Below are 72,089 nucleotides of genomic sequence, written 5' to 3' on the forward strand. Positions count from 1 at the left end.
ATATGATCTGGCTGACTCAATGGTGCCTGAAGTGTCTGTGGCGACAGAGATGCTGTTTGGAGTCTTTGGCAGGCTGTTATTGGTGAATCACAGTGCAAACCTTAGTATGTTGGTACAAAGCCCTGCCATCCTCTGCAGATAACTACTCTCCTTTTGAGAAATAGCTTTTGACTTGTTACTGGGCCTTAGCAGACTGAATGCTTAACCATGGACCACCAGGTCACCATGTGGCCTGAGCTGCCCATCACGAACTCAGTATCGTCAGACCCGTAGAGCCATAAAGTCGGACATGGACAGCAGCACTCCATTATTAAATGGAAGTGGTATATATGAGATTAAGCCTGAGCAGGACCCAAAGGCACAAGTAATTTGCATAAGAAAGTGATCCAAATATCTATGGTTTCCACTGTCACATTACCTAACCTCTCCTAGCCTGCACCTATGGCCTTATGGGGAGTTCCTTACGACCAGCTGTCTGAGGAAGAGAAAACTCGTGCCCGGTTTATAGATGGTTCTGTGTGAAATGCAGGCACCACTTGAAAGTGGACAGCTGCAGCACTACAGCCTTTTTCTGGGACCTCCCTGAAGGACAGTGGTGAAGGGAAATTCTCTCAATTGGCAGAGCTCTGAGCAGCGTACCTGGTTTGTTCTCTTTGCTTGGAAGGAGAAATGGCCATACCTGCAATTATATACTGATTCATGGGCTGTGGCCAATGGTTTGGCTGGATGGTCAGAAAATTGGAAAGTGATTGGAAAATTGGTGACAAGGAGGTATGGGGAAGAGATATGTGGATAGACCTCTCTGAATGGGCCAAAGAAGTGAACATATTTGTGTCTCGTGTGAATGCTCACCAAAGGATGATCTTGGCAGAGGAGGATTTTAACAATCTAGTGGATAGGCTGGCACGTTCTGTGGAAACCACTCATCCTCTTTTCCCCAGCCACTCCCATCATTGCTCAATGGTAAAAGTGGCCATGGTGGCAGGGATGGAGGTTATGTGCAGGGTCAGCAACATGGACTTCCACTCACCAAGGCCTACTTGGCTACAGCCACTGCCAAATGCCCAATCTGCCAGCAGCAGAGACCAACACTAGGTCTCCGACATGGCACCAGTCCTCGAGCCAATCAGCCAGCAACCTACTGGCAGGTTGATTACACTGGACCACTTCTGTCATGGAAAGGGCAGCATTTTCTTCTTACTGGGACAGACTTTTTCTAGATATGGATTTGCCTTCCCTGCATGCAATGCCTCTGCCAAAACTACCTTCATGGACTTGCAGAATGCCTTATCCACTGTCATGGTATCCCACACACCATCACCTCAGATGTAGTGACTCACTTCACAGCAAATAAAGTACGGCGATGGGCCCATGCTTCTGGAATTCACTGGTATTACCATGTTCCCTGTCATCCTGAAGTAGCTGGTTTGATAGAATGATGGAATGGCCTTCTAAAAACATAATTACAGTGCTAGCTAGCTGGCAGTACTTTGCAGACTTGGGGGAATGTTCTCCAGAAACTGTATATGCTCTAAACTAGCATCCAACATATGGTGCTGTTTCTCCCATAGCCAGAATTCATGATTCCAGCAATCAAGATGTGGAAATGGGGGTGGCACCACTCACTATTACACCCTAATGACCCACTTGCAAAATTTTTGCTTCCTGTCCCCATGACACTATGCTCTGTGAGTCTAGAGGTCTTAGTTCCAAAGGGAAGAATGTTCCCACCTGGAGACATATCACTGATTGCACTGAACTGTAAGTTAAGATTGCCATGCCACATGGCCAGTCTAGGCTCCTCATGCCTCTGTAACAACAGGTAAAGAAGGGAGTTACCATATCGGCCAGTGTGATTGGTCCTGACTACTAAGAGAAAATAGGATTGGTGTTGCATAATGGAGGTAAAGGTTATGTCTGGAGTTAAAGAGATCGCTTAGGGTGTCTCTTAGTATGACCATACCCTGTGATTAAAGTCAATGGAAAACTATAGCAACCCAATTCTGACATGACTACTAATGGCCCAGACCCTTCAGGAATGAAGATTTGAGTCACCCCACCAGGCAAAGAACCACAACCAGCTTGCTGAGGGTAAAAGGAATACAGAATGAGTGGTGGAAGAAGGTAGTTCTAAATACCAGTTACGACCACGTACATGATAAGTTGCAGAAACAAGGAACGTAACTGTTATTTCTTCCTTTTATGTATGCATCAAATATTTGTTTTCTTCACCAATAAAAGAAGTAAATAGGGCTAGTGCATGTTTGGTTTTATGCATGTTAGTTGTATCATGTTAGGTGTTAGTAGGAATCCTGGTGGTGCAGTGGTTAAGAGCTCAGCTGCTAACCAAGAGGTCAGCAGTTCAAATCCACCAGCCACTCCCTGGAAACCCTATAGGGCAGTTCTACTCTGTCCTATAGGGTCATTGTGAGTTGGAATTAACTCAATGGCAATGGGCTTGGTTCAGTTTAGGTGCAAGTACATCTTCTTAATTGTCTTTATTTGGATTGTGCATGGTTTAAGGAGATGTGTACAGGTGCCAAGTCAACAAGGGGTAACCATGATGGTTAAGGTTGTGTGTCAACTTGGCTGGACCATAATTCTCAGTGGTTTGGCAGTTACATAATAATGTAGTCATCCTTTAGGATGTGATCTGATATTACCAGCCAATCAGTTTTAAGAGGAGCTTCCTCAGGGGTGGGGTCTGCATCCATTATATATATGAATGTTCTAGCAAAGCTCGCTTGCTCTGGATCCTGCATCTGGCTCATCATCATCTAACCTCTGGTTCTTGGGACTTGAGCCAGCTGCTTGCCTCACTGCCTGCCAAACTTAATTGCCAGCCTCTACAACCATGTGAGCCATTTCCTTAAAATCTCTCTCTCTATATATACATAAAAAAACTTTTTTTTTTTATACATATATATATATACATACATATATATACACACATATGCACACTTCATTGGTTTTGCTTCTCTAGGAAATCCAACTCAGGACACCCTGGCAATATTCATTCGGCCTTTTTGATTATAAAAACCAACCTGACTTAGGAGTACTAGTCAAGAAAAAGGTCCAAACACGTTTCCACTGTTATGTGAATTTCAGCTGAGTGGTTCTTGAAGAATGAATTTGACTTGTGATGCTTACAGATAATCCATCTCATGGCCACCAAGACATGACTTCACGGGTTTAAGGAACAGTCGTTACACAATTAAGCCCAAGCATGTGTAAAGCTCTTTGCTGAAGTGCCCATGAGGTCATTCTCACCGTACAGCACTGACGAGTGTTGTGGGCTTGGGAAGTTGCTGCACAAGAACTGCCACATACAGAAGGACCAAAAAATCATCCATCTACCAAACATCATCAGCACCAAGGACTTATGTCCAAACAACAACACAGGTCAACTAAGGGCTCAAAAAAGGTCCCCAGCAGCCCTCCAAACCTGCTAAAAAAAAACTTGCAGAAGATCTGATTCCTTGGAGAAACCCACTGCCTGAGAAGGCATGGTCAAATATACAGACACATTATCAACTGTGCACCAATTACCTCTGAATGTTCTTGGAGCTTCTTTATTCTTCTTTTAACCTACTGGGGCTCGCTGTGAGTTCAGCTACTAAAGTAGAAAGGTCAGATGTAGGTACCACGAGACCTTCACAAAGACCAGGCTTACACCAGCCTTCACACCCATGGCAAATACCTGTGTCCTCAACTTGCTCATATATGGCCTCAACATCCCAAGTATGAGAGGGCAGTGTGAAAAGTATTCTCATGACACTAATCCTCCTTCTGTTTTTGAAGTTTATCAAGTGTCTACTTGTTTTTACTTGAACATGTGCCATCTCTTCTCAACATGAGTCTCTGAAAGAAACGTTAATGGTGAAGACTGTCGCTACGTTTTGTCATTGTGGCTACAAACCCCAAAGTGGAAATGGTTCAGAAAAAGTCTTCACAATGTTGCTCTACTTTCCAATTTTACACACACACACACGTACACTTTTTTTGGCGTTTTCTTTTTTCTGATTATATTTTTATACTCAAAATGGAAGCATAAATCTATCTTCACACCTCTCTTTAAAGACTTTAAACTGGAAAGCACTTTTGCAAATTTTAAATGCAGATAGATGACCCACTGAAATAAACAAAAAGTTAAGAGTTCAATGTTACTGTAATGGTTTCTGGGGGAAACCAGCCTCTTTTTAGAAACTGTAATCCAATGTAGGAAAAAAATGGGCACTGGGAAAATTCTGGAAATCTTTTTATACTAATCTGAAAAGATCACAGACTAACACACATTACACGGGATAATTAAAAATACCCAGTGATTTTATTTCCACCTTCTTACAGGCCCAGTATATTCCATCTGATAAGAACCCTCATCTCTATAACCACAAAAATATTTCAAAAAAGCATGTTACAAGACAGTATATATAAGCAACAAAATCAAACCCAAACCCGTTGCTGTCAAGTCGATTTCAACTCATAACGACCCTATAGGACAGGGTAGAACTGCCCCCATAGAGTTTCCAAGGAGTGCCTGGAGGATTTAAACTGCCAACCCTTTGGTTAGCAGCTGTAGCACTTAACCACTGTGCCACCAGGGTTTCCGTATAAGCAACAGGCTGGCAGAATTTTATCAACTCTAGTATAGTAGTTCATACCCCCCAAAAATGAATTTTAAAATTAAAAAATAACAGTTAGCTTTATTTAACATATGTTACACCTTAACATTTAAAATACCATGCTCTAGTTAAATATTTCATCAACAACACTGTATACAAATAAAGTATTACACAAAATATATTTAAGAAAATGTTTTGGTCTTTGATCTGAACAATAAATAAAAACACAGGCACTTCTACACTGAGACAGGGAAGCAGTCACTATTTAGAATAAGAATTTTGTATAAGCAACATGTGAAAATATGGCAAGAATAGAATCCTGGAGTTTTAAACTGACAAACCACTCATGAAAAGGTCTGCAGCTTTAATCTTTCCACTTAAAGCTCCAAAGTTACATGGGCTTTCCTGGTCCACTCTTTTAATATCATAAACCCAACATGGTTGCCAGGGGCAATTCATCTTCAGTTGGCCCCTAAGGAATCATACTTGTTATTGTCAAATACTAAAATTAAAGAATTATCATGATACCACCCAGCAAACCAAACACACATAAAAAATTAAATTTTCTCTCCTTACTATGAACATAAGACCATAACAAGATAAACCCTACGAGTGTCACATGGTCATTCTCATTTTGCAAAATGAACTTGATTAGATTAACACAAGAAAATACTGTTGGGGGGGGAAGAAACTTTGACAGAAGTCAATTTTTCTAGACAATTTAAAATTCATCCAAAATTCATGACAATAAATTTCATTTCATTTCACAGAAGCCACTGAACCATGTACAACAAAGTCTTTGGAGCCAATCAATTTATCAACACCTAAAACACAGATAAACCAACCATTAAAAAGGAAAGTAGGAATACCATCATATGAGGGCAAAACAAAAATAACTTAGGATTTCAGATGCAAAGGGAGGGCAAATTAGAAAATAATGACCACCAGTCAGCAGGAGGATCGTAATCAATTATCTCACCATATCCTCCGTTAGAAATTACATTCTTCTCTCCCTCTTCAGAAAAGTATCAAACTGAAGGGCTTAGAGGCCCTCAAAGAGATACCCAAAGGCAATCTGGATGGTTTAGCATAGAAATAACCCTAACGTGAGAACACAACATGGAAGCTATTCAAGATATGTCTTCCTACGCAAAATTTACTTAATATATATTTTAACATTTTAAATGAGCACTCTGTAACCGAGACCAAATATCAATCATCTCTTGGGGTTTTCTACTATGTACTAACATCAGGTCTACATAGGAACAAATATTATTCTTATTTTTCTCTTCTATATCAAATGTTCTGAAGCCTTTGTGTTTCTCTGGAACGAGGCCAAGTTTCTGAAGGCACATTCCAGTATAAACGTCGTCAATGGGGTAGAGATGGACCCGGTCAGTTATATTGTACAGCCTCAGGGCCAGGTGGCCGGAGTAGAGGAAGCCACCTCCCCCCGCGTAAGGTGGGTAGACGCCAGAGTAAACAACTTCTGGGATGTAGTACTTCAGTTTCTTATCCCGATGAGGTCCAGCATTGTGGATCACATCACCTATAAACAAATCTTTGGCTTTGTTCTTTGATAAGCTATTCAAGTAATTCAGGATGTGATGGGTGTTCACGAAGACATCATCGTCGCCCTTGAAAACAAACTCGGCATTCGGGCAGGAAGTGCTCACCCACCTGAGGAACAGCACTTCCTTCAGAGACAAGTTGAAGAAAGTGTCCCGGTAGTTCCACATAAGAATATCTTGGTGCCTCTCACTCTCAAATTTCAGCATATCTGAAAGGTCAGGATGGTTGTCCTCTGGTGGGGTCTGGCCCAGCAAGAAGACTCGCACCACCGTTTGGTTCCCTGCATTGGTTTCTCTGCCCCAAGATTCTCGAATGGCTTGCCTTCTAGCAAAATGTGGGGTGAGGGACTTAATTGCCAGCAATAAGAAGGGTTTCTTTGCACACTTATCCGGTTGATCTATAATCAATGAATAATTTCGACATCTCAAATAGAGCAGAAAGTCTTTAAATCTGTCCGGCAAATTGTTAAAACCTGTTACTACTGATGTCACCGTCAGGTCAGGCTCGCAATAGTTCAGATGGCTTATATTGGAAAACCCGTACCCTTCACCTGTCTGGTTGCCCAACATGCTCAAAATGGGATTGTACCGCTTGTTCAGTTTTTCTTGCTCTCGGTTCCAGTACGCCACAGGAGGGCTGGATATCTTCCAGAACTTTTCTTTGGGTATTATTACTTCCCCCTTCCCATTTTTTTCTTGGCTATTGCTTTTGGAGACTTCCACAATCAAATAAATGAAGGCATTTACCATCATCAGGATACCCAACAACTTTATCCTTCGACGTCCAACACTCATTTCTCATATCTGGAATAAAAGCAGAGCATTACATAAATTAAAATATGTTATTAATTTGCATTTTAATTTATTTCACTTGCCTCTTTGACTTTATCTCCCCTGGAATAGTGGTTTGGAACTGAGATCCTGAAAGGTTCAAATCATAGCCCTACCCCTCTAGATCTGTGACTTTGGGAAAGTTGCATAAGCTGTATCTTAGCTTCTCTCTCTATAAAATGTGGATAATGACCCACTTCCCAGGATGGCTGTGAGGACTATATGATTTCATATGTAAAGTTTTTAAACCAGTGCCTGGTCTACGGCAAGCACTATGCAAGTGACTGTTAACATATTATTTATTATTGTTACTTTAGACATACTACAGGCACATACATATGTGCTGACTAACTTCACAGTTGTTCACCTCCATACTTATAAAAAAAAACAAGTACTTATAAGGGCACATACAATTCATGATAACAAATACATTTTATAGTGTTATCCAGTACATGTGTACACGTATGTTCATATGTATGTTGTAATGTGTGAATTTCCACGTAACTCACTTTGATTTCCTATTTTATTCTACTCCATTTTTAAAAAATGTTGGTCCCGATCCTAAATTATTTCACAATCCACCATTTTTACAAAGGAGGGAAGCGAGGCAGAAAGATGAAGGCTCTTGCCCAGGGTTCCGGGACTAGGAAGTGGAAGAGGCACCAACCACACTGCATATCCCGAAGGATAAAATGAAAGAGACACATAGGAGCTTCATCCATAATAGCACCAAACTGAGAACAACCCAACTACTATGGACAGGAGAATGGACTAACAGATCTCAGTATAGTCATACAATGGACTCCCTCTCTTGGCAATAGAAAGAGAAACCATAGCTACCACCAACAACTTTTTACTGCAAGTGAAAGCCACATTTTCTTATCAGGCTCAGAACGTGTTACTGTGTGATTCCACTTATGTGAAGTTCACTGAACGCACAAAACTAATCTAGGCCACAGAAATCTGAAAGTGATGGGAATGGGGGGTTTGAGTGAAGAGGGGCAGGATGTGATTTCCTGGGGTATAGACGTGTACTGCATGCAAGTTTCATGGGTGTATACAATTGTCAAAACGCAAATTGTATACTTAAGATCTCTGCTGCTTACTATACATAAATTATCTGTCAATACGTATATGTGTAGAGCAACAAGAAGATACAGAAATGCTAATGACATTTCAGTGAAAAATCAAAGGTCAAGAATGGATTTCAGACTGTAACAGAAAAGCAAAGAGCTTAATGAAATGCTTTACTAGAGGCGACCTCACGGTTCTCTAACAGTATTAAAACAACCTGCACAAGAACCGTCACTTAGACAGGCGTGAAGATCTTGTCAGGTTCATTCTACTGCTGGAAATTTATCCTTGACAAGAATCCCAAAGTATTGTGTCCCAGGCACTGCGCATTATCTCAGAATGAGCCTAGAAAACGGGTATTGTTACTTCTGGTCCCATTTTATACCTGAGGAAACAGATTTAAAGAAGTAACTTTGCTTAAGACACACCTGGAATCCCAAAGCCCCCACACCACGTTAAATGGCGGCCACTCTTCTCCGACCTCTGAAACAAAGTTGTGTGACCATTTTAATCAAGAGTACTGTTTACTTTTTTAATTAAAGAGGATTTATAAGCTCAGTGTGTTCCAGCAAACAGGCCCTAGCACAAGAGCATTTGTCATGCTGGCTGTGGTGTGAAACTCTTACAACCTGGACAGCCCAGATTAGACCAACAGGAAATCATGAGCTATTTGGTGCCTCTAAAATCTCTCCAGGACATCTTAATCCACTTGCTTGTATTCACTGTCACTGTTAGCTGCTGTCACGTCAGCCCCAAATTCATGGAAACTCCATGCACAATGGACATGCCACCCCCAAGACAGTGGTGATTCACAGGGTTTTCACAGGCTGATTTTCAAAATGAGACCACCAGGCTTTTCTTCCTAGTCCGTCTTGGTCTGGAGGCTCCACTGAAATTGTTCAGCATCACAGCAACATGCAAGCCTCTAATGACAGGTGGTGGCTCTGCCTGAGGTGCACTGGCAGGAAGGCGAACCAGGTCTCTGGCATGAAAAGCAGAAATTCTACCATTGAATCACCACTGTTCCCTATTAAATACTTGTACTTACCTCTGCTAAATAGCTTCAACTACAGACAAGGAAGTAAAAGGCTTAAAAAACAAACAAACCAGCCTCTACCCCATGCCTTCACTCCACAAAAGCCTCCTGCACATCCAGAGACTAACATGATAAATGACAGGTTCTACGGTGCTCTCTTAGCTGACAAGCAAGCAGCTCTCCCGCGACCACCCCACTTCTCCCTTCTCTTCCCCACCACTACCCAACTTGGGATTCCCCAAGAATCCCACCACTGAATTACTAAGAAAGAAGGGCCTTCTTAAACTTCCTTCCAAAGAAGGGAGTTAAAACCCAAGATGTTCTTACTCCCTAATTACAGTTTGAAAGGACTCCAAATCACACATAGGCTGAAAAGTCCACACCTAAAGTGTGAAGTCCACACTCTCTTTAGGGCAGCTCCTTGCAAAGAAGCCTTTGAGCAAATCTTCCGAGCGTGCTGGAGTCTGAGCCCGGTACCTCTTTGCCACCCTTCCTTCTAGGCTCAAGCTCTAAGTCATCTATGGCAACTTAAACCCCTCTGCAATGGGCCTGCACAAGGGCAAGAGAGCTTAAATGGACACTTAGAACATATTTGCATGGGTGTCTGACTGCGATGTGATGGGTCACTTTTATATGACCTTTCTCACCATGGTCTTGTAACTCCCACCAAATGACTGGGTGGGACTATGCAAATCAGGTTCTTGTGGCCCACAAGGGGAATGAATCAAAAAACCAAATCTGTTGCCATGGAGTCGATTCTGACTCATAGCAACCCTACAGGACTCAGTAGAACTGCCCCATTTGGTTTCCAAGGAGAGGCTGGTGGATTCAAACTGCTGACCTTTTGGTGAGTAGCCATAGCTCTTAACCACTATGCCACCAGGGTTTTCCTGGGGAATGGATAGCTTGCTAAGAATACAAATAAGGTGCAAGGCACCCTTGTGGGGGTGGGACCATGCAAATAAGGCATATGGAACCCTAACAAGAGGATTGGTCAGTTTTGCCATCCCGCTAGACTGAAAATGAGCTATCTCAGAGGTGGAAAGGGGGGACCTTACTACCACCAAGAAGAGATGGGAACAGAGTGCATCCTTTGGACCCAGGGTTCCTGCATCAACAATTTCCCACACCCAGGAGACAAGGAGAACGAGCTGTAATACCAGAGACAGCAAGAGTCAGCAAGAAACAATGACAGCAGAACCAGGAGACAGCAGGGTAGGTTTCCTGGCTCATAGAGCAAGAATGCTGAGCGTAACATCCAGGTTATGGGAAGGGTGCCGTGGATATCTGGAATCTAGCCTTAACCATTTGATGTTTCCATCAAGGAACACACCAATCCTTCTTTTGCAAATATTTGAGGAATACATTAGACTTGCTGACCAGGATTTCCAGCTTCACCTACCATTAATTCAGGGCCCTATTTCCTGAACCAAGATTCAGCCAGGATACAGTCTGTGCAGCCTCCCTTGGTGATGGATAGGGTTGAGTGGTTCTGTAAGAAATATCATTCTCACCTTCTATCTGCTCAAGGGTCCAGTCTACAAGGCATTTCCTGCCCATTTCTCACTAGAACCCCCTAAGGGAAGCTGAGGGGATGCCACTTTACCCGTGGGACAAAGAAGACTTGGAGATTTAAGTGACATGGCTAAGAAGAGAGCATTTCAGCTCCCGATCCAGGGCTCTTTGATCTCCTCCTTTTCCTCTACAAGGCACAGCCCCAGTCTCGTAACCTGGTGCAGGTAAACAGTGACATCTCCAGGGCTGGCTTAAGGCTGAAAATGTGCAAGGCATGGGCCACGGTACATTTGATCCATACCTCAAGCCTCAAACAAACGGGAAACAGAAGTGCCTAGATGCTCCCATTCTGCTTCAGAGAACGGCCGAGCCTTCCGTGTGTGGGAGCCCAAAGTCCAAACACACAGCGTAAGGCGACTCTTGCCATTGCCTGTAAAAGGTTATTTCTTCCAAAATAACATGAGGAGGAAGGGTGAGGAAACCAAGAAGCTGGATTATACATTTCCTCCAAGTTTAAATGTCATCCTTCACTTATGACATGGCCACAGTCCCTCGCATGAGAAGCCTGCTTTTGGCAGACAATTACAACAAACCAAAGTTCACGGAAAGGAGGATAAAGCAATGACCCTATAAAAATATCTGTGGGAAAAGGCTCTCAGAATATCTGACTAAACTTTCCCACTGCAGATATAAATGTGATTTCATGCTCTTTTTTGAGCAGGAAGTTACACTGCTTAAAAAGAATCTGAGGAAGAAAACTCAGCTGAAAAATGTTATAAAACCCTCACTGTGAAACACAGAATTTTTATTGTCAGTAGCAGAACTAAGAGGAAATCCCATATGCAAACAAAGAACAACCTTAGCTTTTTACCTTATGATTAAGAACGAAGTCTCCCCAACAGGGACTGAACAGTTTTAAAGCCTCCAAAGCACTCCAGTTGGTTTTGTTCAAAGAAAAACAACTTCCTTCTTTATTTTGCGATTTTAATATTTAGAAAAACAATGCAAAAACATGAAAAAAACACTTGGTGTTAGGTGAAAATGGGTTATAAAATAGTACAAAGGCCATGTTTAAACTATGTGAAAATCCAGGTAAGATACCACACAAAACCCAACTGGTTTAATTAGGGTGGTAGGACGACAGGCTGTTTTAACATCATTTTAATGACCTATAAGAAGAGTTTAACAGCTCCATGGAAGAAAAGACCTGGCAATCTGCTCCCATAAGGATCACAGCCTAGGAAACCCTACGGGGCAGTTCTACTCTGTCCTATAAGGTCTCTGCAAGTCGGAATTAACAACACACAAGGAGAATGCTGCCATTCAACCTTCCATTCAGAGCAGCCTCCAGCACACATATCCACTCTGCCAGGGTGGGAGTCGGGGAGACTTCTCACAAGACCCTCACGCTGGGTTCCCATTTCGGCAGCCTCCGCCCCACAGACTCCACTGCATTCCACCCGTGCAGCACTAGCAGAGGCTGTTACCACAGTCATCACTGGGTCATACACCTTTCCTGTGCTCCTGCCACCATCTATTAGGAAGGACCCCTACAACAGTGAACTACAAACAGCTGCTTTATGTTAATCAGCACTTACGTATGACTCACTATATGCCAGGCACCTATGAGGCAGAGGCTCTAACTGCCACTCCCTCGTTTTGCAGATGATGAAACTGAGGCAGAGAGGTTATTTAATTGACCCAATATCACATAACTGGTAAAAGGCGGTCAGGATTCCAACCCAGGCAGTGCAGTTCCAGAGCCTGAGTTCTGGACGCTGCCACACAGGGTTATGACCAAAGGAATGGAAGGCAAGCTAGTCTTACCTTTCTTGGTTAATCTTTTAAAAATAATTTTACAAAGCTTTTTTATATGTCTACATTTTAACCCACAAAACTACCAAAAGTTAAAGTCAGATATAGAAGGCAGAGGGGTATCTCAAGTATCATAAATATTGAACGATCACAGGCCAAGCTTCAGGCAAAACACCTCACATACCTTACCGCATGTCCCAATATGTCATTCATGCTATAGTTTCTCATAAATGAGGAGAACGAGGCTTCAAGAGAACAGGTATAACCCGTCCCAAACTTCTAGCTAGTAAGTGGTGGAATCAGGATTTGAGCCTGGACGGTCTGGGCCCAGGCTCTGCAATTTACCACACGGGAACATGGAGGAAGATTACCAAACTGTGAAGACAGACAGTGACACGCACAGACTTTCTCTATGACCGTGGGGAAGTCGATTTCTCAAGACTTTAGTTTATTGACTAAGATGCTGTTTTTTTATTTTTTCTTCCCATGCAAAACCATGGTTCCAGAAGTTATTGATTTTTCTTTTAATTTTCTATTAAACAAAAGCCATAATCTCCACATACCCCATCCTGCCCATTCGCAGGAGATGATCAACATCACTAACGTTCAGTTGGTTTAACTCCAGCCAAATGCAAAGGCCTTCGACATCTACTTAGCCCACGGAGGCTCAATTTTCTTCGCTGTTGTTAGCTGCCATTGATTTGGTCCCTGACTCACAGCAACCCCTCGCACGATGGGCTGAGATGCTGCCCGGTCCCCATGATGGTTGTGGGTCAGACTGTTGTGATCCATAGGGTGTTCACTGGCTGATTTTTGTAAGATCTCCAGGCCTTTCTTCCTAGCCCATCTTAGGTTAGAAGCTCTGCTGAAACCTGTCCAGCATCATAGCAACACACAGCCCCCACCGACAGACGGGTGGTAGGTAGCTGGTCATGAGGTGCACTGGTTGCGACTAGAACCAGGTCTCCCTCAGGGAGGTGAGGATTCTACCACCAAACCACCATGCCCCCCTCCAATTTTCTTTAGGATTCTGAAATACTGAAAACACCAAACAATCCCATGAAGGGTAATACTAATGAAATGGCAATTGAATTCCTTGAACTTAGCTGATAGTGTTCCCCGACTGACAGACCTCACTGAGCTGGATGATCCCAAAAGTTTGCTCCGGCCTCCCAGTTCTGACAGCAAAGCACTGGCCAGAGACCTGTTACTATCTAGTGTGGTCAGATGGCCACGAAGACTCTCATTCTTGCAAAACTCTGAGACAGGGACTAGCAAACCCCTCCCCCTCCAAGGGGCTAAGGCAAGTCAGGCAGATGCCTGCCAACAGCTCATGAGACAGAGCCAGTAATTACACCCAAGTTTGACCCCAAAACCTGTGCTATGCCTGTCCTGTACTCCAGCTCAAGTACGAGGAGAAGGATAAAAGGCACCGGGACCTTCCTGTAATCATGACATCAAACGACCAGCCACCCTTACCCAATCAGGTGGAGACATGAGACTGGAAATGCAGGCTCCTGAACTCAACCAGGGACTTCAACAGCCTCCCTCCCTGTCAGGGGGGTAGGGCGGCCCTGCTTCCTACTCACTGTCTTGTGCAATGAGGACACACACATCCTCAAAGAGAGATGGAGTCTGAGTCCGTTACCATATAGTGGGAGGAGGGGTATGGTCCTGCCTGCCCCTGCTCTCCATCCCTCCAGGAGCCTTGGTGAGAGTGGCTTACCTAAATCCTCTGCTCCCATCTGCTGCCTGGTCCCTGCCAGCCCCTTCCTGGTTCTGCTTGGATAAAGCCAGACAGTTTGCAGCTAAGTGGTTCTGGGGGAAAAGAGCTCTGAGCACTCGTGGCAGATGGCAGGGTAATGTGGGTGAATGCAGCAGCTCAGTGGGGGCAGAAGGGGAGCCACACCTAGAGCTTGGTCCTTAACCAGAGCAAGAAGCCTGGCTGGATTCTTGCCATGACTGGGCCAGGGGAACCCCAGGACTCCCCCACCCTCTCACCTAGAGGCTGGTACTTAGCTGCGGGCTGTAAGTCAAGGAACAACTACTGGCTAGATTTAAGGAACCTGACGCGTAGTTCATTAAGCTTACTCTTCATGTTCAAAATTAAAGAGGAAAAGGACACATAATGAGTCTATTCACCCACACATCCCCACAGGCAACAGGATACCTCAGGGTCTGGCAAGATGTGTTCTGATCCCCGTCAGTGACAGTTCCCCCAAAGCCCAGTGTGGCTGACTTTTTTCACATGATGTTTGTAACAAAATAACAATAATTACTAAGCTTATTCTTCCAACAAACACATATAGAACTCGAAGAAAAGAGGGAAAGAAAGAGATGCCCCAAAATTTAGCAAACGAAGGCAGGGAATGAAAACCTCTCAGGTACATGAGACTATGTGGGCAGCTCCTGCCTGGAGGCTAAATGAGAAGGCAGAGGGGGACAGGAGCTGGTTGAACGGACACGGGGAATACAGGGCGGAGAGAAGGAGGGTGCTGTTTCATCAGGGGGAGGGCAGCTAGGGTCACATAGCAAGGTGTGTATAAGTTTTTGAATGAGAGACTGACTTGAATTGAAAACTTTCACTTAAAACACAATAAATAAAAATGTCTCAGGTCGTGTTGTCCCTACCTTTAGTGAAACCCAAAAGGGTTTTAGGTCCTCAGTGGAAAGATGATGTGATTAGGAAACAAAACTGCCAATTTGGAAAATCAGATTGGCATCTAGAATCTGACAGACCAGAGTTAAATTCTAGTTATGCTAGCTGTGTGACCTTAGGCAAGTTACTTAACCTCTCTGAGCCTCAGTTGCCTCACTTGAAAAAGGAGTAGTATAATCTACCATGCAGCTTGTTGAAAGAATTAAATATCATTATAAATATACATAAAAATGCCTCACACACAATGGGCATTCAACAGTTTTTCTTCAGGGGTTTTGCTTCCTCCATCAAACACAAAATGAAAGCACATTTCTGAGGTTTGTCCTTCATTGCCTCTTTTATAAATTTTCTGGCTCTAGAAAAAGAGAAGAGAAAAATCTGCTTCTATAAACATCACCTCCAAAAGGAGGACTGACAAGTTAACTCGTGTGACTCCAGATGTGACTTTTTAAATGGCTTGTGGAGAAGGATCTCTTCCTGGGTCGCTCATCTGTCAACGGCATCAACTTTCCAGACACCGTGCACAGTCCCAGCACGGAAGTGAACTGGGCTTCTCTCTGCCCCTACATCCAACCAGCTGCCAAGTCTTTCTCTGGGCTCTGCCGCTGACTGCTGCAGTACCCCCACCGTGCCCCTTACACTTACCCTGTTCCCCAGGCAAACCAGTCTGTGGTCCTGCTCCGTCTGTTCTTCAGTTTGGTCAGACCACCACCACCAAGCTCCCTCTTCAGGCCTAACTGTAGGTCTTCCCGCCAGCCCAAAGCAGTGCCAAGGCTCCTCGGAGAGCTTGTCCCCCTGAGCTCCCTTCTCCATTCCCAGAACTGTAGCTCAGGGCCTCACGCCTCCTCCCTCTGCTAAGAGATCTGCCCAAACACATGTCCTGGCCTAACACCAGCCCCAGTGCTCCGGCTCTCTCACTCACCTGCTCAAAATCCTTAATGCCTTCCTGGTCCCAGCCAGGGCCCTTTACAATCTGTGCTTCCCTTCAGACCACCTCCTGCCATCCCTCACCTGTCTGTCGCCCCGTTTTCACTTCAACCTCCAGCCACAACAAACACACTTCTCTTCCAGAAAATCCCAGCTTCTCTCTGCCCTCCTCTCTGCTCTGTCTTCCTGGAGAGCGTTTACTCCTTTCAAATTAGCTCAAGGGTCACCTCCTCAGTGAAGCCTGGCCTCCCAGGAGCTACTGCATCCTCTCCTGGGCTGGCTGGACCACACCTGAGTGTCTGTCACAAGCAAGGCTTCGCCTGTACCAGTTACTCCAGCACCTGGCACCTGAGTTACTCAGCGCTTGTATTTTGGTCATCTGGTCGAGTTCACTGAACACAGTGAGATGTTCAGTAGAAGCTGGATTAAACATACACGCCCTTTCTCCGAAGACACTGGAGAAATTGCTTACGTATCTGCTGGTACATTACACGTATATATTTATGTAAATCTGTCTCACTTTAGTCAGCCTCATATTTAAGTTCTAACATACAAAAGAAAAATTTTCAAGGGCTTTCTAGAGTTAGGGGAGGTAAGGGCCTCAGAAGTAGTGGGACTCATCATGCTGGACCTAGGAGGGAAGTATAGTCAAAGCCCCAGTCTCCCCCAGTCAGCCCTGGGCCCACCAAAGGCAACATCCACTTGGCTATGCTTTCATAGAACATTCTGCTGGGTGCAGGCATGTGGGAGGCAGGAATCCAGGGGTGTGGGCTTCAGGTGCGTGCTCCGCCCCTTCTGCTGCTATTGCCCTTCCTACAACCTCTCCCAGGTGCTGGGGCGACTGTGGTACAGGTGAAGCCTTTACTCAGATGTGGTCCACCACGCCCAGGAGAGGATGCCCTAACTCCTGGGAGGCGGTAGCAGCTCTTCTGATGATAGGAGGACCCCACCACAGCCACAACAGCAGAGGGATAAAGTGAAGGTGCTTAAAGGTCCCTGAAACAGCTGTGCACCTCGGAACCAGCCACTCACCTAACGATCATTTTAGAGAAGAAATGCCGCAATGCGAGCAGCTTTCTTTAGGGGAGTTTAATATATTTTGGAAGGCCTTGTTGCCTACATTTCTAAGAGCCTTTACATGGCTCGGTAAATGTTTCCACTTCGACCTCCAGGACCTGCGTTCAAACAAGGGCAGTCTGGCAGGTTCTCGGTAGGCCCTCCGAGAAATCCCTACAAGAAGACAGAAACCACACAGTAATTTACATAGGGGAAGTGTGTGTGTATAACTTTAAACAGATTTAAGTTAATGGATTTGTGATTATTAAACAATGATAAACCAGCTGCCGTTGAGTCAACACTGACTCTTTGTGACTACGTATGTATCTGAGTAAAACTGTGCTCCACAGGGTTTTCAATGGCTGATATTTTGAAAACCAATCACCAGGTTTTTCTTCCTAGGTGCCTCGGGGTAGACTTGAGCCTTCAACCTTTTAGTAAGCATCCAGGGACGCCAAGCAATAATAAACAAGTAATCATAAAATGGAACAAGAATTCTAAGGGATGCCCTAGGTCTGATGAAAAGTACACCCAAGAAGTATGAATGTGGAAGGGGGGTTCAGAGCTTGTTGAATAGTTACGGATGGCAGGGAAGTTCCTGGTACCCAGGCCACAGCCAGTCCGCAGCTGCCCAGAGCTGCAGGTGAGCAAGACTGGTGGGCGGCACAAGGTGTCAAGCAGGAGGCCTGGCACTCACACTGCCAGGCTGTGGGAGACAACGCTGAGCTGAGGCTGCGGTGGGCACACGGAGGGAGTCAGAGACATTGCGGCCCCAGGTGTGGAATGCAGTGTCCCCGTCAAGAGGGCAGCCAGAGACAGACCTGTAGGACACAGGCACGCCAGGACTGGCGGGTGGATGTGCAGAGGGATTTGGGATGCGCAGGCAGTCAAATGCACGTGGGAAGTCAGGTGCTGCTACAGATGCTGCTGGAACCAGGGACTGGAGAGGCCTCCCTCTGCAGGCACTTGGCACTCCTATGTGTGGCTGCTGCATTGGACAATAACCGGGTGGCCAGCTTACTAGATGGCCAGTGCTGTGGAGCCCTCAGTTAGCACTTGCACGGGCGCAAGTGGGCGCAGGCCCGCTCTGCCTCAGGTTCCCAGTTCCACCACTGCTGCCAGAGCTGAAGGAAGCAGAGAGCAGCCAAACGCTAGGAAAGCTGTGCTCAAAGTGGAGAAAAACAGCTCTGTAGGAGCCTGGCAGGACACACAGACAGGCATGAGACATGAGAACCAGGAAGGAAAGCCCCTTCCTCCTGCAAGGTCCTCTTCAGAGCCTTCAAGCGAGCGCCAGCAAAGGGAGATACATGACTGGCTCACAGCCATTTTCCCTGATCAGGCAGAGACTCTGGAGCTGAGAGGCAACAATTAATAACAGGTACGTGGTGGCAGACCTCTGTATCATCAACCCAAAGTCATCTCCAACCACAAACATTATACATAGCTCCTATACATCAAACGTAAACCCTGGTGGCGTAGCGGTTAAGTGCTATGCCTGCTAACCAAAAGGTCGGTAGATCAAATCCACCAGGCACTCCTTGGAAACCCTAGGGGGCAGTTCTACTCTGTTCTATAGGGTTGCTATGAGTCAGAATTGACTCGACGGCAATGGGTTTGGTTTTTTGTTGTTGTTGTTTTCCATACATCAAATGGAAACCGTGGTGGTGTAGTGGTTAAGTGCTACAGCTGCTAATCAAAAGGTCAACAGTTCAAATCCACCAGGCGCTCCTTGGAAGCCCTATGTGTCAGTTCTACTCTGTCCTGTAGGGTCGCATCAAATTGGCAGACACAGGCAATAAACACAAGGGATTCCATTAGTTGACTGCAGAGGACAAGGTAGGAACTGGGTGGGCTGAAAGGGTAAATTTCAGAAACATGGGAAGAAGCAGGGTGGGCAAGACATGGGTGTCTGCAGGCAAGCAGGCAGGTGTCTGCACAGTCAGATGGAGCCCCACCAGAAAGGCTAGGTAGGGGCTGGTGGGGCCCGGGGTCCCTGCTCAGAAGAGGAGGGGCCGTGCCTGCGTCTTAGTTAACAAATGCTACCATCAGACAGACTGATGTGTTTTCTTTTACATCCCTTCTATTAAAAAGAAAACTGGCAAAATCACATAGAATATGAAAATAAAGAAAAAAGGAACTCAAAACTGGACGTCCATATGGATTACAAACAAAGCTGGCTTCGTGTTCACTGAGATTTAGTTTCCGACGGCACTGGGTTTTTTTTAGAGCAGACCTGAGCAGCACCTCCCATCACCAGATCTCCACGCAGCTCCTGAGAATGCAGGTCTCCTCACCCCGCATCACAGCTCTCAGAAGCCCTAGGAGTCTCCCTCCAACACCTCCTTCACTTGAACAGAATTAGCCAACTTCCACAAAATGGGAAACTCTGTTGTTGTGGGGTACCCTAGAGTTTATTTTCAACACATAGCAACCCCACCTGACACAGCAGAACTGCCCCATAGGGTAGGGTTTCCTCGGCTGTAATCTTCATGGACGCGGGTCGCCAGGTTTTTCTCCTGCAGAGGGGCTGGGTGGGTTAGCAGCAGAACACTTAACTGCAGCACCACCAGGGCTCCCTGTGACAGTCCACAAACACCAAATACAGGTAAATTCAAATGAGATCACACCCTAGGCTGGGCATGAAAACCATCTTTTAGAACACTAGTTCAGTAAGGAGCCCTGGTGGCGCAGCGGTTCAAAGCGCAGCTGCTAACCAAAAGGTCAGCAGTTTGAATCCACCAGCCACTCCTTGGAAACCATATGGGGCAGCTCTGCTCTGTCCTATAGGGTCACTATGAGTCAGAATTGACTCAACAGTAATGGGTTTGGTTTTCAGTTTAGTTCAGTAAAGTGATACCTTGTGTCAGGGTGGTTTCATGGTTTCAGTCATTGCTGCTGACTTCCTAAGACCCAGAGGGCCTGAAGAAGCTAAACCAAGGTCTAAGATTTGCTCTCACCATTTTCTAAGGAAACATTGATTTTTTTCCCCCTTAGGGTTCAAATGAATTAGCAGACGACCAAAAATTCATATTAAACTAATACTATTACTGATATTATTCAAGAACTGTGCTAGGGGTTTTCATGTGGGCATTCATTTAATCTCTGAAGGAGCTTTACTGCATATTCATTCTGACTGATAACACATCAGATATAGGCATTTAAAAAAAAATCAAAAAGGAAAACAAACCACCCATCATCCCACCGGACACAGAATGTTCTAATAAATATAACCTTCTAGGCATTTTCAAAGTAGCACCAATGGTTAAATGCTCGACTACTTGCTGAAAGGTTGGCAGTTCAAACTCACCCAGAGGTGCCTCAGAAGACAGGACGGGCAATCTGCTTTCGAAAGGTCACAGCCTTGAAGACCCTACGGACCGGTTCTACTCTGCAAGTATGAGGTCATCATGAGACAGAAAAGACGCAACAGCAACCAACTACAACAGGCATTTTCAACGAACATATATGTTCAATGCCTTTACAAAAACAGGACCAGTCCAGACTTAAGTGCTGCAAAGGTTTATAACACTTTCTTTGCTTAATACACCTCTCTCTATGGCACTATATAATCTACAACATCCATAAAACTCATCCATGTAATATATATAATCCAATGGTTTTAGAATATTCAGTTGTGTAGGCATCACCAAAGTTTCCAACATTTTCATCACCTCAAAAAAAAAAAAAAAAGTACCGTAAGCAGTCACTCTGCATTCCTCTCTCCCTCCATTCCCAAGCAATCACCAATCTACTTCTCATTCATATGAAACAGATTTGCCGATTCTGGACATTTCGTATGAATGGATCACATACTATGTGGTCTTTTTTCTTCCCTTAGGACAACATCATGTTTAATAACCACAAACTATGAAAGTGTCCTGTGTTTTGGGCATGTACTCATTTACAAAGAGCTAACCAATGGGATCCCAGGGTGTTGCAAACAGTTAACTGGAAGGTTGGAGGTTCGCCTCCGCCCAGAGGTGCCTCGGAAGAAAGGCCTGACGATCTACTTCCAAAAAACCAGCCACTGAAAACCCTGTGGAGCACACTTCTACTCTGATACACATGGGGCCATCATGAGTCAGTCGGTTCCACAACAACTGGTTACTGGTTTAACCAATGGGCATGTGAGTTGGTTCTGATTTTCTCTATTATAGAAAAAAGTGATGCACAACCTCATGTGTGTATCTTCTTACACTTGTCTTATTTCCTTTGGAAAAATGACAAAGGAAACAAAACTCCTTAAAGTCATTTAGAACCTCGTCAATTTATCATCCTCCCTCCTCCCCGCACACATGCCAGAAAGAAAGTCTGGAATGGTTTATCCTTTACCATGCAGGCAAGACCATGAGGTTATCTGCAGCAACACTGACCCTCTGAATCTTTACAAAACAGGTATCTCCCTGTTTTAACTTACATGGTCTTTTCATGTACTTCCTTCCTGGCTTTCCTACTCCTTATGCCCTCTGCCCATTTTACTAGCTGGGTGTTCTCATCTCCTTTAATCTTTTACAACAAGCTCAAAGATGTGAAGAAATTAGCCTGAGGTCACAGAGCTAATTCTGGCGGGGTCACCATGGACCCTGACCCCAAGTCTAAGCTCTTCTTATACTTCCTACTACACAACACAGTTCCTCAAAGACAATTTTGAGAATCTCTAAATAAAGTTGCAATTTTTAAATAATTAAGAAATTGAAATCATTGCATTTGTGGATACTCAGGAAGAAGTAAACAATTCCACAGAAAGCCAGAGGGTATCCGAGACTTTTTTTTTTTAAATCAACATGAGAAACAAATAATGTAAACAAAATTGCCCTGACTGGAAACCACTGTCTGGTTTCAGGTGTCCAGAGGGCCTGGAAATGTCCTGGTAATACAGGCACCTTCCATATCACCACAGTGGAATCCCTGCAGATGTCGCTTTGTGATTCTAGAGTTATTTTTTGATTGATTAGTTAAGTTATCCGTACTGTGATGGTTAATGTTATGTGTCAACTTGGCTAGGCTATGATTCTAAATGCCTTGGCAGACATTGGACTGACTGCTCTTCCATAATGTGATATAATGCAATCACCTCCATGATGAAATGTGATATAATGTAATCACCTCCATGATGAGATCTGATATAATGTAATCACCTCCACGATGAGATCTGATATAATGTAATCATCTCCATGACGAAATCTGCTATCTGTCAATCAGCTGAAGAGGAAGTTTCCTTGGGGGTGTGCCCTGCATCCAGCACATAAATGGGTGTTCCAGCAAGGCTCACTCTTGCTCTGGATCCCTCGTCATCTGACCTCTATGTTTTTGGGGCACGAGCCAGCAGCCTGCCTTCTGACCTGCCGATTTTGGGCTCATCAGTTCCTGCAACCACATGAGTCAGGGGTAGCCTCTAGCCTGACACCTGACCCACAGGTTTGGGGACCTGCCAGCCTCCACAACTGTGTGAGCCATTTTCCTTGAATATATATTTTTTTATATACATTTATAGATATTTCACTGGTTTTGCTCCTCTAGAAAACCCAGCCTAAGACACATACTAAAGAATGAAAGATGGGCAGAGGCTTAAACACTTCCGGGGCAAACAGCCGAGTTGTTGACGCGAATATGCTGCCTATTCAAGGCTCTCGTCGCCAGCACCACCACCTGACTGTTAAGGAAACCCCAAACCCAAAAACCAAACCCACTGCCGTTGCGTCGACTCCAACTCATAGCAATCCTATAGGACAGAGCAGAACTGCCCCGTGTGATTTCCAAGCAGACTCCACGTCTTTCTCCGGCAGAGCAACTGGTGAGTTCCAACTACCAACTTCTTGGTCAGCAACCCAGCGCTTCACCACCGCACCACCCCGGCTTCTTGAAGGGAACAGCAGTCCTAAAACCTCGCCTGCAGAGCACCCACGTCTCCTGGCTCAGCTACAGGTATCAGAAAACGTGGTCAAAGATCCAGGTTAGCCACAAACTGCGCCATCGCACTCTCCCCACCTCTCACCTTTGTTAAAATACTGTGCAGACACGTTCCGTACAGAGAATGTATCTCAATCTGATTACCAGAAAGAGGCTGCAAGCATTTCTCTTCCCAGGTCTTATGGATCAGCTGCTCCATACAGAAGAGGCATTGGAAGCACTGGGAGGTGGGGCATTGCCTGAGGTAAGAAAGGAGACTGTACGTCCCAAACGTCCCACTGCCACAGGTGATCTGGGCAGTGAAAACCACTGGTGACAAAGTCTTTCTCTCAGCCTACAGCTTCACACCCATGACACCGACATAAAAATCAAAAAGGCCAATTACCCCAGCACTCTCCTGAGCCTTGCCACCCAGGGTTTGTTTTTATTACTTCCTCCGTGCTATTAACCACACCTCAGTACACACATTTATCGGACTTATCACACTGTGCTACTAACATGCCTGACACGCCTATGGAGGGCCTCATCAGGGAAGGACATCTTTTGGCACATTCACTCCTGTATCCCTGGTGTCTGCCCGAAAAGGAGCCAGGACCTAAGGAAAATTTTTATACTTTGATCTTTTTTTTATCAACAGACTTTAACAATTCTCTAAACGAAAAAGATGCCCTCGAGTGATTCAGACTCAAGGAGACCTCATGCGTGTAAGAGCAGAACTGTGCTCCATAGGGTTTCCCATGGCTGATGTGTCCAAACTTACAAGATCTCTTCATATGCTTCCTTCCTGGTTAGAGCTATGGCTGCTAACCAAAAGGTCGGCAGTTTGAATCCACCAGGCACGCCCTGCAAACTCTGTGGAGCAGTTCTGCTCTGTCCTATAGGGTTGCTGTGAGTTGGAATCGACTCGATGGCAATGGGTTTGGATTTTTTTTTTTATGCCCTTTGCACATTTTACTAGCTGGGTGTTCTCATCTCATTTAGTCTTTTATAACAAGCTCAAAGATGTGAAGCAATTAGCTGAGGTCACAGAGCTAATCCTGGCGGGTTCAGCATTTGGACCTTAGATCCCAACCCCAAGTCTAAACTCTTATACTTTCCCACCACACAACATTGCTCACCAGGCCTTTCTTCCAAGGAGCCTCTGGGTGGACCCGAACCATTAACCTTTTGGTTAGCAGATAAATAGCGGCCAATAACCAACTCAAAGGCAACTAGTGTTCTAAAACACCACTCTTGAATAACTTCATATGTAGGACCTTTTCAGTGGCCCCCTCCCTGGCCTCTGGCTATTTGCCAGTCCTGGCCACTCTTCTTCACAAAGGACCTACGTCTCTTCCAATTCCAGTAGACAGAGGCCTCACCCATTAGGACATCAGTGTCTAGTGGAATCTCTAATGCATCTCAGGGAACAGCCACATACAATTAAATAAATCTATAAACAAACATAGGCCCAAGGGATGGGGAGAGGCAGAGTGAAGGACAAAGGCAATTAAAAATTAATAAAAATGCACAAGTATAAATTACTGTACTGGACTAGAAACAGAATCTCATTATATAAACTAAGTTATCAAACTGACCTTGTATGAATGCTAACTCAAGTAAGTAAACCATGACTCAAGGCCTTGGCCATCTTGGTGCACAGACATGGGGAGTGAAGGAAGAAGTTTGTCATCTGTTATGTGGGTTACTCACATCTATAGACACATATACAGAAAAGGTGGTGAAATCAATTAAGAAAGAAAATGTTTTCATACAGATACTGGAAAAGTGATTACTGTCATTTTATACAGCAAAATTATACATCAAAAACTTAAAGACTGATTAACAAAATTAAAAGTTGGCTCCCACAAACACTGCGCTTTAGGTGAAAGCTTACAGCACAAATTAGTTCCTCATTCAAGTTTTACACAAATTATTTTGTAACACTGGTGGCAATCCCCACAATGTGTCAGTACTCTCCCCCTTACCTTTTCTGTCCTGGGTTCTCCATGTTCATTCACCCAGTTTTCCTGTCCCTGAAGACAGGAACGCCTTCTTGTCTTTGATTTGGGCAGATGTTGCCCACTTGGTCTTGTATACTTGGTTGAAGTAAGAAGCATGTTCCTCATGTGCGTTATCGTTTGTTTCATACCCTGTCCAATCTTTGGCTGAAAGGTGGACTTCAGGAGTGGCTTCAGTTCTGAGTTAGCAGGGTGTCCAGGGCCATAGTCTCAGGGCTTCCTCTAGTCTCTGTCAGACCAGTAAATCTTGTCTTTTTTTGTAAATTTGAATTTTGTCCTACATTTTTCTCCAGCTGTGTTCGGGACCCTCCATTGTGACTGCTGTCAACGGTTGGTGGTGGTAGCCAAGCACCATCTAGTAGTTTTAGGCTCAGGCTGGTGGAGACTGTGGTTCATGTGGCCCGTCCTTTGGGCTAATATTTTCCTTGTGTCTTCAGTTTTCTTCAATCTCCTTTGCTCCGGACAGAAAGGGAACAATAGAGGTATCGGCCATTTGTGAGCTTCTAAGACCACAGTTGCTACTCACCAAAGTAGAATATAGGACATTTTCTTTATGAACTATGTTATTATGCCAGATGACCTAGATATCCTCCGAGACCGTGGTCCCCATCCCCCAGCCCCGTAACTTAGTCCCTTAGGGTGTTTGAATGTGTCTAGGAAGGATTTGACTTTTCCTTGGTGGAGTCGTACTGACTTCCCCTATACTGTATGTTGTCTTCACACTCATTTACTACCTAGTTAGTGATTTCCTCTCCTCCCCCTTCCTCTTCCCTAGTAACCACCAAAGATTGTTTTTTTCTTTGTGTAAACTTTTTCTTGGGTTTTTATAGTAGTGGTCTCATACAATATTTGCCCTTTTGTGATTGACTTATTTCACTCAGCATAATGCTCTCTAGATTCATCCATGTTATGAGATGTTTCCTGGATTCATCATTGTTCTTTATTGTTGTATAGTATTCTGTTGTGTGTATGTACTATAATTTATTTATCCATTCATCTGTTGATAGACATTTAGATTGTTTCTACCTTTTTGCTATTTTGAATAATGCTGCAATGAACATGGGTGTGCATATGTCTATTTGTGTGATGGGTGTTATTTCTCTAGGATATGTTCCTAGGAGTGGGATTGTATATTTCTATTTCTAGCTTTTGAAGGAGGTGCCATATTGTTTTTCATAGTGGTTGTGCCATTTTACACTCTCATTTCTTCATGTGTCTTTTAGATGCCTGAATGTCTCCTTCGGTGAAGTGTCTGTTCATATCCTTTGCCCATTTTTCAATTGGATTCTTTGTCTTTTTGTTGAGGTGTTGAAGCGTCCTATAAATTTAAGACATCAGACCCTTGTGGAATGTGTTGTAGACAAAAATTCTTCCCCAGCCTGTAGGTTCTCTTTGTACTCTTTTGATGAGCATAATAAATGTTTAATTTTTAGGAGCTCCCAGTTATCTAGTTTCTCTTCTGGTGCTTGTGCATTGTTAGTTATGGTTTGTATTCTATTTATGCCATGTATTAGGACACCTAGCATTATCTCTACTTTTTCTGCCAGGATCTTTATTGTTTTAGGTTTTATACTTAGATCTTTGATCCACTTTGAGTTAGTTTTTGTGTATAGTGTGAGACATAGGTCCTGTTTCTTTCTTTTTTTTTATACACGGACAACCAGTTTGCCAGCATCATTTGTTAAAAAGACTGTCTTTTCCACATTCAATGGACTTTGGTCCTTTGTTGAAAATCAGCTGACCATAGGTGGAACATAGCAGGGTTCTTGATTCTGTTCCACTGGTCTATGTGTTTTTCATTGTACCCAGTACCAGGCTGTTTTGACTAGCACGGCTGTACAGTAGGTTCTGAGATCAGGTAGCATGAGGCCTCCTACTTTGTTCTTTTTCTTCAATAGTGCTTTGCTTATCCGGGGCCTCTTTCCTTTCCATACAAAGTTGATTAGTTTTTTCATCTCCTTAAGGAATGCTGTTGGTGTTTGGATTGAGATTGTATTACATCTTCAGATCGCTTTGGGTGTTGTTAGGTGCCGTCGAGTCGGCTCCGACTCATAGCGACCCTATGCACAACAGAACAAAACACTGCCCGGTCCTGCACCATCCTTACAATCGTTATGCTTGAGCTCAATGTTGCAGCCACTGTGTCAATCCACCTTGCTGAGGGTCTTCCTCTTTTCCACTGACCCTGTACTCTGCCAAGCATGATGTCCTTCTCCAGGGACTGATCCCTCTGAACAACATGTCCAAAGTATGTAAGATGCAGTCTTGCCATCCTTGCCTCTAAGGAGCATTCTGGCCGTACTTCTTCCAAAGTAGATTTGTTTGTTCTTTTGGCAGTCCATGGTATATTCAATATTCTTCGCCAACACCACAATTCAAAAGCGTCAGTTCTTCTTCAGTCTTCCTTATTCATTGTCCAGCTTTCACATGCACATGACGCAATTGAAAATACCATGGCTTGGGTCTGGAAGACCTTAGCCTTCCGGGTGACATCTTTGCTCTTCAACACTTTCAAGAGGTCCTTTGCAGCAGATTTGCACAATCCAATGCGTCTTTTGATTTCTTGACTGCTGCTTCCATGGCTGTTCATTGTGGATCCAAGTAAAATGAAATCCTTGACAACTTCAATCTTCTCTGTTTATCATGATGTTGCTCATTGGTCCAGTTGTGAGGACTTTTGTTTTCTTTATGTTGAGGTGTAATCCATACTGAAGGCTGTGGTCTTTCATCTTCATTAGTAAGTGCTTCAAGTCCTCTTCACTTTCAGCAAGCAAAGTTGTGTTATCTGCATAATGCAGGTTGTTAATGAGTCTTCCTCCAATCCTGATGCCCCGTTCTTCTTCATATAGTCCAGCTTCTTGTATTATTTTTTCAGCATACAGATTTGATAGGTATGGTGAAAGAATACAACCCTGATGCACACCTTTCCTGACTTTAAGCCAATCAGTATCCCCTTGTTCTGTCTGAACAACTGCCTCTTGATCTTTGTAAAGGTTCCTCACAAGCACAATTAAGTGTTCTGGAATTCCCATCCTTCACAGTGTTAGCCATAGTATGTTATGATCCACACAGTCGAATGCCTTTCCATAGTCAATAAAACATAGGTAAACAGCCTTCTGGTATTCTCTGCTTTCAGCCAGAATCCATCTGACATCAGCAATGATATCCCTGGTTCCACGTCTTCTGAAATCAGCCTGAATTTCTGGCAGTTTCCTGTTGATATACTGCTGCAGCCGTTTCTGAATGATCTTCAGCAAAATTTTGCTTGCATGTGATATTAATGATATTGTTCTATAATTTCCACATTCGGTTGGATCACCTTTCTTGGGAATAGGCATAAATATGGATCTCTTCCAGTCAGTTGGCCAGGAAGCTGTCTTCCATATTTCTCGGCATAGACGAGTGAGCACCTCCAGCATTGCATCTGTTGAAACATCTCAATTGATATTCCATCAATTCCTGGAGCCCTGTTTTTCACCAATGCCTTCAGTGCAGCTTGGACTTCTTCCTTCAGTACCATCAGTTCCTGATCATATGCTACCTCTTGAAATGGTTGAATATTGACTAATTCTTTTTGGTATAATGACTCTGTGTATTCCTCCTTCCATCTTCTTTTGATGTTTCCCACGTCGTTTAATATTTTCCCCATGGGATCTTTCACCATTGCAACTCGAGGCTTGAATTTTTTCTTCAGTTCTTTCAGCTTGAGAAATGCTGAGCGTGTTCTTCCCTTTTGGTTTTCCATCTCTAGCTCTTTGCACATGTCATTATAATACTTCACTTTGTCTTATCTTTAGATCACTCTGGGTAGAACTGACTTTTTCACAATGTTGAGTCTTCCTATCTGTAAGCATGGTTATGTTTTTCCATTTATATAGGTCTCTTTTGGTTTCTTGCAGCAGTGTTTTGTAGTTTTCTTTGTATGGGTCTTTTACATCCCTGGCTAGATTTATTCCTAAGTATTTTACCTTTTTAGGGGCTATTTATAAATGGTATTATTTTCCTCATTTCCTTTTCAAAGTTCTCTTTGTTGACATATAGGAATCCAACTGATTTTTGTATGTTGATCTTGTATACTGCTACTCTGCTCAATCTATTAGTTCTGGTAGTTTTCTTGTGGAATCTTTGGGGTTCTCTATGTACGGTATCACATCATCTGCAAATAGGGGTATAGTTGTACTTCTTCCTTTCCAATTTGGATGCCCTATGTTTCTTTTTCTTGCCTTACTCCTCTAGCTGGGACTTCCAGCACAATGTTAAATAGGAGTGGTGATAAAGGGCATCCTGTCTTGTTTGAGTTTTCAAGGGAATGTTTTCAGTCTTTCCGTTGAGAACGACATTGGCTGTTGGTTTCGTATAGATGCTGCGGTGTGATTACTTTTGTGTGTGGTCTTTCTAGCCATGGCCATGTGGGAGTTTTGCCTTAAAAGTGAGCCAATTCAAGGGCAAAGAGGAGAGCCCACCACCACCAAGGAAAGAGAGACCCGCAGGAGACGGTGCAGTGGGCTTTCCAGCCTGCAGAGCAAGAAAGCTGAGTGCCTTTGGGCAGAGACTTAGGGCCAGGGAGAAGTCTACGCCTGACCCATTAATTTGGGACATGCCAGCCTCCACAACTGCATGAGCCATTTCCTTTATATGGTTCGAGAGTTCTGTGAGACGTTGCAGCAAATTAGGGATCTCAAAGACTAGAGGGAGAATATTGACACCAGAGGAAGCAGTTGATGTTAGAGATGACAGAGTGGTTCAGCAGCTTTGAAAAACTGGACATTGGGACATTTTTAACCTCTGCCTCATAAGAACAAGCTTTGTGCTGATCCTTACGAAAGAAATTGTGTAGATGCCCTTTATTATGTTGAGGAACTTCCCTTCTGTGCCAATTTTACTGAGTTTTTATCAGGAACGGGTGTTGGACTTTATCAAATGCTTTTTCTGCACTGATTGTGATGGTCATGTGATTCTTTTGTTGTATTTATGTGGTGGATTACATTTATCGATTTTCTAATATTGAACCCATCCTTGCATACCTGGTATGAATCCCACTTGGTCACAGTGTATTATTTTTTTTTTTATATGATGCTAAATTCTACACAACTGAGAGTTTATATTCATCTGTTGAGAACCTATATTCATGAGAGATATTGGTCTGTAATTTTCTTTTTTTGTGGTGTTTCTGCCTGACTTTGATCTCAGGGTTATGCTGGCTTCACAGAATGAGTTCGGGAGTAATTCTTCTTCTTCTATGTTCTGATATAGTTTGAGTAGTACCGGTGTGAACTCTTCTCTGAATGTTTGGTAGAATTCTCTAGTGAAGCCGACCAGGCCAGGGTTTTTTTTGTTTTGTTTGCGGGGAGGGGAGGTTATTTATTACCTTTCTTCAATCTCTTCTCTTATTATGGGTCTGTTCAGATTTTCTATCTCAGTTTGTACAGTTTAGGTAGGTAGTGTGTTTCTAGAAATTTGTCCGTTTCCTCTAGGATCTCAAATTTGATGGAGTACAATTTTTCATAGTATTCTTTTATGATCCTTTTTATTTCAGTTGGGTCTGTTGTAATATCCCCCATCTCATTTCTTACTTAGGTTATTTGCATCTTCTGTTTTCTTTTATCCGTTTGGCCAATGGTTTGTCAATTCAAAGAACCAACTTTTGGTCTTGTTTATTCTTTCTACTGTTTTTCTGCTATTTCGTTTATTCCTGCTCTAATCTTTATTATTTCCTTTCTTCTGGTACCTGCAGGCTTCTTTTGATGTTCTCCTTCTATTTGTTCAAGTTTTAGTGCTAACATTTTTATTTTGGCCTGTTCTTTTTTGATGTGTGCATTTTTTGGTGTAAACTGACCTCTGAGCACTGCCTTTTCTGTATTCTAAAGGTTTTGGTATGATGTGTTTTCATTTTCATTTGATTCTAGGAGTTTTTTGAGTCCCTCTTTCATTTCTTCTACTACTCAATTGGTTTTAAGCAAGGTTTTAATTCAGTTTCCATGTACTTGATTTCTTTTTTCCTTGTTCTTAGTGTTACTAATTTCTTTTATGATCAGACTGAATGCTTTGTGTTATTTTGATGTTTTGGGTTTTCCTGAGGGTTGCTTTGTGGCCTAAAATGTGGTCTATTCTGGAGAATGTTCCTTGTGCACTGGAAAAGAATGTATACTTTGCTGCTGTTGGGTGGACTGTTCTGTGTATGGTTATGGGGTCAAGTTGGTTGATTGTGGCTTTGGATCTTCTGTATCTTTGCTGAGTTTCTCTCTAGATGCTCTGTCCTTTACCGAGAGTGGTGTGTTGAAGTCTCCTACTGTTATTGTGGAACTATTTCTCTTTCCAGAGCTGTTAGAGTTTGTGTCATATATTTTGGAGCCCTGTTGCTGGATGTGTAGATACTTGTTAAGGTTCTCCTCAAACTCTTAAGATTGATTTTCAAAATTACATCATTCCCAAATACTTGATTCCATGGGCTGTCATAACTGACCACAAAGAGAAATGGAAATTTAAAATTTGGCACCCCAAACCAAAAACCAAACCCAGTGCCATCGAGTCGATTCCGACTCCCAGCGACCCTACAGGACAGAGTAGAACTGCCCCGTTGAGTTTCCAAGCGCCTGGCGGATTTGAACTGCCGACCCTTTGGTTAGCAGCCATAGCACTTAACCACTACGCCACCAGGGTTCCCAAAATTTGGTACATCCTTTTTAAAACAATCATTTTAATGCTAAGCACTTGGGCAACCAAATTCAATCTACCATTTTCCCTGGCATAGAGAATCCTCTATGTCACTTCCAACAGGTATGCCATAGACAAACTCTTGACAATCGCTGCCCTTCCCAATCTTATTAATTTACATTTGGTAATTCTCATCTCCAAGAAATGTAGAGTTTGAGGGCAACTCCCTCAATTTTCTGCAATATAAAATTTTACAGTTGTGTCCCTCCCAAAATAAAAATATAACCTCCAAAAATGAGGAAGAAATTGTTATTTGAATATGTTATTGAACTTGCTGCAACTCAGGGATCCATATAGCATACTAAAAATAGCCTTCCTTTAATACTTCAACAAATGTTTAAATCAATCCCACTGACACCGTATTTATTTTAAGTAATTTAACAAACTGCCTTGTGAATTCTCAATTTCCTGGCTGTTTGGATGAAGTTTTCCAGCGACAGATTTTCTGAAAGAAAACATGCCCTACAGAGCGTGCATGGGTGCAGTGGTGGATCCATGGTAGAATTCTCACCTTCCATGTGGGAGGGCCAGAGTTCAAGTCCCGGCCAGTGCACCTCATGTGCAGCCACCATCTGTCAGTGGAGTTGTGGATGCTGCTACGATGTTGAACAGGTTTCAGCAGAACTTCCAGACTAAAATGGACTAGGAAGAAAGGTCTAACGATTGATTTCCAAAAGTCAGCTAGTGAAAATCCTATGGATCACAACAGTCCAATTCACAACCAATCATGCTGACAGTGCAGGGCTGGGCAGCGTTTAGTTCTGTTGTGAATGGGGTCACCATGAGTCAGGGGTCACCCTGCCAGTTAACAACAACACAACAAGGAGCACGACTCCAGGAGCCCCTGCACCTCAACCTACCCATTTGATATCTCTTAAAGAGCAGCCCTGAGGTATCTGCCTGGCTAGGTCTTCTATATACCTGCGTGAAAATCACAGAAAGTTCTGCAGAACTGGCACGTGCCAATGTAAAACTAAGGCAACTAGCAGGTGGCCAGCCAATGGTATGGCATCTTAGGGAGGAAAGAACAGCAAGAAAGTGAAGAAATGGGATGGAGTCATCAGGGACACCCCCTCTTGCAGACAAATTAATAACTGCACACCTCAACACCCACCGATTCACCGGGGGCAAACCCATGTGCCAGAAAGTGTGTCAAAACCTCAGCTGGAAGCGGTCTGGTGGTTACTGGGGTTTCATTTTACAGAGAAGGAAACTGGCTCTGAGGAGGCTCCCCAGATGGAGAGCGGGGGAGGGGCAGAAACCCAGATGGGCCGCCCCTAGCCTGTGACCCCATCCCAACTGCTACCAAACAGGAAGGCAGGTACAGAGCTGTACAGCTGGCGTGGCCGGGGTGGGAGAGGAGGTGGGCATCCTGTCCTCATTAAGCACTCTCACAATGCCCTGATGCCCGTTTCAGATGCTGACACCCTCAGATGCCCTCCTATAAACCTCCTGCGCATAAGGCACAGGCCCAGGTTCCCACATGAATAGATGCAGTGGTGGTTCAGTGGTAGAGTTCTCAACCCTGGGTTCCAGGGCTGTTTAAGGTTTTCTCCCCCTGCATGGGGCCTCCAAGTCTTGGGTTCTTCTCTTGAGTCCTGAGTTACTTCTAGTTCCTTTCCTACTTCCCCATCCCTCCTCTTATCTTCTCGTCTTGGAGGTTTCCTGCCCCTCCTTGAGCTGCTCCAACCCCACAGCCTAAGAGGCAGGGCAGCCTGTCACTCTTCCTCCCACCTGCAGGGACAGCCTCCACCAGGTGGTGACCCTAATCCCACAGCTACCATTTCCAGTGTAACAGCTCTCCTCATTTCCCTTTGAGTCCTCACCAGAATCATCTCTGATGTTCATAATTCCACTAACAGTCTCTTCAAGGCAATCTAGGCTTTTACTATCAGCCACTTTAAAACTCTTCCAGCATCTATCTATTTACAGTTTCAAAAGAGGTTCAACATTTTAGGTATCTCTCAAAGCAGCACCCTATTTTCAGTACCAAATTCTGTCTTAGTCATCTAGTGCTACTATAACAAATACCTCAAGTGGATAGATAGCTTTAACAAAGATAAATTTATTTCCCCACAGTCCAGGAGGTTAGAAGTCAAATTCAGGGTGCCAGCTCCAGGGAAAGGTCCTTGTCATCAATCTTTCCCTGGTCTAGGAGCTTCTTAGTGCAGGGACTCTGGTCCAAAGGACATACTCTGTTCCTGATGCTTCTTTCTTGGTGGTAATGAGATCCCCGTCTCTCTGCTGGATTCCCTCTTTCACAAGTCAAAAGAGATTGACTCAAGATACAACCTAATCTTGTAGAGTGAGTCTTGCCTTATTAACATAACTGCCTGTGATCCTGCCTCATTAATATTAGGTAGGATTTACAACACAGGAAAATCACATCAGATGACAAAATGGTGGACAATCACACCATACTGGGAATTATAACCTAGCCAAGCTGACACACATTTTGGGGGGACACAATTCAATCCATAGCACCCACTAACCTTCCCCCCTGCTCCAGCTACCAGCTCTCCTCAAGACACAACTGCTGTCCCCCCACCCCATACCTCTGGTCATGCTGGCCCCTCCCAACCTGAAATGCTCCTTTTCTTGCTTTTCAAGCCAACCTTTACCTTCAACGCCTAAGTTCAAAACCTACCTCCTCCTTAGCAAGGACACCCTGAATTCCCTCAGTCAGAGGTAACCACCTTAAGGATTTCATCCCCCAAAACTGGAACCCTTCAAGAGGTGGTACCAAGACCTAGTCACCTAGGATTCCCCCAAAGCAAAGCTTCCCAACTCAAATGGGTTCCAGGGGAGCCAAGATCCCACCCTCCTCAACCCTGAGGGGGCAGTGCCTATGTCCCCCACCCCACAAGTACTCTGTGATATGAAAGGCAGGAAGGCCCCGCCCACAGGACCCTAACCATCCAGAGCCAGGAATCAGTCCTCATGCGCATTGGATATCCAATTAAACTAGGCTCCCCTGGGATGCCGGTCTTCTCCTGAGTCAGGAACCATCCTACCCCCAGAAGACACCTTGTGGTGACCTGGGACCAGCCTCAGGACAAGGTACCCAACACGAAGAACGGCTGCCCCTTCTCTGCCAGCTCCCATCTCTCAGATGCCTTCCCTGCCCCTTCTCCCTTTTTAGATGTTGGTTAAATTTCAACAAATTACTTTTTTTTTTTTAAAGTGTAATTTCAATTTTATTTTCTTTCAGGTTTTTCTTCAGCCTTTAAGGACTCAAATCCTTACATGGGTGTTGGTGGAGGTTGTGGGGCAGCACCTGCAGGTCTAAGTCGGGGTGGGGGGGTTCTGTCCTCCTAGGCTTCACCAGAATGGTTCCTGACCACCTTGCTGTGAATGGCACAACTCACATAGTAATGTAGTTTCACGTACAGCTTGGGAAGCACGTATGTGTCGAAGACACTCGCTTCGGAAATGTCCCTGACAGCAGCAGCCTCTACTACGTTTCGAATTATGAACTTCTTAACGGCCTTGTCTTTGGGCACGCAGCGGGCGCAGTTCGTGCGGTGAATAGGCTGCACACGGCTGCGGCCCTTTTTGGCATGACCGTTGTTCCTCCCTTTCTTAGTCATCTTTGAAGTGAGGACCCGAGAGAGCTCAATAAATTACTGATAAACGCCTGAGGATTGTTGTTTTTAAGTTTAATTTCTTTTGGCATCAAAATAAATCAGATGGATTTCAAAAATACATCCCCAAAACCACTGTTTCAGTTTTATATCCAGACTTTTTTTAAAGGGGAAGTTGTTCAAACAAAACTTAGTGTCTACGAAATTCAAAGAAGAGGTGAAATATTAACAGAGCTTTCTCTGGCCACCGGCCAAGAAAGACAAGTGCTGCCAAAATAAAAAAGAACATACTGCCTGGTCAAAATATGGGCACTTAGAAATTAGGCCTCTTCTACAAAGCAATTTAAATCACCTCATTTTAAGCATGTCTGTGAATGTTACATACACATACATCACATATGGCTATCTGTCATGTATATGGAAACACCAGGGACCTCAGAAACCCTGAGCTTCCCACCTTCTGCCCACTTCTCAGTCTCCCTCGGTGATCCCGTCCACTCCTGGAGCTTCTTCTATTGCTACATTGATGACTCCCCAAACCTGTAGGTCCAGGGTGGACCTTGCTCTCCACTCTGAAAGATGTAGCCTACAGGCCCCTGGTCACGAGTGGGGTTAGGATGAAGGGTGACCACACCCTAGCTGAAACTGGTGAGGGCTCCCTAAGGCTTCACTGTACCATCCCTACATGAGTGTGCTTGAAAATTTCCATGTGAACCTCGAGGAAAAAAATTCAAAAGAAACATTCCGTTAAAAATAGGTGTATTCATGAGAGATATTTTAAGATCATTTGAAGACAAGAATTCCTTATGTGGTAAACGGAGACAAGAAAAACAAAATGGCTGCATCTCACTGACTTATAAGAATAAAAGCTATAAAATAATAAATGTAAAATCATCTCATTAGTTCCAAATGTCAAAAATGTAGAAAAGATGGCATTCATAACACACCCTTCCAATGTTAGACAGACATATTTGACTCTGAAAGCATCATCAGCCAGATCGGAAGGGGATTTTTCTTCAACAAGATTGAGCTCCTACATGGGGTGCAAAAGCACTTTAGAGAAGCATTTGGATGTTAAGTGCTTTTCAAAGAAAACAAACAACAAAATCTCAGTCTTAGCAAGTTTCTGATCCACAGCAGAGTGCCTTGGTGAGGTGTCAGCATTTTCACTCCCCGATTCCATGTGGTTCAAATAATAAGCACAGAAGTTGGCTGTGCAGGTTTTATCCTATTTTGCAGTGGGGTTACCAAAAGCCAAGTGGGTTGTCAAGGTTACAAAGACATTCGAAGTCAGCTCTGGAACTAAACCCTATTTCTCCAAGTCCTCTACAGTGGCCAGTCTCCCCTTTAAAGGATCACTCTCTGCCACCATTACTGACCCTTGTGGCAGGTCCTGCTGCTCCCTCTGGGGTCTGGTGCCAATAATCTCTTCCACCTGAAAGCCCCCTCTCCTGACCAGTGGCTCCCTAACCCCTTTCCCTCCAGAATCTTCACAGTCCTGTCCTCTCCTGACATCCCAGGGCACCACCACCACCCCCATTCCAAGTCCAATGCCACCCTCTAACCCTGATTCTCTTCCTGGTTCTATTGCACCTTGGCAGCTATCACTTCTAGTCCCACCTCAAAAATGGACACTCCCATCTACACTGCTGGGTCTGAAGTCTGCTGCTGGGTGATGCGTCATCCCTCACTGCACAATTCCATCCCCTGGCCTCTCTGAAGACACTGTAGCCTCCAAGATCTCAATATGTAAAAAAGTTCCAGGGCATTTATATCTGCAGCTTACCTCTTCCACATCTCCCTTAATGATTTCTAAACCCCATTCTACCCGCCAGAGACCTTTTCTCTCTCATCTCTTTCAAATCACTCACACACACTCTCTCTCTCTCACACACACACAAATCCTATACCACTCCTGCCCTGGTTTGAGTTTTCCCACCACCAAGACTAACCAAGTGGCCCCATTCAACAAATACTTGTCAAGCACTGAGGTACCAACCAGTGTTCTAAGGTCTGGTGATACAGCAGTGAATAGACAGACAAAACTACCTGACCTCATGGAGTTTGCATTTTCATGAGGAGATACAGACAAGAATAAAGTAATGCGGTCAATTTTAAGGCTGAGAAGTGTTAGGATAAAAATAAGCATGGTACGGGGTTAAGGGAAAGGGTGCTTTTTTAAGCAAGGCAGCCAGAGAAAGCCTGAGAAGGGCCACAGATACCTGGGCGTTGGGAGTGAGGGGGTAATTCCAGGCGGATGGAACAGCCAGGGCAAAGGCCAGAGGCAGGTAAATGGTTGGTCTGTTCCTCAACAGCTGGGAGACTGGTGTGGAGTGAACTGGCTGGGGGAGAGTAGGGTGGGTCAGAAAACGGGCTTGTAGGCAACATAAGAACCTTAGCTTTTACTGAGAGATGGGGAGCCGGGGAGGATCCTAAGTAGAGGTAATTTCAGCTTCTAAAGGATCCCTCTGACTTCTTGCTAAAAATACACTGTTTAGGGGAGTGGGGAAAATGTGAATCAGGAAGCTTTGGTTTGGGCGGCTGTACAATGACCCAGGGCTCTCGTCCACCCTTCTGGCTCAAGTCATCTTCCCAAGCCCAAGTCCGACCTATGTCACCACATCCACTCCACCACAAACACATTCCATGGCTCCCCACTGTCTCCACAAATGTCAATGCCATTCTTTGCAAGGCCGACCTGTGTCCTATCACTCTAAGCAACCTGCATATAAACCCAGACACCCCCCTCGTGCCTCCGTGTCCTCCATCTTCTCAGCAATCAATCTCTTGATGGCATCTGCCCTCCTTTCTCTGCCCCTGAAATGCCACCACTCACCCTTCGAGGCATCTCCTGACCTTGCTCACACCTCTTCCTGGTTAGAGTCTCCAGCATGAGCCACCTCTGAATCCACAAGGCCCAGCACAGTGCTTGCCCTCACTTACATGAAATAAGCAAGTAAAATATATAGAAACCAAAGACTGCAAGTGGCTACTAGGATGGGATGGAGGGAGAACGGGAGAGTTTTGCTTGGGGGCATTGAGTTTGTTCCTGGTGGTGCAATAATCTGGAAAATAGTGAGCATGTTGCACAACATGAAGATTCTAATCAATGTCACTGAATCATACATACAGAAACTGCTGAACTGGCTAACGTGGTGATACGTATACTTTCACTACAACAAAAAGGGGCGTTTGCAAGGACAGGTTTTCCCTCTCAGTTACCGTAACCTGGAGGCCAAGGTTACCTCTGATGGGGCCTCTGAGGCGAGCCTGCTCAGCATTTCTGACATTGGTATAGCCAAGAATAGGGGCCAGAGTGTGGATGGATTTGAACCCAGGCCTTCAAAGCCTCCTGCCTTTGGGCAGGCATCTCTGAACAGGCCCACAGTTTATGTAAATTTGCCTAAAGTGTTGGCAGTATGTTTTTCCTAAGGTAATTCTAGAAGCATATATATGCAAAAACAAAAAGGGCACCTAGAAAGAGCCAGAGCAAATAGTTGACAAAAGTCAGTGTTAAGAGATGGTGGAATTCTTTTTTCTTTAATGCATCTTTATTTTTTCTTCTTTCTAAATAAATAAAAAGCTCTTTTATGGCCGTTGTCGGGCCTCCTCTTCTAAGAGGGGAGGACATTCATTATCCGGCATCAACAGCCCCAGGCTGATTTCTACAAGTTGAGCTCAGACACACCTACACCTTCCAACCTTTTTACCAATTCTGACACCAGTCTTCCCTTCCACAGCACTCTACTTCTCTGCTGAGTTCAATAATTAGTTCTAATGGCCACAAAGAACTCAGACCATACTCACAGTCATGAGGTTTATTAAGGGAAGTAGGTTACAATTTAGGATCAGGAAGGACTTAGGATACGGCCCTTCAATCAAGACAGCCTCCCTCTGGCTCTCAGCCTTGCCTCTGCCCTGCTTGGGCAAGTGTTACAAAGCTCTTTAGCTCCGCCAGTAAGTGCCCAGGGGCACCCCACTCCACCAGGAAGCCTTCTGCCCAAAGACACTGAGCTCTCTCACTCTGTGGATCTGCAAGTCCACTGAAACTGCCTTGCTCTGTGGGCCAGGATGCCCACTGTGTTCTCTCGTGTCAGTCTCCTCGTTCTGTTGCCACCACTTCCATACCATCACTTCTTGCCATCTGGCGCTGTCTCCTGGGTCTAGAAGGTTCTCAGTGCAGGGACCCTGGGTCCAAAAGACAAGCTCCACTCCTGTCTCTTCTTGGTGGTAGTGAGGGCTCCCCTTTCCTCCTCTGGGATGGTTAATTTTAAGCCTAGTAGGGTGGGAAAACTGACCAATCCCCTCGTTAGGGTTCCATATACCTTATATGCATGGTCCCATCCCACAAGGTTACCATGCACCTTATTTACATAGGCCCACCCAATCATTTGGGCGGGAGTTACAAGACTATGGAGAGAAAGACCATAGAAAAGTGATCTACTGCACTGCAGAATGCCAAACTGCCCCCAAGTTACTGTATTTTTAAGCAAACAACACACGCCCTGTTTGTTTGCTAGCCATACCCTCCCCCTCACAAGGCACCCTGACGTGGGTCACCATGTATGTCAAACCTATTCCACATGCTGCTGCAAAAAAAAAAAAAATTAACGTACTGTGTACGAAAATACCTCCGGGGGGAGATGGCTGAGCAAAAAAAATTATCATAGTGTGTACGAAAATACCTTGGGGGAGGGGGGAATGGCTGACCAGCAAACACAGAAGATGCACACTATTTGCTTAAAAACACAGCACATTTAAAGAATGAGTCCTAAAATAAAAAGTATCCAAAAGAAAATATACCGAATATAGAATGCCACCTGTAGAGTGAGATCACAAAGCTGAAAATGTCTCAAATGGCTTGTCTCAAGTATGCAATTAACAGTTGGCCCTCCGCTTTCGCTTCTGAAATTAAATATTTCACAAAACAAAAGGCAGTAAATGTTGTTCTGAGCATCTTGGGTATTTGCTGACGCCTCTTATCTAAAGTCAACTCTTCCCTCAAGCTTCATAACCGAGCGTGAACTAGTTCTCATCACCCACACCAGCTCATGTCACACACGCGACCAAACAGCTCTGCAAAGGAAAATTCAGTGACTGTCATCTCACGACTTAGAGAGAAAATGTCATTAAAAATAACAGGGGATCAAAATAACACATCTTATTTAAGCTAAATATTATATCCACAAAGTGCTGAATCAATAATGATTTGACTTCTAACTTTGAATAATACCCACATAGTTTTTTATAACAAAACAGCTTATTTAAGCACATACAATATGGTTGGTTAAGTTTATCACTTTTTTTTTCCTACAGTTTTATTTTTGATTATCCCAAAAGCAAACAGTTTACAATCTGGCAGTATGTTTTTATTATTATTATTATTTATAATTTTTAATATGCTTTAAGTGAAAGTTTACAAATCAAGTCAGTCTCTCACACAAAAACCCACATACACCTTGCTACACACTCCCAATTATTCTCCCCCTAATGAGACAGCCCACTCCCTCCTTCCACTCTCTCTTTTCGTGTCCATTTTGCCAGCTTCTAGCCCCCTCTACCCTCTCATCTCCCTTCCAGGCAGGAGATGCCAACATAGTCTCAAGTGTCCACCTGATCCAAGAAGCTCACTCCTCACCAGCATCCCTCTCCAACTCTTTGTCCAGTCCAATCCATGTCTGAAGATTTGGCTTCGGGAATGGTTCCTGTCCTGGGCCAACAGAAGGTCTGGGGGCTATGACCACTGGGATCCTTCTAGTCTCGGTCAGACCATTAAGTTTGATCTTACGAGAATTTGGGGTCTGTATCCTACTGCTCTCCTGCTCCCTCTGGGGTTCTCTGTTGTGTTCCCTGTCAGGGCAGTCATCGGTTGTAGCTGGGCACCATCTAGTTCTTCTGGTCTCAGGCTGATGTAGTCTCTGGCTTATGTGGCCCTTTCTGTCTCTTGGGCTCATAATTGCCTTGTGTCCTTGGTGTTCTTCATTCTCCTTTGATTCAGGTGGTTGAAACCAATTGATGCATCTTAGATGGCTGCTTGCTAGCGTTTAAGACTCCAGACGCCACTCTTCAAAGTGGGATGCAGAATGTTTTCTTAATAGATTTTATTAGGCCAATTGACTTAGATGTCCCCTGAAACCATGGTCCCCAGACCCCTGCCCCTGCTACACTGGCCTTCGAAGCATTCAGTTTATTCAGGAAACCTCTTTGCTTTTGGTTTAGTCCAATTGTGCTGACCTCCCCTGTATTGTGTGCTGTCTTTCCCTTCACCTAGTTCTTATCTACTATCTAATTAGTGAATGCCCCTCTCCCACCTTCCCTCCCTCCCAGCCTCTCGTAACCACAAAAGAATGTTTTCTTCTCAGTTTAAACTATTCCTCAAGTTCTTATAATAGTGGTTTTATACAATATTTGTCCTTTTGCAACTAATTCCACTCAGCATAATGCCTTCCAGGTTCCTCCATGTTATGAAATGTTTCACAGATTTCTCACTGTTCTTTATCGATGCGTAGTATTCCATTGTGTGAATATACCATAATTTATCCATTCATTCGTTGATGGGCACCTTGGTTGCTTCCATCTTTTTGCTATTGTAAACAGTGCTGCAATAAACATGGGACTGCACATATCTGTTCATGTAAAGGCTCTTATTTCTCTAGGATATATTCCAAAGGGGTAGGATTGCTGGATCGTATGGTAGTTCTATTTTTAGCTTTTTAAGGAAGCGCCAAATCGATTTCCAAAGTGGTTGTACCAAGTTTATCACTTTTTTAAAGAAATAAAACAGAAGACAAAACTAATGTTTTAAGTAGCTGTACCAACACATTAGTCTTCCCAGCTAGTTTATGGGAAAGGGCAGGCTTTATGCTCCCATTTCACAAATGAGAAAACGGAGATACAGAGAGGTTAATAACTTGTCCACAGTCACACAGGTTTCTAGCCGATGCATCCTGACTGGAAAAGGGCACAAGAAACTGTCTGGAGAGCTGATCAGGAAGGTGGCCACCCACCAACCATGACTGCATTTTACATATTTCACTATATGCTACATCTCAGTCAAAAAAAAAAAAAAATCCTGGTCTGACTGTGTCCAAGTCCATGCTCTTAACCACTAAACCACCACAGGGCCACCCTGACAGAACTTGACTGCACTTCAGAATTGATTACCTTAGATAATCAGTTTTAAAGAACATTCTGGTACGCAACGTACATCCTAATCAAATCAGACTGAAGGCATGTGAACAATAAAACCTGCTTTAAAATGCCACAGAATGAAAAGTAGAAAGTATCACTTCCTGGCTACCGGAAATTGACCCTCCGTTTACAGAGGCTCAAAAAAGACTTTGTAACAAAGTTCTTAGAGAAAGAGTTACCCATAACAACAGTTAAAGCTAGATTTATACAAAATATTCCAAGACAAATAAATGTTTTAACTTTATCATGAACCCTAACTCTCAAAACAAGCTTGAACTTTGTTACAGAAAATTAAGATAGGGCAAGATGACAAGGCTGGCAGGCACAGTGCATAAAACAGAAACAGCAGAGGCAACAGGAGTGCTGTGAAAATGTAAAACTCAATAGAAATCATTTTTTCCAGCAGTAAAGTAATGGGGCCACATACGACAAACACCCCATCAAATAATCAGTTCTCCTCACTGTAGCCGTGTTCAGACTGGCAACGCCTCACCACCAGTGGGGCAATGATGAAATCATTACATCAGTTCTTTCCTAGCCCTGTCCCCCGCCCAACACTCCTCTTATTCAAAAGGTAATTGCCTCTCCAGAGAGAGGAATTTATTCATCCTACAATTTGGAGATGCATTTGGCAAGCACCAGTAACAGTCATCCCACCTTGGGGTGGGGCTAGAGGAAGACAGCTGGACCCACACCTGTTGGGTGTGTGCGGTCTTCTTTACCAGGTGCTTTTGATTATGCAGCTAAGAAACACCACTCAAGTGATCAGAGCCTAGCTAAATTCTTGTTTTAATGTTATGCACACCCCAAAAATACCAGGCAACTGACTGAAGTAACTCTGAGGACGTCACCTGGACATATACTTATAAGACCAAAAGGCCTTTATGAGGATTTTTCAGTAATGGTAATTTATGCACCACCATTGGCTGTGTCGCAATAGATTAAAAAAACCAAACACTATCCCAACTGCAAGAATCTCAATGTTTACAAAGTAACCATTTCCACTTACCAATTTTTAAAGTCTTTAACAAACCATCCAAGAAAACTATTAAAAAGTTAAGTAGAGTCAAAGTCTGTGTTTGATTCTCTCTTAAGAAAGGGCTGAAAGCACAGACCCAGTGTGTCAAGAACAAACAGTGCCTCTGGCACGTTCAGCACCCCAGGGTCAGCATCCCTAGGAAACACCAGCCTTACTAGAAAACATTAAAGCTATTAAGGAACCTTATCTTATTCCTGCATCAGCTGAAACAGCCCCAGACATGTCTACCCAGAACAGCTTAGCTTTTACCAACAATGCATCATGCAGCAATGATTAATATTTTTTATGATCCTGATTCATTTCCTAATTTAACTGAAAAATAAAATAATCCCAGCGCATTGAAAATTTAACTATGATCAGGTCCACTTCCCTATCTCAGCATAACTTGTAGCATAATTAAGAATTAGAAAAATGTAAACCATGACTTTTTTAAAACAAGGACATCTTAAGAATTACAAGCCATCTGTATCTTCACGTCACCATCAGAAGCCTAGAAAATACACATAATTTTTTACAACAAGCAAATTGTTATTTTACTCAAAAGATTACCTCATTCCTTGGATTTTAAAAATCTGCAATCTGCATCTGCCAAATTTTTTCCAATTTCAGTCTCAGACAGACACATCTAAATGGTTTCCCCAAGGTTTAATGTTTTGGTATGGTTACCACTGATGCTGGGAGGAACTTACAAATTAATTACAACAATGACCTCTTACTGAGCACTTCCCAACTCCCACGTTCAGGGCCAGGAGTTTTGCAAACAACATCCTATTTGGTCCTCAGTAAAAAAAAAATTTTTAACAGTCTTGTACAGCAGACATTACCACTTCCACAAGGAGAAACAGGAAGCGAGGCATGGATGAAAAACAACTTGCCCAAGGTCACTGAACACTATGTGGCAGAACCAAGGCTGGTCTGAACAGCGAGTTTCATGGAAGAATTAAGCCTTACATCGTACACAGACTATCTTCGCAAAAACCTAAGTACAGAGCAGAGAGCCCCGAGTAGAGAAAAGCAATACTCTAAATTTAAAAAGTAATTTCAAACAGAAGGATAAAAACGTTTTTTACAGGCTGGGTAGGGGGAAGGAGGTAACTCACTATAATTCTGCAGAGGCCCTAATCTGGTTTCACATCAGACAGGCTCTCTACAACAGGCTCACAATTTCCACCTGGCTCGATACCTCCATTCAAAAGAATCTAAAGTGCGAACTTGGACAGTGGAGGAAGTCACCGCCCTGCCCACCCTCGGGGCCAAGCTGTCAGATCGGCAACAGCGCGACCACGAGTGGGCCCGAGAACAATCCCTGGGCTCCCCGGGATCCGCCTTCTCAGTCCCAGCCAGACGCAGTCGGCCACCTCGTTAACCGTCGCACCACCTCCCGAGGCACAAATTGCTGGAAGAGTTTATCACAAATATAAGCCCATATTCACCAGCTGGCTTTGCAAACTGAAATCTACCGCAAGGCTCCAACAAGGGAGGAGGAAAAATGGTGTAATTGTTCTAAACAATCGTTCTGCGAAGCTGGGAAGACTGAGGCCGCCAAGGGGGCAGGAGAGCAAACACAGACTAAAATTCTCGCCGACAGAGGTTATGGATGTATGATGGTTTTTCAAAGGCGCTGACAAGCTGTCATACACGTTACCTCGGATCTCTCGACAGCTCCTCCCCACGTGATGGGGGCGCCCGGTGGGGGGGACTGTGCGGCTCCCCAGCCCTGAGTGTAAGATACCGTGGCCTGGAAATCAATACGGTGGCTGATTTTACAGCCTCTCGGAAGGGTCTGCCTGCAGTCCCCGGACGGACGCCAGGACTCTCGGCCTCAGCCCCGCGGGGCCCCCACGGAGCGCCCCCCACGCGCACCCTTCCCGCGAGCTGCTGTGCAGAAAACCCGCTTTACCCGATCCACCGCCGGGCAGCACCCCACCCCCAACTCTTGGGCCAGCACCCTGGTTAATCATTCAACCTGCACGGCGTGGAGTATTTTTTGAGGTCAAAACGAAAGGCTCTCCCTAAGTTTCGCAGAAACCAGCCTTTGGGGACCGGGAGGTGAAGGGGGGGCGAGTGGCTGCCGGAGGCTCCTCGGCTCAGAAAACACCTGGTCTCCTCCCCCTGCGGCACCCGAGACCTGCGCAGTGCGGGGGGGGGTGCGACTGAGAGTCACGCGCAGCCCCCTCCCCAAAACGTCCCTGCGCCCCAGAGGTGGACACCCGGACCCAGACGCCCCCTCCCAACGCCTGCAACACCCCGGCGGGGGCTCCCCCGGAAGTCGGGGTGCGGCGAGGAAGGGGGGGTCCCCGAACTCCCCCGAGAGCGCGTGGAACCGGGCAGGAGGCTGGAAAGCCGCGGGGCTGACGGTGTCCCTGCCCTCTCCCCGGAAAAGAAGGAAGGAAGGAAGGGGCGCGCAGACGCCGCAGGAGCCACCTAGGACGGCCTGTGGGCGGAGGCGCTGGGCCAAGCCGGAACCGGGGAGGGCCCGGGCGGGGAGCAGAGGGGTGCACGGACCGGGAGCGGGGAGCTCGGGCAGCGGTCAGGGCAGGCCGGGGAGGCGGCGCGGAGGGGAGCGCACGGGGCGCCCACCCGCGGGCCCTACCTTGTCCGGGAGCAGCTACTGCTCGGCGGGGCGGGGGCGGGAGAGCGCGGCCGCATCCACGTCCCTGCCGCTCCGCGCGGCTCAGCCCGGAGACCCCCGCCGCCCACGCTCCATGCGCTGCGCCCCGGACGCGGCGCTGACGGCTCGGACTCCGCTCGCCTCCGGCACTTGTTGCCGCCGCCTCCACTGCGCCCCACTCCCGGCTCGGGCTCGGGCGCCGCCGCCGCCGCCGCCGGGCGCCCCGCCCCGCCGTTCCCCGCCCGTCCAATCAGGCTCGGGCCCCGCCCCACCGCGCCCCGCCCGCCCAATCAGGTTCGAGCCCGCCCCCCCGCGTCACGCCCCCCCCGGCCCACCGCCCAGGCACCGAGTTTGGGGGAGGCCCTGCGCCCGCCTGTCGGCCAATAGGCGCCCGGGACCCCGCGGGCTCGGGCCCTCGCAGGCTTCCGGGGAGCCTCCGGTGCCGTTCGCCGCGCCTGCAGAGCAGAGAGTCCAGCGGTGGGAAGGGGACCCCCAGGAAGGAGACCCCTCCGGAAAAACAGGGCGGCTAGAAACTCCAGAGAACCAGCTGTGGTCTGAGCCTAACCCTCCAGCTGCGCGTGGCCGCCTTGCAGCCGGTCGGATGCTGGCTGGGGGAGCTAACCGCATCACCCGGAGGGGAGCTAACTGCATCACCTGGAGCGGTCCTTCTCCTCCCTGAGCCAGCTCGTGACTGGCCGAGACCAGACCCCGGCCGCTCCCAGCTGCCCGGGCCGGGGCGCCACGCAGCCCCCCGGATGGTTTTGCCGCGGAAGGTTGGGAGGGAAGGGGGCCAGGGCCAAAGGGGGGTTTGACCTTGCTCCCTCCCGCTCAGTTCCTGCCGCCACCTCTAAAAGCCCAGGTGACGCCCTAGAGGCCAAGGTGCCCTGTCTAGCACTGCCGCCAGATCCTCGGATTTGTGAAGCAGCCCAGGACGTTGGGGGGACGGGCAGCGTCTTAGTCCTCCTCGCGGTGTCATGCAGAGGGTTCCCTTGAGGCCCACGCGCGGCTCGGGGGGTTAGAGCCGAATCCTCAAGGTATCCAGGAGCTGGGCCCCCACCCGCGCCGCGGCCGGGAGGGCAGGTACCTGGTAGGGACTAAGGCTGACCGCAGGCACCTGCCCTCCCCGCAAGGACCCTGCGGGGCGCCGCGGACTGGGGCGGGTGTGGCGCCAAAGACGCCCACCTGGTGGCAGACCCGGGGTCCACCAAGGCGCCCTCCTAGCCCAGCGCTCCCGACGTCTCGCGAGAGCTGTGCCCCAAAGCCAGATCCGCAAAGGTGAGCCCGAGCCGCTGTTGACACAATTTTGGGGCCCCCAGGTAAGCCCGGCGCGACCGGATAGAGACTTTGCCTCGGGCTTCACAGGAACTGCGCACAGCTGGGCGGGCGGCACCTCTGCATTGGGGCAGGACGCGCCCCAAGCGCAGCTGGAAGCGCCCCCTCCAGGACTCCTGATCTCTCGCAGAAGCAAGCATCCCTTCTAGCTACTGGACTGAGGAATTAAGGACACCCCACCCCAACTGTCTGCATTTTTCTGGAGGCTCTCAAAAGCGGAATTAGCCGGAAGGGAAAGAATTGCTAATGTAGGAATTTCAGGAACCTGTGAGCGCAGCCCACTTGACGCCGCCTTTGCTCATCTCCGAGCTAGCACGTGGGACAGCCAGTAGCTGCTGGATGCCCAGAGCCACGTGGGTGCGGTCCTCCAGAAGCGGGAATTCTGAGTCAGTGGATCTGGTTATGGGTTGCAACCGTCAGATCTTTTTGCTTTCATGATGATCACATGGTTCTCCTAAGACTGCAACGTGAAGCCCAAGAAACAAGTCAAATTTATATATGTTCATAGAAAAATGTCTGGAAGGATGCACACTGACTGTTAAGCACAGTTGCCCCGTGTCTTAGTCTCCAGTGCTGCTGTAACAGAAACACCACAAGTGGATGGCTTTAACAAAGAGATGTTTATTCTCTCATAGTCCAGCAGGCTGGAAGTCTGAATTCAGGGTGCCAGCTCCAGGGGAAGGCTTTCTCTCTCTGTCCGCCCTGGAGGAAGATCCTTGTCATCAGTCTTCCCTCTGTCTGGGAGCATCTCAGCACAGGAACCTCAGGTCCAAAGGATACACTCTGCTCCTGCACTGCTTTCTTGGTGTTATGAAGTTCCTCTGTCTCTCTGCTTGCCTCTCTTTTATATCTCAAAAGAGATTGGCTTAAGACAACATTTAATCTTGTAGACCTCATCAATATAACTTCCACTAAGCCGTCTTAGACCGGGCAGTGTTTTGTTCTATTGTACATAGGGTGGCTATAAGTCTGCATCGACTCAACCGCACCTAACAACAACAACAATCCATCTTATTAACATAGTGATAGGATTTACAGCACAGGGAAATCACATCAGATGACATAATGGGGAACAACCATACAGTACTGGGAATCATGGCCTAGCCAAGTTGACACATTTTGGAGGTGCACACTTCAATCCATGACATTCCACCCTTCAGCCCCCAAAAATTCATGTCCTTGCCACGTGTAAAACATATTTACCCCATCATGTTATAGCAAAACCCTTAAATCAACTCCAAATCCAAAATCCAAAAATTCCTCTTCATGTGTGAAATCTAGAATACAATTACCTGCTTCCAAAGTGCAATGATGAAACAGCTACAAGGTAGATATTTCCATTACAAACAGGAGAAATTGGAGGGAAATAAGGGATAACAGGTACCAAGCAAGTCAGAAGAACACATTACATTAGTCCTCAAGACCTTGAAAATAATCCTCTGTTCTCTGAGACTATTTATACAATAGCTTTGCCCTCCAGACTCTAGGTATTGGCCAGTCTCCAGATTCTGAGTGGAGGCTCTGGGCTTCAGCTCCACCTTCCAGACCCACTGGGACAGCAACTCTGCTCTCTCGGCTCTAGGCTCACCATTCTCCTAGTCCATCTGAGTGGTGACTTCACCCTTAGAAACCCTAGAGATCCTGGCCATACCTTTTGAGACTGAGGCAGCTCAGCTTCCTGTGTTCCTTGTCTGTTCAGCTTCTGCGTCCTGGCTTCCTGGCCTCGTGGCCCTCAGGCCTCACACCAGAATCTGCCCTGCTGGGGCAAGTGTTCCAAAGCTCTGTACCTCAACCAATATGTGCCTGGAGGCACCTCACTCCACCAGGAAGCCTCCCGTGCAAAGGCACTCAGCTCTATCACTCTGTGGGTGGGCTCCAGAGCTGTCTGGTGCTGGTCTCCTGCTTCTGCTGCTTGTGGTTCTCTGCTGCTGCCAGTCCTGTATCCATTCACAATTTCAAAACCACTTCCACATTTTAGGTATCCATTAGAGCAGCATCCCACTCTCGGTACCAGATTCTGTCGTAATGATCTAGTGCTCCTGTAACAGAAATAACACAGGTGGATGGCTCTAACAAAGAGAAGTTTATTCTCTCACGGCCCAGTAGGCCACAAGTCTGAATTCAGGGCACTGGCTCCAGGAGAAGGATTTCTCTGTCTGCTGGCTCTGGAGGAAGGTCCTTGTCATTAGTCTTCCCTTGGTCTGGGAGCATCTCAGCACAGGAACCTCAGGTCCAAAGGACTTGCTCTGCTCCCAGCACTGCTTTCTTGGTGGCATGAGGTCCCCATGTTTCTCTATTCATTTCTCTCTTTTATACCTCAAAAGAGATTGGCTTAAAACACTATATAATCTTGTAGATCTCATCAATATAACTGCCACTAGTCCAACTTATTAACATCATAGAGATAGGATTTAGAACTCATAGAAAAATCACATAGGATGACAAAATGGTGGACAATCACACAATACTGGGAATCATGGCCTAACCAGGTTGACATATATTTTGGGGGGACACAATTCAATCCATGATACCCCCGGTATGGATTGGGGTAAGGGAAGGGAGAGAAGAATTTTATACCCTCATTCACATTGAATTTTGTATTTGTATTTACTTTCACAATATAGAAAGCTAATAAAACCTTTTTAAAGAAACCTAAACTCCTTGCCATCCGGTCGAATCCAACTGATGCTGACCTGTAGGACAGACTAGAACTGTCCTATAGGGTTTCCTAGGCCGAAATCTTTATCAAAGCAGACTGTCACATCTTTCTCCCGCAGAGCAGCAGGTAGGTTCCAACAGTCTACCACTCTGTTAGCAACTGAGCGCTCAATCACTGCGCTACCAAGGTTCCTTTTAAAGAAACTCTTGTTCTTGTCATTAGGTGTCTAGTCAAGTCTGTTCCCACTCATAATAACACTATATACAACAGAACGAAATGTTGCCTGGTCCTGCGCTGTCCTCACAATCATTGCTATGTTTGAGCCCATTGATGCAGTCAATGTGTCAATCCATCTCATTGAGGCTCTTCCTATTTTTCATTGACTCTCTGCCTTAGCAAGCATGATGTCCTTCTCCAGGGATTGGTCCCTTCTGATAAATGTCCAAAGTATGTGAGATGACATCCCACCATGCTTGCTGCCAAGGAGCACTCTGGCTGTACTTCTTCCAAGACAGATTTGTTCATTCTTCTGGCAGTTCATAGTATATTCAATATTCTTCACCAACACTGTAATTCAAAGTCATCAATTCTTCTATGGTCTTCCTTTTTCATTTTCCAACTTTCACATGCATATGAGATGATTGAAAATATCATGTCTTGGGTCATGCACACCTTAGTCCTTAAAGTGACGTCTTTGCTTTTCAACATTTTAAAGAGGTCTTCTGCAGCAGATTTACCTAAAGGAACATATCGTTTGATTTCTTGACTGTTGCTTCCATGGGTGCTGATTGTGGATCCAACTAGAATGAAATCCTTGACAACTTCAATCTTTTCTCCGTTTATCATGGTGTTGCTTATTGGTCCAGTTGTGAGGATTTTTGTTTTCTTTACATTGAGGTGCAATCCATACTGAAGGCTGTAGTCTTTGTGTATGTGTGTGTGTGCTTTAAGTGAAAATTTACATATCAAGTCAGTCTCTCACACAAAAATTTCTATGCACTTTGCTATATCCTCCTAGTTGCACTCTCCCTAATGAGGCAGCACACTCCTTCTCTCCACCCTGTGTTCCTGTGTTCATTCAACCAGCTCCTGTCCCCCTCTGCCTTCTCATTTCCCTTCCAGACAGGAGCTGCCCACGTAGTCTCATGAGCCAAGAAGCTAACTCCTCACCAGCATCATTTTCTATCTTATAATCCAGTCCAATCCCTGTGTGAATAGTTGGCTTTGGGAATGTTTCCAGCCTTGGGCTAACAGGTCTGGGGACCATGACCTCCAGGGTCCTTCTAGTCTCAGTCAGATCATTAAGTCTGGTCTTTTTACAAGAATCTGAGGTCTGCATCCTACTGCTTTCCTGCTCCATCAGGGATTCTCTGTTGTGTTCCCTGCCACGGCAGTCATTGGAGGCTGTAGTCTTTGATCTTCATCAGTAAGCGGTTCAAGGTCTCTTCCCTTTCAGCAAACAAGGTTGTGTCGTCAGCATAACACAGGTTGTTAATGAGTCTTCCTCCAATCCTGATGCCCCGTTCTTCATATAGCCCAGGTTCTCAGATTATTTTCTCAGCATACAGATTGGATAAGTATGGTGAAAGAATATAATCCTGATGCACACCTTTCCTGATTTTAAACCACACATATCCCCTTGTTTTGTTTGAACGACTGCTTCTTGGTCTATGTACTGGTTCCACATGAGCACAATTAAGTGTTCTGGAATTACCATTCTTTGCAAAGTTATCCATAATTTGTTATGATCCAGTCAAATGCCTTTGCATAGTCAATAAAACGCAGATAAACATCTTTCTGCTATTCTCTGCTTTCAGCCAAGATCCATCTGACATCAGCAATGATATCCCTTGTTCCACGTCCTCTTCTGAATAATCCACCTTTAATTAAAGAAACATAAAAAAAGAGAGAGATTAGAAATTCAGTAAGAACTCTACAGAAACTGTAAATGGGTAGATAAATGAAGGCTATTTCTTTCATTCCAAGTCAAAATAATCCTGAGTCCATGTTCTTTGATTTAAATAAAGATATCTGTTTTGACATTAGTTGCCATGTTGGGACAAAGACTCATGATTGGGGGCAGACTTTTGTCCCATATTGTTTCTGTGCATATGTGTCTTCTCTTTAAAAGCTCTCTTACTAGCCTCAGGCATGTTTTGGGGACTGCCAGCCAAGGAGTTTTTAGAGTAACTGTTACAATGTCAGCTGGCAACAAAAAAGGAAATTAAAGCTTACAACCTTCACAGCTGCCAAAAGCTGCCCAGGACCTGATATTAAAAACTAAAGTCTTTCCACTAGTGCTCTCTGCAACAGTTACACTGTGTCTTTGGGGGAATTACTCAATACTAGATTCCATACCCGTTTGGCTATAATCTCTACTGTTGGGTTGAGGCCTGGATCCACCATCACTGGTAGATGGGAATATATTATTCTTTTATTCAGCAAGCGTGTATCGTCCACCTACTGAGTGCAGGGCACGGTACATGGCATTAGAGTGGTGACTTGGCAGACACAACTCTTCCCTCCTGGAGCTCAGTCGAGCTGGAGACAGAGGAGCTAACAATTAAATGTATATCAATTATATAATTACAGTTGTGATATAGGTCAGAAGGGATTGCAAGGTGGTTGGACCATTTGTCTGGGGAGCGAGAGAGGGCTTCCAGGAGGAGGTGAGATTTAAGCTGAGCTTTTAAGAGTGAGCCGGATTTAATCAGGCAGAAAGGAGAGTAGAACAAGAGTTCTTGGCTGGTTCAGACTGCAAAGGGCGATAGGGTTAAGGGGAATTTGGAGAGGTAGACAGGGACTAGGAGCCCTGGTGGCACAGTGGTTAAAGTGCTCAGCTGCTAACCAAAAGGTCAGCAGTTTGAATCCACAAATAGCTCTCCAGAAGAAAGATCTGACAGTCTGCTTCCATTAGATTTACAGCCTTGGAAACCTTATGGGGCAGTTCTACTCTGTCCTATAGGGTCACTGTGAGTGGGAATCCACTTGATGGCAGTGGGTAGGTAGGGACAAGATCATGAAGGACCTAGAATACTATCTCCCCAAGTTCAGTGTTAATCTATTTATCTTGAGGTTCAGGCAGGAGTCACTCCTCAAATTTATATTTTCAGTAAGATCATCCTGACTGCAATGTGAAGAAGGAATGGGGGGAGGGGAGGAGTAGGTCATAAAGACGGGAGGCTGTTGCTATAAGTGAGAGGGGTTGTTTGTCTGGAGTAAGGAATAACGCAAATGGAGAGAAGTAGGTACCACCAAGACTTGGTGATTGCTTAGGGAGGAATCAAGGAAATCTCCCAGGTCTCTGCTTCTTCAACCAGATGGACGGTGTTGCCATTCTCTGAGTTTGGAAACCCTGCAGGGGAAGGGTTGAGAAAACCCTCCCAAATTCACATTTGGTCAAGGTGAGTTTGAGGTGCTTGTGAGATAGCCAGGTGGAGGTATTGAGCAGGTAGGGTTTAAGCAGGAGGTTTTCTGAAAAACTGCAGGGGTCTGGCTGTCCAAGGAGAGGCTAGGGAGTAGCAGAGGTGGTGATGAATCCCTGGGGTGAGGACATCTTCTGAGGAAGGGATATAGAGTGAGATCAGAAGAGGGCCTGGGACTGAACCTTGAGGAACTCTTATCTAAAGGCCAGACAAAAGTGAACCATATGGCAAAGGAGGCAGAGAAATCATAGCCAGAGGCAGAAGGAAAACTAGGAGCTTAGGGAGATGGGCTCACGGAGTCCAAGGGAAGAAAGCTGTAAGGAGGAGGCAGTAGTCAACAGCACTCAGAATGGCTGAGAGGCTGAAGTGAGATGAACACTGAATAATGTCCACTGAATTTAGTGACCTTGGTGTTACTGGGACTTTTACAAAGCAGTACACTGATGGGGTGAAAGGGATTGGAGATTGACAGGATTCAAGAGTGAATGAGAGGAGAAGAAATAAAGAAAGGCACTGAAAGTTTTGACTGCAAAGGCTGGAGATAGAAATAGCTGGGGAGGAATGTAGTGTCATTGGTGGGTTTATTTTATATTGTTTGTTTTTTTAGGTGGAATAACTTGAGTTTGTTTAAGTACAGATGGGAAGGATCCCATACAGGACAGGAAAATGAAGGTACAGGAGAGAGAGGACAATAAAGGTTCCAGTGACCACGGGAGGGGATGGAAGAGTGGCCTCACACAGGGGCCACCTCCATTATAGGAGGAGGGAGGTGGCCGAATGAAGACTGAGTCAGGCACGTTTGGTGTGGGAAGTTGAATCTTTCCACCTGATGACTTCCTTGTACTCTGTGCCATCTAGGAGCCTGGCGGTGGCCAAGGAGGGATGGGAAATTTGAAGAACATACAGAAGGTTATCATTGCAGAAAGTGGGCAGGCAAGCTGACTGAGCTGGATGGCAAGACAGTGTGGCAACCCACTTGGGGTTGGTGGATCTGAACTTTTGAAGGTACCCTTTGGCCCTCCTGTGCCGTTTCCTCCAGCAGAGTTCAATTGTCTGCTTGGGTACAGGCTCGAAAACACTGGGGCTGTTGTTTTACAGGTGAGGGGACTGCTGGGGCAAAGGGCAAAGGAATTGAGAGCCTTGGAAAAGTGAGATTGACCCGATGCATGATCAGAGAGAAAGGACAGAAGTCAATGGGCTGGAGGGATCGAGCGGTCAAACTGGAAGACGAGGTGGATGGCTCAGAGATCTGGATGCTACAGTTCTTTGGACGTGATTCAGAATGAAGGTTCAGAATGAAGTTACTGGTTCAGGAGGTAGGGAAGTTTGGGGCAATGACAAAGCAGGATGGGATGGGGAAGAGTGGAGGAGAAAGTCATTGGAGGATATGAGGGCAAGGGATTGAGAGGCAAGGTACTGACGGGGTCATCTGTGTGGACAGTAAAGCCATCCAGCATATGGCAAGAATTGGGATCATGGAGGAGGGAGTGACCAGGAGGCCAGAAGATAGCAAGTACCAGGAAGTGAAGGGAATATGGCTGAATGGCAGCCTTCTCAAAGGAACTGGTGTTTCCCAGAGGTGGAGGAGAGATGACCAGGTAGGTGATAATGAGGAGCAAACAGGACCTACCCCACCTCCAGGCCCGGAGGGACACAGGAGTGAAAGAATCAGAGCTGCTGGGAGAGCAAAGAGAAGACGGGAGTTTAATTCTGAGCAGATGTTAAGGATGGTTGGATGCACTACAATGAGGAACAGACCTTTGAATCAGCTTGCTTTTGAAGTCTGCAGTTCCAGGGGAGTGTGTGGAAGGATGCAGAAGGAGGGGTGGGGAACAGGTGACTTGGTCAGGTCTAGGAAGAACAGAGCATTGTGAGGGTGGAGGCAGGATAAAGAATTCATGAATTCTGCCCCCCAAAATTCATGAATTTTGCCTCAGTTATCTCTTTGGAAACCTGACCCAGTAGCTCTGCAAACTAGGGCCATGGTCCCCTCAGCTCCTTTTCTCTCCAGGATTTCCATCAGGGAAAGCCTGGGGAATCTTTTCCCCCGCCTCCACTTGGGGTTCTGCTCTCATCAGTGAGCCCCTGTGAGACTCTGCCTGTGAATCAGGAACCCAAGACTTATCCTGCCTCTGCTATTCACCTTTCCTCTTCCTCAGATTGTTGATCTTTTCTGAATCTCAGTTTCACTGTCTGTAAAACATGGATGTTAAAACACACCTACCTCTCAGGGTTATTGTAAAAATCAAAGGAGATCGCTTAAGTAAAAGCACTTTCTAAACTGTAAAGCCCTGTATGAACTCGAGTGGCTTCTTTTGTTCAGATCCCACCTCGTTCCCACAAACACCTCCGTCTCTCTCTCAGGAACCCTCCCAGAAAGACTTAGTCCTTGCTCCAGAGGAAACAGTAATCTTGCCCCGGAGACAAGAGAAACACACCCAATACAATTAGAGAGGAATGCACAGCTGTGTCTGATTAAGTGCTAAATTGTAAGGTGCAGACAATAGGAGTGCTGAGATCAGAAAGGGGAATAATTAGCCCAGGCTGGGAAAGTCTGGGAGGCTTCCTGGAGAAGGTGAGGTGGAAGGCAGGCAGGCTGCTCTTTTATTCTGAGGAGATCATTTGCAAATGTGCCCATTTTCTTTGCGGCTGACAAGATTGTGAATCTGACAGTCTGGTGTGGGTCTACAAAATGTTTCTAGGTCCTAAGATTTCCTTCTTGGCAAAGCTGCTTCCCAGCCTGCTGTCACTCCTGTGGTCCTGCCCCTTTGGTCACATTTCCGTGCTCCTCCCAGGTAGTCTCGCATCTGAACTACACAATTCATCCTATGTGCTTTGCCCAGGGCATCTCATGTTTGAGTCTGCCACGTCACCCATTTTTCAAGTTTCCTGTGTCCCCCTTGGTGCTGGCAGCCACCTTGTGCTTTTGCCGAGCCAGACTTCAGGTTTTTGAGCAAGCAGTCTTGGATGCTGTTGGGTAACAACCCAGCGGCCCCTGAACCCAAAGTCAGCCACATCTCCAAGAGACTGAAGAAAGACTCCAGAACCAGTGATCACGACATATGTATGGTTTATTTCAGAAGTTTACTTACAGGACCGTGGCCTAGGGCAGTGCCTGGACCAGTTTAGCGCTCCGCAACCACCTAGCAAGGACCACAAGCTTATATACCATTCCAGCTGGGACCAGGGCTCATTGTTTTTCTCCCGCGTCCTTGGGCTGTCAGTGTTCCCAGGGACTTCATGTCTAGGCCCAGATGTTTTCCTCCCTGTTGCTAAGGCATTCTTTGGCCTTGTACCTTAGCCCAAGTTCATCCCGAATTCATCTCCAGCATGCTTCAGGGAAGAGCAAACCTGATTCCATTAGGAGGGGATGCATATAGCTGAATAGCATTACCCTACAAACGCCCTCCTTCTTTGCCTGCGAGGTCTGCAGCTCACTTCACCGCACCTGGCCAGCCTTGGGCACCTGCATGCCCACAGAGCTGAAGCCCTGAGTCTGTCCTGGGCTACCTCCCACACCCCACCTCCTTTGATCTTGATTGCCTCCACCTCGGCAGCCAGGAGCTCCCACCATTCAGAACAGGCCCATGGAGCTGCCAGCCCAGAGCCCAGGCATACACAAGCCCAGAACTGGTCTACTCCCTCAGTTTTGTTGGTCCAACCCCCATAGCCTTTTGGACATGATTCATAATGGAAGCTCCATGGCCTGATGGTGCCTCAGCCCTGAACCTCCCTACTCCTTTCACTGCATGCCTGGGAATGTCCCAGCACGCCTCAGGGCCAAGCCAAGATGGGTACCGTCATCAGCAGAAATCATCAAACCTGGTATATTCTGTGGACTTAGATTATTCCAGAAGGACAGCAGTGTTCGATTAGTCTGTTAATCAGCCACCTCTGTCAATGGCTAAAATATTAATTATTGATGGAAAGCGTGGAATATTGGCATGGGAATTCTTAGAATCCTAGTCCAAATCCCCTGGAACTTGCAAACAAGGAAAAAAAAAAGTCCTGAAAAATAGCTTTCTGGGGTGCAAACACGATACCAGAGATAATATCTTAAATGTTGGACAATTAAATCACAGGTTAAAAATCACCTGGCTCTGAGACCAGAAGAACTAGATGGTGCCCGGCTACAACTGATGACTGCCATGACAGGGAACACAAGAGAGAACCCCTGAGGGAGCAGGAGAGCAGTGGGATGCAGACCTCAAATTCTTATAAAAAGACCAGACTTAATGGTCTGAGACTAGAGGGACCCCAGTGGGTCATGGTCCCCAGACGTTCTGTTAGCCCAAGACAGGAACCATTCCAAAAGCCAACTCTTCAGGGATTGGACTGGACCATGGGATAGAAAATGATACTGGTGAAGACTGAGCTTCTTGGATCAAGTAGACACACATGAGACCACATGGGCATCTCCTGTCTGGAGGGGGGATGAGAATGGCAGAGGGGGTGAGAAGCCGGCCGAATGGACACAAAAAGAGAATGGGGGGAAGAAGTGTGCTGTCTCATTAGGGGGAGAGCAACTAGGAGTATATAGCAAGCTGTATATAAATTTTTGTATGAGAGACTGACTTGATGTGTAAACTTTCACTTAAAGCACAATTAAAAAAAAAAAAAATCACCAAGCTCCTAACACAGACCCTCTGCTCACAAGGTTACTGAGACTTTGCAACAGTGGGAGAACGGAAAGCCTCATTATCAGACACAGATACTAGAAACAAATGCTATAATTCTCAGAGGACTTGTTCCATATCCCAAGGAGTCCTGACACTGGAAGACTCCACATTCCCAGGTTAGTGAAGTCCAGCTTGTATGTGATGTTGTGGTGGTGCAGAAGGTCAGTGATTTGAAGGGGCATGACCAGCCATCTCTATTAGGGTCATCATGTGTTTTGGGAGTGGAAACTATCATTAAGGAGAAATGCAGAATCATCCTAACCCTAACCCTCCATCAAATTATCATCAAACTGCAGAATTACATTCAAGAAGAGAGGCCCGTAATTGCAGCATCAAGCATGAGACAGTGCCATTAATATGATTATCAAGGCATAAGCCTATTTGAGAACTTAATGCCTCTTTTCTAGCATCATCCTTTGCAAAGCTTCCCCCAGGCCTGGAAACCATCTCAGTGCTAAACACAACTGTTACAAAACAGTGATTTTTCAGGGGGAGTAACAAAGATCTGCTGAACTTTATCAAAGGTCAAAGCTGCCTGGCTAAGAACAGAAAACATTTCTGGAAAATGAAGACTGATCTGCCAGCTCCCATTGGCTCTTACTGAGAAAGGAAATGCACCTGGCTCGAGAGTCCTCTCCAGCACTGCAGTTGTGGGGATAGCTGTCAGGTCTAACTGCCACCTGGGGGTGAGCATGAGCCCTCTCAGATGGACACAGGGACCTATCAGGGTACAGAAGTCTACAAACCTGATTCACATCCCACTCTGAGAATAAGCCCTCAGTAGTCCTCATGAACATAGTAACACCTATCTCAAAGAGTACCCAGGAAAGGGAAATGAGGTCATTTATGACTAAGTGCTTGACAGACATCAACAGACACTTGGTGCTTAGTAAATGTTTGTTTCCCTCCTCGGCCTTTGCAATGGAACCAAGTCTTCACTATGATGAAGAAGAGGTGGTATCTTGGCATGGAACACTGACATTTCTTAACATTTGTTCTGGGGAGTCCCACAGGAGGAAGTACCATTCCGGTCCAAAGGCTGCAGGCATCAGCAGCATCCTTACGTACATTGGAAAAATCAATTGATGCCCTTGGGAGGAGCCACGTTGGTCTTTAGGACTCAACGACCTATGAAGCTCACTTGGCATGGTCATCTCACATCAAAACCATTATGGGGGGGAGGGCAGGACCTCTTCCTCAAACATGATAGTCAATAGTTGGGGAAATCAGAGAGCAATGGATCCCGTGGATAGTCTCAAAGGGAAGCAAGATACATACAACAACATGGATGAATCTCAAAATATTATGTTGAATGAAAGAAGTCATACATGAAAGAACAGGTAAAACAAACCTGTGGTGAAAGAAATCAGAACACTTAGTTGCCTCTTGGATAAGGAGAGAATTAACTTTAAAGAAACATGAGGGAATTTTCTGGGATGAGAGAAATGTTCTATCTCTTGACTGGAATAATGGTTACATGGGAGCATGTAACTGTCAAAACTCATTCCACTGTGTGCTTCGGATTTGTGCATTTTACTTCATATAAATTATACCTCAACTAACAACAAAAAAAGGAAGCAGCAGTCTTTAGGCAGAAGGGAGTACAGGTAAGTGGGAAAAAGCAGGGGGCTTCTACCCACTAATCCCACCACCACCACCTCAGGCATTTTCCACAGTGTCAAACTCTAAGGTAGCTATGAGCTGAATTTCAAAATAAACTACAGATAGGAGAGGATTCATTTTTCTAAAATGAATAGTCCAGTCTGAGCCAAACATTTAAGTTCAAGCCCTTGTTCCTGTACATTTTAAAAGGCTTTTCGTCACCGTTTCCTCCTTTTCTCTAAGGCCATCCCAGGACAAGGTTTCCCAGAGTCAGCATCCTTTAGAAGTTACCCTCCCCCCACTCCCAGCTGTACATGATTGTATAACATTGACTATAAACTCCATGCCCATAATGCCACAGAAAAAGGAAGCAGAGTCTAGTTGATCAACCAAAGACAAATTAATAGTTATCAAAAGTCAGGAAAAAGAGTCTAGGTCATAAGGAAACTTTGAAGAAGAAAGAATCCTGAAAATCAAACATTTCAAAAAGCATATGCCTCAAGAGGATGTGAAAATGGAAGGGTAGTTGGAATTGCAACAAAAATGTGCAGATTCTAGACCCAACTCCATCATTAAGTACTTGTGTGACAAATCCCTTCATGCTGTCCAAGGGGATTTAGCATCACACATAACAGACCATAGGTGGGGTGGGCTCCCTGTGGTTTTGCTTCTGTTTGGCTTCTCTGCTATTCTCTCACCTCCATTCCCTTCCCACGTCTGCTCCTTTCCATAGCTATTCCAGGCGTCTCATCCAGAGCCAACAGAAAAGGGACACGTTCTTCTCTTGTCTCTTTTTATGATCCAGGAAAGCTTTTCTAAAAGTTCCCTACCAGATGTCCCTTCCTATATCATTAGCTGGGATGGAGTCCATCTTAGTCATCTAGTGCTGCTATAACAGAGATACTACAAGTGGCTGGCTTTAACAAAGAGAAATTTATTTTCTTCATAGTCTAGTAGGTTAGAAGTCGAAATTCAGGGCATCAGCTCCAGCGGAAGGCTTTCTGTCTCTGTCAGCTTTGAAGAAAAGTCCTTCTCATCAATCTTTGCCTAGACTAGGAGCTTCTCCGTGCAGGAACTCTGGGTCTAAAGGATGCGCTCTGCTCCCAGCACTGCTTTCTTGATGGTATGAGGTCCTCCTGTCTCTCAGCTCACTTCTCTCTTTTGTGTCTCAAAAGAGATTGGTTTAAGACACTATCTAGTCTTGTAGATCTCATCAATATAACTGCCACTAATCCATCGTATTAACATCATAGTGATAGGATTTACAACACATAGGGAAATCACATCAGATGACAAAGTGATAGACAATCACACAATACTGGGAATCAAGACCTAGCCAAGTCAACAGATATTTTGGGGGGACACAATTCAGTTTATGGCAGAGTCACATGACCCTTTGTAAGCCAATCACTGGCAAAGTGAATGGCATCCCCCACCCCAGCTTAGACCAATTAGAGTCTACTCCTGAGTCACATGAAGAAGATCCCCAAACACAGTCAGGGCTCTGCCAGCCAGGATAATGGGAGTGTTCCAGGTAGGGTTTCCTGGCTCTGACACAGAGATTTGCATGCAGGAAGTTTATTGGAGAGTATTATACTCTCAGCATCAACACCTGGGCGGAAGTGAAGGAAGCAGGATAGGACAAAGAGAGATGGTTGGACTATAATGCAATCACAGTAAAGGCCCCACATGACCTACGGAGCTCTGGTGCTGGGATGGATGAGAGGACTGGGCCTTTTTACCCCTGCATCAACCAATCATTAGATGTGGGGTGCCCATGGGAAGGGGACATGAACTTGGGCAAGGTGGCTCTCTCCAGCAAAGGACAAGTCTCAGAGAGGGACTCGCCTGAGATTTGCTGTGATCAACACAACTAGTAGATGCGGAATGAGTTGTTCAGTCTTGGGTGGGGTGGGGGGGGCCTCTGGGTGGTACAACATGCCATCCACTATAGGGAGATGGTTTCTGCATGGGCAATCCCTCAGTCTCCTAGAAACCAACCTGGAGTCCACACTTAAATCCAGAGGTAGCCTTTACCAAGGCCATCTCTGAAACCCAATTATCTCCTTACTTGTCCACTTCCTTAGGGAGAGAAGACAGAAGAGCCCTCCACAATTTAGCCACCACTCTGGTCTGCAAGAATGGAACAGAGAGAGGATGGCTAAGTGGACTGAGTTTAAGTGGGACCCAAATCTTCAGACGTAAGGGGCGTGATGCCTACAGGAATGAAAATCCACAGGATTAGTCTAGAACAAGCTGGTAGCCTGCTAAACCCTGGCATCTGCTGAACTTCCCAAAATACACACATTAAGTTATTCAGTTCCACATTTTCTTGGCGTGCTTCTTGTCAAGCGTCCCAGCACAGCCTACATAATACGAAAATCAAAATGAGCAGTTAGGCCAATTATGGATAATACAGGTCAAACAAATAAACCTTTACCTAGGATTTAGACATGGTCAACAAGGGGCTAATCCAAAACTTAGATTTTGACAAACAGCTTTACAAAACAGGAAGAAGGGGGAGGGTGAGTAGAGATGTCTGCATGAATTTTTTTTTTTATCTCCTCTCACTGAAAATTCTAAAATAATTACATTTTGTCCAGTCCCTCCATGCTGCGCCCCCCCCCCCCCCCCAGCGCCTTGAACGTTCCCTAGCTGTATGGCTAATCTGGCTGTAGGACCAGCTCATAGGAAGTGTTATGCTAGGGTATTAAAACCGTCATCATAAATTTCAATGAATCTGGAAAATTGCTTTGTCTATTGTTGTATATTCAGTTAAATACCCCCAAAATTAAAGCAATATACACCAGAGAGTGTGTGCGTATGTGTGTACATGTGTACATTTAGGAAATACAGAGACGATGTGTTACAGAAACCCTAGAATTTTAGCTAAGTGAAAATTCCTAGGTAGAGTGAGTAGCTTGAATCTGACACTTTGGGCTGCCACGATTGTAGCGGGGAGACAGATGTGGTAGAACTTAATTAATTAATCAAGAAAAACTGTTTAAAATTTCTGGTCACTCATCATTCTGACTAGTCTCCTGGGAAGGAACTCTCAAGGGTCCCTTTAGTTATGTAGATATAAGACCAGTGGGTACTCAGTGTTCTGGGGAAAGGGAAGTACAAAAAACGTAGTTTTGTTTTCTTTTTCCTCTGAGGCCTGACAAAGTCGCCCTACCATGCCGGTCTACAAACTTTTCTCTGCAATTCTGAAGGCTGCAAAGCTCCGGAAATGAAAGATTTTTCATAAAGATTTTCCACCAAAACTAACTTGGGGTAAAAATCTGACTGGAACTTATGGGAAAGTAGTTAGACTACTTATCTCATGTTTTGCTATAGGTATATTAATGTGTGTGATCATGGGGTGCTGCTCCAGACACATCGATATATTTACAGATACATGAAACATGGAGTATTGGATAGTAAATGGTATACATCTCTAAAATCTGGAAAATTCTTATTCCTGAAGAAGGACTATGGATGGGCTGGTCATTATAATCTCTCCGATGGAAGGAGAATACCCCAGCTAAAGCCAGCATGCAGGGCAGGATACAGGTGACCAAGGCTTAGCTATAAGCTCAGTTAGTGCGGAAGGGGACAGCCCAAGTGTGCTGCCACTTCTGGTCATGACAAGTGGCTGATGGGGAGCCACCTCACATCCAGCTAATTGCATATTGGGAGAACAAAAAAAAAAAAAAATCAGGAATCCAGGCTATATCTTTTGGTGGAGAGAAGCATCCGCTTCTGTTGGGTAGACACGCAAGTGTTGAATTGCTGGGTCATAGGTTATACAGCATGTTCAATCAATCGCGGCTCTATATCGAACATGTGATCAAGATGCATTGATAATTATTGGCGATTGGAATGCGGAAGTTGGAAACAAAGAAGAAGGACCACTAGTTGGAAAATATGGCCTTGGTGATAGAAACAACGCCAGAGATCGAATGATAGAATTTTGCAAGACCAACGACTTCTTCATTGCAAATACCTTCTTTCACCATGTAAATGGCAACTATACACATGGACCTCACCAGATGGAACACACAGAAATCAAATTCACTACATCTGTGGAAAGAGATGATGGAAAAGCTCAATATCATCAGTCAGAACAAGGCCAGGGGTCGACTGTGAAACAGACCATCAATTGCTCATATGCAAGTTCAAGCTGAAACTGAGGAAAATCAGAGCAAGTCCACGAGAGCCAAAATATGACCTTGAGTATGTCCCACCTGAATTTAGAGACCACCTGAAGAATAGATTTGATGCATTGAACACTAGTGACCGAACACCAGACGCATTGTGGAATGACATCAAGGACATCATACATGAAGAAAGCAAGAGGTCACTGAAAAGACAGAAAAGAAAGAAAAGACCAAGATGGATGTCAGAAGAGACTCTGAAACTTGCCCTCGAACGTCTAGCAGCTAAAGCAAAAGGAAGAATGGATGAAGTAAAAGAACTGAACAGAAGATTTCAAAGGGCGGTCTCGAGAAGACAAAGTAAAGTATTATAATGACATGTGCAAAGAGCTGGAGATGGAAAACCAAAGGGGAAGAACACGCTCGGTGTTTCTCAAGCTGAAAGAATTGAAGAAAAAATTCAAGCCTTGAGTTGCAATAGTGAAGGATTCTATGGGGAAAATATTAAACGATGCAGGAAGCATCAAAAGAAGACGGAAGGAATACACAGAGTCATTATACCAAAAAGAATTAGTTGATGTTCAACCATTTCAAAAGGTGGCATATGATCAGCAACCGATGGTGCTGAAGGAAGAAGTCCAAGCTGCTCTGAAGGCACTGGCAAAAAACAAGGCTCCAGAAATTGAGGCAATATCAACTGAGATGTTTCAACAAACAGATGCCGCGCTGGAGGTGCTCACTCGTCTATGCCAAGAAATATGGAAGACAGCTTCCTGGCCAACTGACTGGAAGAGATCCATATTTATGCCTATTCCCAAGAAAGGTGATCCAACCGAATGTGGAAATTATAGAACAATATCATTAATATCACATGCAAGCAAAATTTTGCTGAAGATCATTCAAAAATGGCTGCAGCAGTATATGGACAGGGAACTGCCAGAAATTCAGGCCGGTTTCAGAAGAGGACGTGGAACCAGAGATATCATTGCTAATGTCAGATGGATCCTGGCTGAAAGCAGAGAATACCAGAAGGATGTTTACCTGTGTTTTATTGACTATGCAAAGGCATTCAACTGTGTGGATCATCACAAATTATGGATAACATTGCAAAGAATGGGAATTCCAGAACACTTAATTGTGCTCATGAGGAACCTTTACATACATCAAGAGGCAGTTGTTCGGACAAAACTAGGGGACACTGATTGGTTTAAAGTCAGAAAAGGTGTGCGTCAGAGCTGTATTCTTTCACCATATGTATTCAATCTGTATGCTGAGCAAATAACCCGAGAAGCTGGACTATATGAAGAAGAACGGGGCATTAGGATTGGAGGAAGACTCATTAATAATCTGCTTTATGCAGATGACACAACCTTGCTTGCTGAAAGTGAAGAGGACTTGAAGCACTTACTAATGAAGATCAAAGACTACAGACTTCAGTATGAGTTGCACCTCAACGTAAAGAAAACAAAAATCCTCACAACTGGACCAATGAGCAACATCATGATAAACAGAGAAAAGATTGAAGTTGTCAAGGATTTCATTTTACTTGGATCCACAATCAACAGCCATGGAAGCAGCAGTCAAGAAGTCAAAAGACGCATTGCATTGGGCAAATCTGTTGCAAAGGACCTCTTGAAAGTGTTGGAGAGCAAAGATGTCCCCTTGAAGACTAAGGTGCACCTGACCCAAGCCATGGTATTTTCAATCGCATCATATGCATGTGAAAGCTGGACAACGAATAAGGAAGACTGAAGAAGAACTGACGTCTTTGAATTGTGGTGTTGCAAAGAATATTGAATATACCATGGACTGTCAAAAGAATGAACAAATCTGTCTTAGAAGAAGTGCAGCCAGAATGCTCCTCAGAAGCAAGGATGGCGAGGCTGTGTCTTACATACTTTGGACATGTTGTCAGGAGGGATCAGTCCCTGCAGAAGGACATCATGCTTGGCAGAGTACAGGGTCAGTGGAAAAGAGGAAGACCCTCAGCAAGGTGGATTGACACAGTGGCTGCAACAACGAGCTCAAGCATAACAATTGTAAGGATGGTGCAGGACCGGGCAGTGTTTCGTTCTGTTGTGCATAGGGTCTTTATGGGTCGGAGCCGACTCGACAGCACCTAACAACAACAACAACAGGACATATGTAGGAGCCCTGGTGGTGCAGTGGTTAGGAACTCAGCTGCTAACCAAAAAGATCAACAGTTGGAATCCACTAGGCGATCCTTGGAAATCCTATGGAGCAGTTCTACTCTGTCTTATATGGTCGCTATGAGTCGGAATTGACTAAACGGCAATGGGTTTTGGTTTAGGGCATATGTATGTTTAGCTTTAGTTGTTATAGCCAAACAAGTTTCCAATGTTATACTCCTATCAGTACGAGAATTCCAGTTGCTCCACATCATCACCAAAGCTTGGCATTGTCAGGTGTTATCAGTCCTTTAAATTTTAGCTGTTTTAGTAGATCGAATTGACAGCAATGGTTTAGAGGGGGTGTAATGGTACCTCATACCAAAAACTTGTTGCCATCGAGTTGATTCCAACTCCTAGTGACGCTATAAGACAGAGTAGAACTGCCCTATAGGGTTTCCAAGGAGCAGTTGGTGGATTCGAACTGTCGACCTTTTAATTAGCAGCTGAATGCTTAACCTCTGTGCCACCAAAGCTCCAAGGGAACCTCACAGTGGTTTTTGCATTTCACTGATAATTAATGATGCTGAGCATCTTTACATATGTTTATTGTTCACTGGATACTTTCTTTTGTGAAGTGCCTATTCTTTTGTCCATTTTTAGATTGGGTTATCTGTCTTTTTTCTTATTGATTTGTAGGCATTCTTTATGTATTTTGGATAAGTCCTTTGTTGAATATATGCATTGTAAATATCTTCCCTGGGTCTCTAGCTTGCCCAGATTTTCTTTTTTTAATGAAAAATCCACTGCACCATAGATAATGATACTGCTGAGGAGTGAGCTTCTTGGCTCAAGTAGATACATGAGACTGTGGGCAACTCCTGTCTGGAGGCAAGATGAGAAGGCAGAGGAGGACATGAGCTGGTTGAATGGACATGGGGAATACAGGGTGGAGAGAGGGACTGTGCTGTCACATTATGGGGAGAGCATAGCAAGGTGTGTATAACTTTTTATATGAGAGACTGACTTGATTTGTAAACTTTCACTTAAAGCACAATAAATAAGTAAATAATCCCCTGCACCAGGAGCTGGGCATGTCAGCTCTGTACATCATGGTGAAAGTGGTCCAACAATCAGGTAAACCAGAAGGTTTCCATTTAGCACATATTCAGTGAGTGCGAACAGTTGGACTAGATTTTTGAACTTCCTCCCATGTGCAGAGATGGAGCTGTAAATACACCATCTTGTTCTCCTGACAATAGCCTGATATCCATTTGTCCCAAATAAACTCATTTGAACTCTTAAAAAAAAAAAAAATTCCTGCACCAAGGAAAGCGAACTGGGGAGAAGCAAGAGTAGATGGGGAGAGGAGCCCGGAGAGTAGTGTGTGGTGAAGATGCAAGAAGACAAATGTTTGGATTCACATAGAGGCAGTGGGGATGGGGAGAAGCTCTCGGGCTCAGGTGGTGAGGAGGGGGCACAGGATTCTTGAGATATTTATGAGGTGATTGACTGGATATGGGACAGGGAGACTGGTAGAGAAAGGAATCCCAGGATTTTGGATTGAATGACGAGGTGGATGGTGGCAGTGCCATTTACTGGAACTGGGAACATTGTGTATGGGGATGGGGCGGGGGTGGGGATAATGAGAGCAGGTTGATGCAGAAGGTGAGGAAGTCAGTTGCGGCCGTGAAGGTTTTGAGATGCCTGTGTGATGTCCAAGTGGAGGTGTCCATGAGGCTACTGGATACACAGGCCTGGAAACTCAGAAGAAAGATCGGGACTGAAAATATGTATATTTGGGAATTTTCAGTATATAGATGGCAACTGAAGCCATGGTAATGGTGGAAATGATCCAATGAATGGAAAGCGACTGAGAAGAGGGCCTAAGGCAGCACCCCTCAGGATCAAATTTAGTGAATGGGCTCAGGGGGAGGAGCCAGCAAAGGAAGCCAGGAAGAGGAGGTGAGAAGGGGAGAAGCAGAAGAGTGGCCTCAGGGAAGCCCACAGAAGAGAGCATTTCAGTGCAGAACAAAAACCAAACATGTTGCTATAGAGTTGATTCCGACTCATAGCAACCCTATAGGACAGGGTAGAACTGCCCCATAGGGTTTCCAAGGAGCACCTAGTAGATTCCAACTGCTGTTCTTTTGGTTAGTAAGCCGAACTCTTGACCACTGCACCACCAGGGTTTCCCAGAGCAGGGCAGGAGGTGGTTATCAGAGCTGACTGCACTGAGGCCTGCGTGGACCAGACGGCAGGTGGCTAAGGGATTCACAGGTTCTAAGGCCTCCTCTCCTAGAGGGCTGAGACCATGTCTTAAACCTATTTTTTCTTTTTAACAGGACTGAGCTGTGCTTTGTTCATTGTAGGTGCCCAATAAAGACTTGCTAATTAATTGAATATGTCAGTTAAAACCACAGATCAGAGGCAGAGGCAAACCTACTTTTCTGGGGCCTTATTTGGGAAAAAAGGTTGGGAAGATGACAGAAAGAGCATAGAGAAACGCCACGAAAATGACTAGTTCATAAAGTTAAATTCTACATCTTGGTTTGGTGAATAGTGGCTGGTGTCTCAAAAGCTTGCAAGCAGCCACCTAGGATACAACTGTTGGTCTCTACTTATCCAGAGAAAAAGAGAAAGAAGGAAACCAGAGACTTAAAGAAGAACTAGTCTAAAAAGACAAATAGTCTACATGAACCACAACCTCATCAACCATGAAACCAGAAGCACTAGATGGTACCTTGATTCCCCTACCAACCATTCTAATCAGGGCCACAATAGGTGGATCCTGATAGAATGTGAGAAGAATGTCGAAAAGAACCTCAGATTCCTAAAAAAAAAAAAAAAAAAACAGACCTACTGGACTGATTGAGACTGGAGGACTCCTTGAGACTATTGCCCTAACAGAGTCTTCAAACCCTGAACTGAAACTAACCCTTGAGGTCACCTTGTAGCTAAATAACAAATTGGCTCAAAAAATAATGACTATCACCCTTAAGTACTGTGCTCCTTTAAAAAATCACCTATATGAGACCAAAGGGTCAACAATCACTTTAAAATAAAGATGAAAATGTAAGGGGGCAGGGAAACTAGATTAATGGAAATGGAACAACCAGAACGGAAATCATGAGACTGTTCAGACGTTGTGGAGAATATAACCAATGTCACTGAACAACTTGTTTAGAAACCATTGAATGGGAACCCAAACTGCTGTGTAAACCTTCACCGAAAACACAATAAAATATTATTAAAAAAAAATGACTAAGAAGACAAGTTTGCTCACTGGCATGAACAGTCTGGAAGGAGAACATTCTACCCCTTACCAAGTGGAAGCTGGGTAGTGCTGGATAATGTATGACGGTGAGATCTGGTAGGCCTTGGAGGTGGAAAGAGTAAGAACCACACTAGGGGAGGAAGTAGATGAACCAAATATTTTATTCGTAAACTCAGTGGATCAGGGCAATTTACAGGACACTTGAAAAACAAAAACTCACTGCCCTCGAGTTGATTCTGACTCATAGCGACCCCACAGGGTTTCCAAGGCTGTAAATCTCTATGGAAGAGACTGCCACATCTTTCTTTCAAGGAGCCGCTGGTGGTTTTGAACCGCCAAACTTTCAGTTAGTAGTCAATCGCTTTAACCACTGTGCCACCAAGGCTCCTTTATAGGATCTTAGAGATAATGAAATCTAACTGTATTATTTCATCAACAATAAAATACACAGAGGCTAAGAGACTTGATTAAGCTGATTAGTGGCAACAAAACGAGGGCACAGTCCCCATCCGGGGCTATTTCCCTTGTGAACACGACTTCCCCTGATGAGCCCCTCTCTCAATTTCCTGCAACCCTCTACTTTTATAGGCATGACGTCTGCATAAAACAAACATCTGGAGCAGCTGTAATCATCTGCTTGAAATCACAGACACAGGCTGAAGCGCTTTCAATGGACAAGAGTTGCCGCGGTGGAGTTGAGGGTCAAAGACAGAGGCTCCGCTCTCCAGGTGCAGCCTCATCTGCCTCCTACAGAGCCCCTGGGTGGGTAGGGGGGCAAGGATGGCTTCAGAAATTCACCCTGGAAAATCATTTTTTAAATGTGTTGGGGTGGGGGAGAGTGTGCTGTCTTTCCCAAGTGGCATTATTTTTATAATAAAAAAATATATATTTAAAAAATTTTTTTAAATGAGTGGTCAGGGGAAACACTCTTTGGGCCAGTGTGCCTGGCAGCCACCTAGAAATTAGGCTGTGCCAGGTGAAAATCAGGCAGGCTCACAGGGAAAACAATTCTATTTCCCTCCCCTTCTTATTCTCTTTTGGTTCGGTTTGTAGGTTGTTGGTTTGGATTGTAGGTCATTGGTTCGCTTTGTAGGTTGTTGGTTTGGTTTGTAGGAGAAATTCTGTTTGCCTATAAATTTGCATAGGGAAGTCAGTGCATTATCTTGACTTGGTGAGGTGGGAGACCAATCAAAGGAGGGGAAGGGGATAGAAAATGGCCGCTGGAGAAGGGAGTGGAGCCATGTGACTTTGGGGGAACAATTTCAGCGAAATCTTACCTGAGTGCCTGTTATGAGCAAGACAAAGAAGGATGAAACATGGCCCTTGCTCTTAAAAACATAACTGATTCACTGCTCCATCCCCAACAAGAAGCATGGCGCCTGACAGACAAAAGAGGCTCTGTCAGTCTTCCCTGAATGAAAGAATGTCCTTTCTTGAAACAATGCAGCACATCCTTTCAGGAGAAAAATGTTTCTCACACTCTTTGCCTTTACTTTCTTAGCTCCATTAGACCTAACAGTTAAGGAACCCTGGTGGTACAGGGGCTGAGTGCTCAGCTACTAATTACAAGGTTGCTGGTTCCATGGGGGAAAGACCTGGTGATCTGCTCCTGTAAAGATTACAGCCTAGAAAACCTTATGGCAGTTCTACTCGACAGCACCTAACAACAACAGTCTTAACAGGGACCCTCAGCTCCAAGCTGAACAGGAAAACCAGGCCACATGGTACTGAAGGGCCACCATTTACCCTCTCCGGGTATTCAGCACTGCACAATGACTGGCCATTACATCAGCTGGCTGTCTCTCAAAGTCCCAGGCCTCAGAAGAAGACCCAGACCCCTGCAGAGAGTGGACAGACTTCCCCAAGACTGCCCAGTGCTCATGTCAGGGGTCAAACAGGACATTCTTGCCCTCAGAGACCCCACAGTGTCTCCTGTATTTAGTGGCATGATGTAGGCCTGGCTGATGCGCTGTGGTGTTGGGAGTCAACAACTGTTCTCATTTTGTTTCCAAAAGTCACTTTTGGGTCCCAGAAATGGGGAGTTTTAACTTCTACAACTTGGAACACAACAGTCACAAACAGCTGGAAAGGCCTTGGAAACTTCTCAAAGTTAATTAAAGTCTTCCGCTGCCCCAGGGGTCAGCTCCTGCTGTTCATAGAGAACCTTCATGTTGCTGTCAGCTGAGTCTCTGGTAAACAAGTCTCCCAAGGACTTGAGAATTTGGTTTGGAAAACTACACCAGCTGTCCCTGCAAGAGAAACAGCGTGTTTTCTGCCTCCGAGGCTCTGAGCCAAGAGTATAGGAAAGCCCAAAGTCTTTTCTGCTGGCAGCTGTTATTATGGTCTGTAGCCCTCAATCTTCAGCCAAAGGAATTCTATCCCCTAAGTCCACCCAGAAAGAAAACATTTCTCAGGTACGCGGCAGAGAAGGCCAATCCTTACCCTCAGAAAGGCCAGCTTTGCTCTGGGGAACAACTGACTGGTATCAGCTTCTCTGAACAATGTCAGTCAGCTCATTTCACTGATCCAGGACTACAGGGTCACCACAGCATAAACATGGAGCCTGGCTTGCTCTTCTACTACTGCATAGTGCAAGGAGTGAGCTGTCTTAGTCATCTAGTGCTGCTATAACAGAAATACCACAAGTGGATGGCTTTAACAAAGAGAAATTAATTTCCTCGCAGTCTAGTAG

At 45.2% G+C, this 72,089-nt stretch overlaps 1 protein-coding gene and 1 pseudogene across 1 annotated transcript; both read right to left on the reverse strand.

Moving 5' to 3' along the window:
• Positions 1–4,305: 4,305 nt before the first annotated feature.
• Positions 4,306–46,227, reverse strand: B3GNT2 (UDP-GlcNAc:betaGal beta-1,3-N-acetylglucosaminyltransferase 2). Its single transcript, XM_049870516.1, has 2 exons — positions 46,138–46,227; positions 4,306–6,997 (listed from the first exon to the last, which is right to left on the reverse strand). The coding sequence occupies exon 2, from the start codon at positions 6,986–6,988 to the stop codon at positions 5,795–5,797; it is 1,194 nt and encodes a 397-aa protein (XP_049726473.1). The 5' UTR covers positions 6,989–6,997; positions 46,138–46,227; the 3' UTR covers positions 4,306–5,794.
• Positions 7,004–46,131, reverse strand: LOC126068125 (40S ribosomal protein S26-like; annotated as a pseudogene).
• Positions 46,228–72,089: the final 25,862 nt, after the last annotated feature.

The sequence above is a fragment of the Elephas maximus genome, chromosome 26, assembly GCF_024166365.1.
Source record: "Elephas maximus indicus isolate mEleMax1 chromosome 26, mEleMax1 primary haplotype, whole genome shotgun sequence".
NCBI classification, from domain to species: Eukaryota; Metazoa; Chordata; class Mammalia; order Proboscidea; family Elephantidae; genus Elephas; species Elephas maximus.

What these genes read in the sequence shown, in the direction of transcription:
- B3GNT2 (XM_049870516.1), bottom strand. Translation starts at nt 6,988, where the DNA reads ATGAGTGTTGGACGTCGAAGGATAAAGTTGTTGGGTATCCTGATGATG.